The sequence below is a fragment of the Canis lupus genome, chromosome X (genome assembly GCF_003254725.2).
Source record: "Canis lupus dingo isolate Sandy chromosome X, ASM325472v2, whole genome shotgun sequence".
Lineage (NCBI taxonomy): Eukaryota > Metazoa > Chordata > Mammalia > Carnivora > Canidae > Canis > Canis lupus.
Window position 1 is genome coordinate 77,823,163 of NC_064281.1, and position 72,089 is coordinate 77,895,251.

At 38.5% G+C, this 72,089-nt stretch overlaps 1 protein-coding gene across 1 annotated transcript; it reads left to right on the forward strand.

Moving 5' to 3' along the window:
• The first annotated feature begins 9,172 nt into the window (after positions 1–9,172).
• On the forward strand, positions 9,173–39,953 carry FAM199X (family with sequence similarity 199, X-linked). The gene is made up of 6 exons (XM_025431558.3): positions 9,173–9,721; positions 19,523–19,742; positions 28,597–28,746; positions 29,190–29,351; positions 31,991–32,257; positions 33,523–39,953. The coding sequence occupies exons 1-6, from the start codon at positions 9,525–9,527 to the stop codon at positions 33,691–33,693; spliced, it is 1,167 nt and encodes a 388-aa protein (XP_025287343.1). The 5' UTR covers positions 9,173–9,524; the 3' UTR covers positions 33,694–39,953.
• The last annotated feature ends 32,136 nt before the right edge of the window (positions 39,954–72,089 follow it).

Genomic DNA, 72,089 nt, shown 5'->3' on the forward strand with positions numbered 1-72,089 from the left:
TAGAATGCGGTCTGTTCATGTCAGAAAGACAAAAGATATTGGGGGGTGCCTGGGTAGCTCAGTTGGTTAAGCGTCATAATTTCTGCGTCCTTGGATTGAGCCCTGCAAGTGGCACTCTCTGCTCATTGGGGAGTCTGTTTCTTCCTCCCTTTGTCCCTTCTGCCACTCATTCTCTCTCTCTTTCTCTATATCAAATAAATAAAATCTTAAAAAATATTAGAAAAAATATTAGAAATAGGCTGGGCCTCATTTTCATTTGAATTAGGTCATAGGTTCAAGTTTAATTTGAAGGGCCATGTCTAGTTGCATCTTAACTCCCCCACTGGCTCCCCAGAAATGAATGCCAATAATCGGGGAAGGAAGGACTATAGAGAGCCCTCTTAACATAGTCCTTTGATAAACCTAAGAATGAGTTTTAGGGAATGTTGTTGGAAGTACAGCCTGAGGGAAGGTGATTCTTATGCAAGTAATTTATTGAGGAAGTGCTCTCAGGCAAAGGGAAATAAAGGAAGCAGGAAACGGCAAGGGGAAAACAACTAAGCCAACTGGAGACTAGCTTTATCCTGACCCCACAAGGAACACTGGCATAGGATTTTCCCCACAGAATTGACCCACTTTGAGGCAAGGTGGCTGGCATTATGTACCCTCATCATCATTCACTCATTGCAGGTTATAGAGGTATGTAAGGAGAGGAAGTGTTGGCAGAGAACTGAAGCTCTTATTTAGAAAAAGAAGTAATGTGGGATGTTGGGGTACAGATCTCAGACACAGACAAGAGACCCTGCCTTTATAGCCCTTTTTTTAATTGAAGTTCGATTTGCCAACATATAGTGTACACCCAGTGCTCATCCCGTCAAGTGCCCTTTTTTTTTTTTTTTAAAAAAGGATTTATTTATTCATGAGAGACACACAGAGAGAGGCAGAGACCTAGGCAGAGAGAGCAGCAGGCTCCCTGAGGGGAGCCTGATGAAGGGACTCAATCCCAGGACCCCAGGATCACCACCTGAGCCGAAGGCAGACGCTCAACTACTGAGCCACCCAGGTGTCCCTGAAAAATTCTTATACTTATTAGAGCTATGTAACATTTATATAAAAATTTGGTTGGATTGTAATTCTCTTTGATAGATACTCTTGCTATAATAGCATGAATCTTAAATTTATTTATCAGCTCTTGGCTGTTTTATTTAACTGTAAACTGTTACTGAAGATGGCCAAAGAATGAGCCCAAGTTTGGATACCTGATAAAGATGCACTCACTAATCTACAAGTGTTAAAAATACAGACCAGATTACCAGTATGCAAATAACAGAAATATATCCTTTTTTTCAAAAATATATCCTAATTTAATAATTCTGCTACGATTCTGGAGACATATCAGTCTCATCATTATAAATCTCGATATTGTAGAAGTGTACAGATATTAGTTAAGAGTAATGTTCATCTTGAAAAAATGTTCAGATTAAAAACGACCAGATTTTAGGGGCACCTGGGTGGCTCAGTGGTTGAGCATCTGCCTTCGGTTCATGTTGTGATCCCAGGGTCCTGGTACTGAGTCCCACATCAGGCTCCTTGCAGGGAGCCTGCTTTTCCCCCTGCCTATGTCTCTGCCTCTCTCTGTCTCTCATGAATAAATAAATAAAATATTTTTAAATGACCAGATTTTTAAAATTTACATTTGCAGAGATGCAAATTCCATAACATCTGGCATCTTGTTCATTTTATTTCTAATATATATAGATATATCTATAGATAGATATAGATATATCTCCTATTAAGTATCCCTTGTATAGCCACCAATGCCAATCTCAGTTGACTAAATCCACTCTACTGGCTTAAAAAAAAGTGCCAAGACAGTAATTTTCACTGGAATTATCTTTACAATTAACTTCCACCTAAATTAGGCCCCAAATGTGTGTGAAAACCATTATCTGTGTATATTTGAATACATTCCTTTCGGTGTGACTTCTCATAATTAATTCCCTTTTTATTTATTATTTTTATTTATATACATATATCTATATATGATTTATTATTTTAATTATTTTTCATTTGTTATTTAGCGAGATATATTGATCATGTCTTCACTCTAAAAAGTTTAAATTATGGAGGATCTTTTAAATGGTTGCCTTTGATTTGGTAACTGAAATAAACATCCCATTTTGTAAGAAGAAAATCACTAATTAAAATTTTCTACTGATCTGAGAAATGTTTGTTGTTTCTGAAAAGCAATTTCTACATTAGTTTAATAAATCTCAATATTTATAGGTCTTGTATAATATTTTAGTTGTGTGCAAGATTTGCAATATAGCATAGGAAAGAATGCTACACTTAACTTGCTTAACTGACATATATTGAGGAGGAGATGTAACAATTATATAGGAGAAAATTATATCTTGTTTTCTTTTAAAAAATAAGAAGACAATTATATGTGAGCAACTATGTAAATGTTATTATTATAGTACCTTTGTGGGTATTTCTCAAAATATTTCTGACCATTAAATCTTAAGGGTTTCCATGATTGCATATGATTAATATTACATCATCCATTTCTCTTTTTTTAATAAAAATTGAATAAATTTATTTTTATTGGTGTTCAATTTGTCAACATACAGAATAACACCCAGTGCTCATCCCGTCAAGTGCCCACCTCAGTGCCTGCCACCCAGTCACCCCTACCCCCCCACCCACCTCCCCTTCCACCACCCCTAGTTCGTTTCCCAGGGTTAGGAGTCTTTCATGTTCTGTCTCCCTTTTTGATATTTCCCACTTATTTTTTCTCCTTTCCTCTTTATTCCCTTTCATTATTTTTTATATTCCCCAAATGAATGAGACCATTTAGGACCTCGTTGTGCAATGGTAGCGCATCTGACTCCATTTCATTTTTTTTAATATTTATTTATTTGTTTTAGAGAAAGTGAGAATGTGGGGTTGAGGGGAGAAGTAAAGGGAGGGAGAAGGAAAGAATCTCAAGGAGACTCCACACTGAGCACAGAGCCTGATTTGGGGCTCAATCTCACAGCCCTGAGATCATGACCTGAGCCAAAACTAAGAGTTGGTCACTTAACCAACTGAGAGCCACCCAGGTACTCTTCACATCATCCGTCTTTAATCAAAATGTTTTCTAAATCTATGATCTATCTTTCCAAATTCACCAGTTTCACCACAGAAATGATAATGAATTTCATTGTCACACTGTTTTATTTAAAATTCCCACCTTGGGGGGCCTGGATGCACAGCTATTCATATTCTAAAAGCCTAGGCCAAATATTATTACTTCTGCAAAGCCCTTCCTTATCTCCTTTCTCCCAGGTAGAATTCATCCTTTCATTAAATGTGCATTCATAAGTCCTTATAGATTCCTCTTTCAGATCTTATATTCTAAGGTATTACATGTTACATCAGTTAGGAATTATGTTTGGCTGTCATTGAGAAACCCATTATTTTTCTATACCATAAAAGAAATCCAAAGGTAGGCAGTTCAATGTTGTTATGGTGGCTGCTTTCATCTTTCTTCTCTATTTTCCAAGCTCAAGCTGTCCCTTCATAGCTTGAGGTTTCCTCAATGTAACAAAATGGTTGCTCTATCACCAGCCATCAAATCCATGTCCTAGGCAAAGATGAGTAAGAAGGTAATGCAAATTGGCCTCCCACCTCAGCAGCCTCAAGACCACTATCAATCTCCAACCCCAGTGCATGCATATGCACACACACATACACATGGACAAAATTATTAATCTTTATCAAAAGCCCTGAAAAATATCTTCAACCTCCATACCATTGGCCTATATGTAGTTACATTGGGCACCCCTGTCTGAAAGGAAGGCTGAGAAATTATATTTTTTCCCCATTTTGAGTACATCACTACCCCCAACAAATCAAGTTTTGTCACTTAGAATGAGGAGATAGGTTATGTGATAAACAACTAGCAATCTCTGTAACATTTTCCCACTTTTTAAAAACTGTATCTGTTTATTTACCTAGATTATAAAATCTTGAAAGGTTTAGAGTATGTCACATTCATTTTGTATTCCTGGGGCCTAGCACAGTACAAGACACTCAGTGGTTTACTGTTTTTTCCTTCACCTACAATATAAAGGGTTATTCTGTGTAATCTTCCTAGATAGAAAAGATTCCATGTTTTACCAGAATAATTTTTTGTGCTTTATATTGACTTTATTATGTCCTCAATTATTTAAGAAAACAAAGCTTTCTTACTTATGTAAGGGCCAAGATTCTTGATAATCATGTTACATTCTATATTTATCTTTAAATATTTTATTGTTCCCTTCATATGAATAGCCAAATATTCTTTCTTAGCACCAACTATCCTATTTTAAGTGTTCAAATCTCCTGATAACTTTTGGTTTTTTCTTCCTAAAATTGAATCTGAAATAAAATAACTTTCAGGATATCTTTTGCACCTTACAATTATCTTTGACATTTTCCAGAGGGTCCCTGGACAATCAAAAACATGTTCTTTCACCTTATAAAAAGAGAGGTGCTAGAAACTGTTATGTTTATTCAGTGTTACTATTGATGAGTTGCATGGGAAGAGTTGTCCAATCAGAAGAAATGCTCAGAATTCCCCAAGTTAAATTTAAATGGAGAAAATGTTATTAATATAAAAATTTCAGAAATTATATTCTCTATGGGAAGTACCTAGAGATTTCTCAATGTCCCTAGTCTCCATAATGTTTCTATTTATCAGAGTCCTGGTAGTGTTTTGCCTGAGAATATTAGGCAACAGCAATATAGTGTTATGTTATAATTTCAGTTATTATTATAAATGTTTACTTGGCCACATCTTACTTCCCATGAATTTAGCATTTTAAGGCCAGTGGTTTTCTTTAAAGATTTTATTTTGTTGAAAGAGAGAGAGCCGAGACAGAGCATGAGGGGTGGGGGGGGGGAGGTGGTGGTGGTGGTGGTGGTGGTGCAGGCAGCAGGAGAAGGAGAAGCAGGCTCCCAGATGAGCAGGGAGACCAAATACATGGGGCATGATCTCAGAACCCAGGATACTGATGTGAGCTGAAGGCAGAAGCTTAATCGATTGAGCTGCCCTAGGTGCCCTGGAAGGCCAGTGGTTTTTAATTAAAGATTCACATCAGACAATTATGGAGTTCCATTAAAATATAGATTTTTGTACCTACTCCAGACTTACTGAATCTCTTTGATATTTGATATTTTTCATATTCTACCAATATGTATCCTTATGTATGTTTGGTATATTCATAGTATAGAAGGTACATTATATGTCTGTATTATTATATGTTATATCTTGTTTTTTCTTTTTTCAAAGATTCATTTTAATGAGCAAGAGAGCACAAGTGGGAGGAGCAGAGGGAGAGGGAGAGAGAATCTGAAGCAGAGTCCAAGCAAAGTATGAAGCTGGACAAAAGGGCTCTATCCCACAACCCTGAGATTACAACCTCAGAAGAAACCAAGAGTCTGATGCTTAATAACCTGTGCCACCCAGACATCTCAAGTTTTTTCCTTTATAAAAGTTGTTTTCATTAATTTTTTGTAAATCAGAGGTAATATTCACTATCTTTGCTGAAAATAGGCTCAGTAATTAACCTTCTAGATATTTTGTCTAAACTTTGAGAATTGGCTTTATTACTGGGATTGTTTCTGATATCATATATTTGGGCCCACTGATTTTGTCCTCCCGCAAAAAGAATCAGCAAATAATTTGATTCAAGAAAGGAAAAGAAGTTAGGGGTCTCTGATTTGAGAATTGAAACCCTAACTACTTTATTTTTATTTTTATTTTTTTAAATTTTTTAACTTTTATTTATTTATGATAGTCACACACACACACACACACAGAGAGAGAGAGAGAGAGAGAGAGAGAGAGGCAGAGGGAGAAGCAGGCTCCATGCACCAGGAGCCCGACGTGGGATTCGATCCCGGGTCTCCAGGATCACGCCCTGGGCCAAAGGCAGGCGCTAAACCGCTGCGCCACCCAGGGATCCCCCCTAACTACTTTAGAGGAATTCTCGATTTCTTTTTTCTCTCCTCAGCCTTCTTAATTTCATGTTTTATAAGAGGTCCAGAAAGCAGAGCAAATGCTACATGCTGTGGTTCAGAGCATAGCAAGCAGTTCAGACAATGCCACTGTAACAGGCTCAATGGTAGTCCCCTAATGATATTTCCACTTCCTCATCCCTGGAACATGTAACTATTATTTAATATGGCAAAATAGTGAATGTAACTATATACGGCAAAAACAAAAATATGTGAATAAATTAAGGATTCTGAGAGAAGGACCTTATCCTGGATTACCTGAGTGGGCCCTATGTCCAAAGACAAGTGTCCTTATAAATCAGAGCCTGGGTAATTTGGAGAACAACCTCATACCTGGTTACAGGCTCTTTGGATTGGGGCTGAGATCTATTATTCCCTTGGTTTAACATGGGCACATGGCTCCTGGCTGAAACGTGGACCACAAACTGATGAATAATACACTGAGGCATTGTTTTATCAGTAGGTTGTGTTGGTGATCTTTGGGGAGCTAATTTTATATATATAATAAGTATATTATATATAATAGACATAATATATATTTTAACATAACTTATATATAGAATTTTATGTATCTAGATGTAGATATAGCTATATATACACATCAATCACATGAAAAAATTAACAGAGGTTAGATCATTGGGTCAAGTCTAATATATTTCTATCCAATAGTAACCAAAATGACGAAGACTCTTTACCACCTCTTGCAGCCCATCACCATTCTGGGAGGTAAATTATGCATCAGAAGAAGGCAGATCATCCCAATGTTTCTTTCCAGGCCCAGATCCTCAGGGAAGGTAGGGAACTACTATATCCATGTTTTCAGAGAAATAGAAATTAGGAAAGATCTTGGTGGAGAATGGAAGGGAGGGATAAATTGGGGAAATGCATTCAGGATAGGTATTCTCAAGGGACAAACCAAACAAAGTGGGGCAAGGAAGAAGGATGTACAAAAGTCATCAACTCCTAGTGGCAAAGAGCTTGGTAAAAATGTATTAGTACATTATTACCTTATATTTAAGTGAACATAAATACAGTGCACATACCCTGTTTACTGCTCTCAGTATCTAATTAGTGTTTCTCAACTGAGAAATATATTGGAGGGATCTCTCTTAAAGGAAAACAGTCTCTTAGGCTCAAGCATTTATGTAAATTCTTTTAATAATATTTCTTAAACATAAACAAACATGAGACTAAATAGAAACTCTGCTATTCATAAGGCTCTGTACAAACTTAACATCAAAGTAAATTTACAAATTGTGCACAAATATTAATTTAATGTGGTACATGTTTGCTGAGACAAAACTACCCTTAGAAACCTGAACATACTACTGACTGGCCAGCATGTGTTCTTGGTTTTCAACATACTTGCTTGTATGTGAGTCTTGTGAGGATCTTGGTTTCCCATCACTTTCCCTTTCCAAACTATTAGACAATCTTCATCTGTACTAAGCCATGAAATAGGAGGTACACCTAATTTATTTTTTTACCAGCTCATGACAATTAAAGTAGTATTGTTGCCAACTTGATTTTTAAAACAGGTTCAAATACATGTCCTAATTATGTGGCAGCTGTTAGTTACCATTGTCATCCATATACTCCAGGATATGTTTAAAATTAAATGTCAAAGTAAAACATACCTGTAAAAAAGCTTGCAGATGCTGTCATTAGACTCCAGTTTGAACAACACTGTCCTGTTACAGTATGTGTAAATATATATATATATATATATATATATATATATATATATATATTTAAATTAGAATATTTTGTTAGCTTCTTACTCATAGTTTCTGGTGCAATTACCTGAGTACTTACATTATTATGTAGCACTTGACTTTTGTTTTGGGGACTAAGCCATTGCCCATTCAGGCTCACTGGGAATGGTGCATTGGGGATCACAAATCAAACCATCATCAACCTTACATCCATGATTTTTAAGTTAAATGAAAGAAGACAGGCACACTCAACAGTCAGGTCATCGAATAACTAAAGTGAGATAATATATACATTTTAAAGGAGTGGTTGAGTTGTTTTCATTATAAGTTGCATTGGTAGGACATATCACAGAGATTAAGACTGGGGCTTGTGTGTGCCCACTGTCCATTTCTCCCAACCTCCTTTCTCCTTCCCTTCCTCCTAGGTTCTTTCACTTTTCCTTTTTTCTGCACCTACTTTAGTTTTATGTTTATCTCAAAGTTTAATGTAGTGTGTTTTTCCATAAAGCTAAATGTATTTAATTTTTAATTAAGAGATTATTCCCTTATTTTATATGAAAGTGTGCTTCATTTTATAAGTTGTAGCAGTTTAAAAAATTGTCTTCATTTGGCAAAGTAAGAAATTGGAAATCTTGTGTTTTACTCCAAATCTAAAAAAAAAAAAAATGTTTATACGTGCAAGGTCTGCAACCACTGGTCTGTAAAACAGAGAAAAGAGAAAGAGGAGGAAAGAATGGTGGTATTTGACACGTAGCAAGTTGACTTAAGTTGAATAAGTTAAAAGCGCTATAATATACTTTCCACTGGAGCACTGGCAGGAATACATAAGACTCATTTGGGAGTCAGGGAAGGCTTCACAGAGGAGGTAACATTTGAGCTGGGGCTTTAAGAATTAGCAGGGGAAAACCAGCAGGGCATTCTAAGCAGAACGCATAATGCAAGCAAGAGCACAGAGCACAAAAGAGCACTACGTGTCCAGCAGCTCTGAGTAGCCTGGTGGCTGTTGTGTAGAGTTCTCAGGGTTAGAAGATCAAGGGTAAAGCAGGGACTATTTTTTTCCTTGGCCCATTTCCCCTACAGTTCATTGCACAGTGCTGGGCACACACACTGCAGGGCTCATTTAATTGGGACAGGGTGGTCTAGTACGCTGGGAACCAGGGCATCTGGACTCTTTCTCACGCACTCGCAGTGTGACCTTAGCCAAGTCCCTTTTCTCAGGGCTGCCGCTTCCTGCTTATTAATCAGCCCTGGGTGAGAAAACAGAGGTGGTTGGCCTGAAGCGCAGGGCCTTTCCAGCGCCAGAAATCCCACGCTCACGCGTGGAGGGCGGTTGGGCGGAGGTTCAGTTCCTCCTCCGCTCCAGCAGGGGGCATAGGGAGCAGCTTCCCACCGCCTTTTTCCTCCCGGCGGGCGTCGGCGGACTGCAGCAGTCGCAAGTGGCGAGCGCAGTGGGCGGGCCGGGCGCGGCAGCGGCGGTGGCGCTGCGGTCAGCGGCGCTGCGCTGCGCTGACTGGGCTGGGCCGGGCAGCGGCGGCGACGGAGACCGCTGCCGAGGCCACTGAGGCGCTGACTGGGTGGCCAGTGGGCTGCTGTGGCCTCTAGCAGCCTCTTAGCGCGGTCGGCATTCACCGGGCGGCATCTGGCCGTGGAGCTCAGCCTGCTGGTGAGCTGCGGTGGGCACACCCCGGCTCGGCAAAGGCGGACAGGTTAGAGTGGGGGAAGGGGCAGGCACAGAAGCAGCCCGGGCCAGGGAGGGAGCCCAAAGCCAGGCCATCTCCAGCCATGTCCGACGAGACGTCGGCCACCACTTCGTACGAGAAGTTTCTAACCCCCGAGGAGCCCTTCCCGCTCCTGGGACCCCCTCGCGGGGTGGGCACCTGCCCGAGCGAGGAGCCAGGCTGCCTGGACATCAGCGACTTCGGCTGCCAGCTGTCCTCTTGTCATCGCACGGATCCACTCCACCGTTTCCACACCAACAGGTACGAACCGCTGCGGAGGGCAGGGGCTAACTGCCCACACCCCTGACTCAAACTGGAGAACGCTGGCTCACTCCTGAACCTGGTGCTCCTCCTCGGGTCTGCGCTTCCATTCGTCCCCTCCCCCATCTTCTTGCGACCAGCGCTCCTTTCCTGTTCCCTCTCCCTATTTTCACCCTAGTCCTCCCGATTTTCCTTTGGTCCGGCATTTTACTTGCTCTCTTTTCCCCATTCATCATCTGATCATAGCGATTCCTCCCTTTCCCCTCCCACCCCATCTGTGCCCAGAGAATCAATCCCAAATCTCCACCCTCAAATTTTTTTTTTAAGATTTTATTTATTTATTCATGATAGTCACACAGAGAGAGGCAGAGACACAGAGACACAGGCAGAGGGAGAAGCAGGCTCCATGCACCGGGAGCCCGACGTGGGACTCGATCCCGGGTCTCCAGGATCGCGCCCGGGCCAAAGGCAGGCGCCAAACCGCTGCGCCACCCAGGGATCCCTCCACCCTCAATTTTAAGATGCATCCCTACTCCATCCACCCGAAAAAGTTTAACCCCTTCCATCTCCCATACACTCTAGAGTAGACTTTGGATGGCTCAAAACCAATCTATGGATCTTTTGAAAGATGGCACTTTTTTTTTTTTTTTTAAAGATTTTATTTATTTATTCATGATAGTCACAGAGAGAGAGAGAGAGGCAGAGAGACACAGGCAGAGGGAGAAGCAGGCTCCATGCACTGGGAGCCCGACGTGGGATTCGATCCCGGGTCTCCAGGATCGCGCCCTGGGCCAAAGGCAGGCGCCAAACCGCTGCGCCACCCAGGGATCCCAAAGATGGCACTTTTAAAGGTAGAATCTTCCTTTTCCCGATTTTTAATCTGCCTCCCGGCCCAATTTACACTCCCCACCCCATTTTTTTTTTTTTTTTTTGGTGGAGGTATAGGAAACAAGACCTCCTTATGAACTCTTTGCTTTACCATTTTAGGCCCTGCCAAAATGTATAACCTTAAATCTCGAAGATTCCTTCATGTAGCATATCCCTTGGTTTGCTCCCCCAGTGGAAGGACGAAGCTAAGCTTAGAATGGGCTTATACAAATTTACTCAGAGGGCACATCTCCTAACGGATTTTATTGGAAGCTAGAGTGTTCTGGAGAATTCTCTCATGTAAGCATTTAAGTTTAATACCAAATGTGAAGATTGTGAAGATGGTGTACAGGTAGCCCCAACCTGTACACAGAAGCCCCAAGGTGGATATTTGATAGATACATACCAAGGCTTGGGAGGGTGTATGGAGAACAAGGGAGGAGATGGGTTCAGCTGTGGAAAGAAAATATTGGAATTGAATTAAGGAGTCTAGTTCTGATTTCTAGTTCACAATATCAGCATGAACAAATCCTTCCATCTTATAATGTCTTTTGCATGCCCTCCACCACCTCTTAAATCACTCTACAGATTTACTGAGCTTCTACCAGATGCAAAGAATGTATAAAACATGATTCTTACCTGAAAGAAAGAGTCTGGAAATGACATGTTAAACAGTCATGCAGAACATCAGTGTAACACATTGGAAAAGGAAGTGGTAGTAAATTTATTACTTTTCCAATCGTCATTGCAAAAATGAGGAAACTGAGGCCCAGAGAGGAAAGACTGAGTTCAAGGTCATAAAACAGTAGGCAAAGCCAAGATTACTTCATTGGAGCCAGTGATGAAACTTGGAACAGAACTAATGGCACAAATGTTTTAAACGGTTGTTATAGTTTCTTAGACTGACTCAGAGAAGCTTATTTAACCCATGATGTGATTATAACATGAGTGTAATGGATTTATGAGATCAAGTGTGTTTAGGGTTGTTTGCATTGGAAAACAATATAAAAGAATACTTTTGCACATATTTGGTATTTAAGGTTAGCAACATTGGAGCAAGTCCTATACACAGGAAAGTTGAATGATTTCAGAATTAGCCTGCACTGATGATGAGGGCAAGGAAATGAGGAAGGAGGCTGAGGGTAAGTAAGCACTGCCAAAACTGTTGGGTTGATGAGTGAAGCAAGGAGAAGAATACATTTCTTACAGCTCATTTTGTTCTTTTTCTTCCTCTCCATTTTTTTCTTGTGTTTTCCTACTCCTTTTCTTAGAGACAGAGGTAAGGTCAAGGTTGTTTTCCAGAATGGAGCAGTTAATATAGACAGGGAGGGGATCCCTGGGTGGCTCAGCGGTTTAGCGCCTGCCTTTGGCCCAGGGCGCAATCCTGGAGTCCCGGGATCGAGTCCCACGTCGGGCTCCTGGCATGGAGCCTGCATGGAGCCTGCTTCTCTTCTCCTGTGTCTCTGTCCCCCCCCCCCCCGTCTATCATAAATCAATCAATCAATCAATCTTAAAAAAAGTAAAGAAATAATATAGACAGGGAGGTTCCTGTTCATCCCCAGTTTTCCCAAGTCAAACATTTTGCCTGCTTTTTAAAAACCTCTCTCTCCTGCCCTACTTTTCTCAAGGCTTTGGGATGACAGTAGGAGATCTAATGTATTTTGCTTTGTACCCTTTTCAACAGAGATTAGGGTAAGCAGAAGTTGCAGTATTTACATTGGATGATGTTTCTGCCCTAGGCCACCTAGGCTTTTTAAATGTTCTCTCATTCTGGAATGTTCTGCCTTCCTAGCCCTCCTCAAGATGGCATTTGAGAGGACCATATACTCCCCTCTCTCCAATAAATAAAGTCTTTTAAAAAAAACAAAATTTTTTAGAGATTTTTAAATTTATTCATTTGAGAGAAAGAGAGCATGAGTATGAGGGGCAGAGGGAGAGGGAGAAGCAGACTCCCCTCTGAACAGGGAGCCCTGGCATAACCTGAGCCAAAGGCAGACGCTTAACTGACTGAACCACCCAGGTGTCCTGAAAATAAATTTCAATAAACCAAGAAACTTGATTATTTTTTAATGATTTATTTATTTATTAGAGCATGCACATGAGAGGGGGAAGGGGCAGAAGGAGAGGGAGAGAAAGAATCTCAAGCAGGCTCAGTACTGAAACTGATACTGGACTCCATCTTACCACCCTAAGGTCATGACCTGAGGTGAAACCAAGAGTCAGACACGTAACTGACTGAGACACCCCAATTATTTTTTAACTTAAATGTTAATATGGAATATATGTGGTGTTTAAGGCATTTTTCTTTGGTTTTGGGACAGGATATTTATGATATAATTGTGAGTTTTTTCTTAGCATTTGTCCATGGCAACCTCCACCATTATCAAAAAGGGAAGTCATTTACCAAATTGAAAAAAAAATTATAATGATACTGGTAAGTTCTGTAATTAAATTGTTTTTTTTTAAAAGATTTTTTATTTATTTATTCATAGAGACACAGAGAGAGAATGAGAGGCAGAGACACAGGCAGAGGGAGAAGCAGGCTCCATGCAGAGAGCCTGACGTGGGACTTGATCCCGGGTCTCCAGGATCATGCCCTGAGCTGCAAACGGCGCTAAACCGCTGTGCCACCAGGGCTGCCCTGTAATTAAATTGTGAGATGAAGGAGGTTAATATGAACTACTTGATGTGTTATTCTTTTCATCTTTAATAGTAGTACATCAGTACTTTCAACAATTGTGAAAAGCATGTGGGAGGACAGTGCCTCACTTTTGTACACCCTATTGGCAGGATAGGAAATGAACTATTAAAGCAGTTACTCAGTTATTTGATTTTAGAGCCCTGTTTCAATCACCTTAACCAGAAGAGCCTCAAGACTACTGTGTATCTTTTGTACTACCCACAGGCTTCCTATCAATATAGAATTAACAGTTGCAGAAGAGCTGTGATTTGCAGGTGGGGGAACCATGCTCCATGAAGTAACAGATTATAAAGGCAGGAGGAATTTGGTTTAGGGATTTGTTGAGACAAACTGAGAATAGGGATCAGACTTGGGAGAATTATCCAGGCTAGAAATACGGATTTGAGAGCATTTGGAATAGAAAGAACAGTAGAACAGTAATGTGTTAGGAGTAGAACTGTGGCTTAGAAAGGTTGAGAGAAGAAGAAACTTTTCAATAAATTTAGCAGGGAAAGGAAGGAGAGGAGATGTGGTAATCTGAAAAAAAAGTTGAATGTTTCATTGTTGTTTGTTTGCCTTGTTTAGTTTTTCTTTTCTAAGAATAGAGATTTTTAGCTCCTTAGCAGCCCACAGGAAAGGGAGAAACTGAAAGTAAGAGGAGAGTGTGGGATGACAGGAGATGACTGGGATGAACTCAGAACACGAATGGAATAATTAGTCTTAGAAATGACATGGCTAAAAAAAAAAAAAAAAAAAAAAAAAAAAAAAAAAAAAAAAAAAGAAATGACATGGCTTTTTTTTTTTCTTCCAAGACTACAGAAGAGGGTAGGAGGGATGGGTAATGATATGAAGACAATTGAGATCTCTAGGAGAGTTGGGCATTTGAGTAGCGTGGGCGGGGGCGGGGGGGGGGTTGTGTCATCTGCTCTAACTTGGGACCTTGATGGCCTACTGTGCTCCAGAGTTGTAGCAGAGGTTGGGGGTGGCTATATGGGGGTTTTGACAGATAAGCTTTGTAGATAAATTTTCTCAGCTTTAGTTTTTTTTAAACTGAAATTTGGGCAGCAAGCCTAGTTATTGAATTAAACTCCATTTCATTCGGATTCTTTTTTTTTAAGATTTTATTCTTTTGAGGGGGAACACGAGAGAAAGAGCACAAGCAGTGGGAGGAGGGGTAGAGGGAGAAGGGGAGAGAGAAGCAGGCTCCCTACTGAGCAGCGAGCCCAATATGGGGCTCAATCCCAGGACCTTGAGATCATGACTTGAGCCAAAGGCAGACACTTAACCGAGAGAGCCACCCAGGTGCCCTCATTAGGAGTCTTCTCAATATTTTTCTTTTAAGGTAGAAAGTCTACTTTGTGAATAATTTTATGGTTATAACTAGAATCTTAGTGTTAGGTAGCTTTCTCCTACTGGAATAAGATATAAGAAGTTTGCGGATTTGAATAGTTCAGCACTAAGCACATGCACACAGTGGTCATTCATGACATGTTTGAAACCAACAGAATAGTCTAAAAGAATCACACTTAAATTTTTTTTTTTAATTTTTATTATAAAAGCTCACTTTAGAAAATTGGCATATATACAAAACTCTAAAGATCACTCATGATCCCTTTCAGTAAAGATAACAACTGTCAGCATTTTGATGTTGTTACTTGTAATATTCTTTTTTTATTTAAAGATTTTATTTATTTATTCATGAGAGACACAAAAAGAAAGGTAGAGACATAGGCAGAGGGAGAAGCAAGCTCCCTGTGAGGAGCCCAATGAGGAACTCGATCCCAGGACCCTGGGATCAGGACCTGAGTGACAGGCAGATGCTTAATCACTGAGCCACCCAGGTGCCCTTAATATTCTTTTTTTTTTTTAATTTTTATTTATTTATGATAGTCACAGAGAGAGAGAGAGAGGCAGAGACACAGGCAGAGGGAGAAGCAGGCTCCATGCATCGGGAGCCTGATGTGGGATTCGATCCTGGGTCTCCAGGATCGCGCCCTGGGCCAAAGGCAGGCGCCAAACCGCTGCGCCACCCAGGGATCCCAATATTCTTTTTATGTTCATATATAATTCAAAAAATCAGGATCAGGTTATATATGATTTGTGACCAGGTTTTTATACTTATATTGTGAGCGTTTTTGTTTTCAAAAAATAGGCTGAAAATACAATATTTTTTAAAAAGATTTTATTTATTTATTTGGATGAGAGAGTGTGTGAGCAGGGGGAGGGGCAGAGGGAGAGAGAACCACAAGCACACTCTGCAGGGAGTATACAGAGCCCTACATGGGGCTCCATCTCACAATCCTGAGATCATGGCTTGAGCTGAAATCAAGAGTTGAGGGCTCAACTGAGCCGACCAGGTGTTTCCTGAAAATATAATTTTTAATGATTATAAAACACCATTATTTAGATATATTATTTATTCCCCATATTTGGGAAGCATATCTTTTTCCTTTGTTGGTTATTATAAATGAGACTATTTGGACATGTTTGGTCTCAAATCTTTTTCCCAATTTCAATTTGAGGAAGTGATCATTCCTAGAAGGGCAATTACTGAGTCCAAAGGAATGAACTTTTTGAAGCTTTTGATGTATATACAGTACCAAGTACCAGTCTTCCTATTTTCAGAAAGATTATGCCAATTTAACACTAACACTACTAATTGCAGTGGATAAACGTACTACTGCCTACTTTGTTTTTGTTCACATTGCCTTAAGGTAATAATAAAATAATATTTGGAAATTAGAAGATAATAGAATTTAAAAATATATATCTCTTGGAGTGGGGCACCTGCTAATGGTTCAGCACTTGCCTTTTGCTCAGGTCCTGATCCCGGGATCCTGGGATCAAGATCCACATCAGGCTCACCACAGAGGAGCTTCTCCCTCTGCCTATATGTCTGCCTCTCTTTCTGGGTCTCTCATGAATAAATAAATCTTTAAAAAAATGTCTAGTAGTAAAAATGTTTCTATTTTGTAAATGATTGGTTTCGAATATGAACCTTTTTTAAGTCACTGTAAAAAAAAAGAGCAAAAGCTCCTCAGAATAGCCAGAATCCTATTAAATCTCTTATAAAGACATGGACCTGAAAAACTGAGAAAGATACTGATTTTGCCCTACATTAAGAGCACAAAACTGGGGGGGGGGGCTCTTGGGTGGCTCAGTCATTTGAGCATCTGCCTTTGGTTCAGGATGATCCCAGGGTCCTGGGATTGAGCCTCACATCAGGCTCCCTGCAGGGAACCTGCTTTTCCCTCTGTCTCTGCCTGCTGCTTGTGTTTTCTCTCTCTGTCAAATAAATAAATAAAATCTTTAAAACACACACACACACAGAAGCAAGCAAATAACTGTCCTGTCAGTGATTTAAACATTAGATTATCAAATCTAGCATAGTTTTCTGAAAAGGAAAGTCATAATTATAGAAGGAAACACATTTCTACTGAATTTTTGCAAGCTCAAAAAATTTTTTATTGAAAACAATTACCTAACAGCTTTTCCTACCACATAACATGGTACTTGGTACATAGAAGATACTAACTAAATGGTTGTTGAGTGGCTGAATGAATAAAGGTTGAAAAAAGCCATTAGCATTTCTTTTTTGCCACTAGCATTTTGAAGACAAAAAAGAAAAAAATAATTTGCCCAGAATACAGCATAGGTAATGGTTTACTAGATCTAAGAGAGTGTTTGTCATTTTTTAGCTTTTATATTGCCTTATTGTACATCCTGAACAATTTGGTTAGTTCTAAGTTAAAAAATGAGGATACTGCCTGCCTAGGAAGCATATGGTGAAACTAGGTAATATTACAAGGTATTCTAAGATGTTAGATGAATTTGAGATTTTTGCCTATTTATAAAAGCTTGTTGATATCTGTGTTTATAGTTATTGAACCATAATAGTTTAGAGAGTGTCATGTGTGTGTTTTGAACCTTTAAAATATTCTACCTTTAGCTCAAAGGAAAAATGACATAAAATTGTCGGATTGCCCACATTTTGCAAACCAAGAACTTTGAAATTAAGATTAGTAATACAAAATAAGGGAGGGAGAGTTAAAAAATGAAAAACACAGTTCAAGAAAAAAATAGATTTAATGAAAGATGAGAAACAACCTAATAATAGATAAGTAACAGGCTTTTCTTCAGGAAGCCATTATTTCAGTATTTTATTAGTATCCAATGTATTAAATCATTATCTTAAGGATTAATTATGTAGGCTACTGCCTAAGCAATGAAGATTATCTTGTTAATGTATGAAGCTAGTGGAAATTTACAGAAGAAAGATATGTAGATTTAAAGACAAAAGTAACGCTGCAACAGATACCACAGGCAAAATGTTAATATTCTTAATACACTAAGAACTTATAAAATCAGTAAGGAAAACATTAACACATAGAAAAACACTAGAGCAAAATAGCAAATATTTTAAAATTTGATCTTGCTAGTAATTGAAGAAATGAAAATTGACGTAAAAATGGTTTTTCCTACCAGATAGGTGAAACTTTAAAAATGAAAATTCCAGTGCTGGGGCGCCAGGGAGACTCAGCAGCTCAGCGTCAGCCTTCGGCTCAGGCCATGATCCCAAATCCCATATCCTTGGTCCAGGGATTGAGCCCCACATCAGACTCCCTGCAAGGAATCTGCTCCTCCCTCTGCCTTTCTCTCTCTGCGTCTCTCATGAATAAATAAATAAAATCTTTAAAGAAAAGAAAGAAAATTCCAGTGCTGTTAAGGTTGTGGTGAAATGAGCATGCTTTATATACTGTTTCAGGGAGTGTAAATTAATGCAGCCTTTCAGAAAGGCACTTGACTAAGTATGATATGACCTTTAGAAGTGTTGATATTCTTTGACTCAGTACTTTCCTTTCAAGGAATCTATCCTGAGAGATTATATGTTTTTTTTTGTATTTTTTGTATATTTTTTAATTGGAGTTCAACTTGCCAACATACAGTATAATAGTGCTCATCCCGTGAAGTGCCCCCCTCAGTGCCTGTCACCCAGTCACCCCATTCCCCCATCCACCTTCCCTTCCACTACCTCTTGTTCGTTTCCCAGGGTTAGGAGTCTCTCATGTTTTGTCACCCTCTCTGATATTTCCCACTCATTTTCTCTCCTTAACCCTATAATCCCTTTCACTATTTTTTATTATATATGTTGATAAATAATTATAAACAAAACGGTTCATCTCAGTATTATTTGTAATACCAAAAAAATGGAAACAGCCTAAGTATTATTGAAGGAATAAGGTTAAATAAATTATGAGACTTTTTAATCAGTGGAATATTATATAGGCATTAAAATGTTTTCAAGTAATATACATAGGGAAATGCTTAATATATGATAAGTGAAGAATGGATACTAAAAACTATATATATGTGTGTGTGTATATGTGCAGAATGATGATTCTGTAAAAAAAATATATATGTACTAAAATATTGTGGATTAGTTATTATTGAGTAATGGAACTCTTGGTCATTTTAATATTCTTTATTACTCCTTTCTTATTCCAACATCTTTGCAATGATCTTTTATAGCACTGGTAAGTAAAAGTTATTTAAACACTTCTTGAACTTCTGTGTACTTTTTGTGCTTTTCTCTGCCCTGCAATGGCTACCCTCTTCTTTTAATAATAATAATAGCTACCATGCATTGAGCACTTTTTATGTCTGCTAAGAGTTCTGTATGCATTCTTGTATAATCTTCATAATAACTCCTCCTTAAAATGAAAACACAGGCTGAAGAGGGTGTGTTTTGCTTAAGATCAAGCAGCAGTCAAATTACAGAGCGAGAATTTGAACTCAATCTGACTTCAAAATATATTTATAACCACTATCCTATGTTTTATTTATAGATGAAGGTTTTACTTTATTCTTAATTTAGATACAATTTTCTTTTAAAATATTTTATTATAAAAATTTTCAGACAAATATAAAAGGAAAGGGAATAGTGTAATGAACTTCATATATCCATCATCCAGCTTCAACAATTATTCACATATGGCAATATGCTTTATATCACTACTCATTACTCAAACCCTTATTATTTTCAGAAAAATCCCAGATATATATCATTCATAAATGTTTTAGTATACATCTTTAAAAGGTAAGGGCTCTTTTGAAAATAATCACAGTATCATTGTCATATCTAAAACTATACTTCTATTCTTCATAAATATCTTGAATGTATCTCCTATTAATATCTTAAGATTGTGGGGATTCTGGAGTTCCTGTTATGATTTCTTTTGTGTTGTGTTTTTAAGGTGGAACTTAACTTCTTGTGGAACAAGTGTTGCCAGCTCAGAATGCAGTGAGGAGCTATTTTCTTCAGTTTCTGTTGGAGATCAAGATGATTGCTATTCCCTGTTAGATGATCAAGACTTCACTTCTTTTGATTTATTCCCTGAGGGGAGTGTCTGCAGTGATGTCTCTTCTTCTATTAGCACATACTGGGATTGGTCAGATAGTGAGTTTGAATGGCAGGTAGGTTTTTTTTTCTTGTATTACCATCATTACTCCATAAATAGAAGAAATTTTGATATTTTCATCTCTGACAATATAAAGAATTAGATGGAACATGTATCCTTTATTTTTACTAATGTACCATTTAGGTCTCTGATGTTATAGATATCCTTCTGTGGATTTTCATATAATTTACTACTTGTATAATGTTCTCATTATTATATATCATCAGTATTTTTCTATGCATGAATCCAAGCAAGTATATTCTTCCTAATTATAGGAAATAGCCTTTGTGTCTTTATAGGCACAATATCCTTGCATCCGGGTCATGTTCTATATATTTAATATCACAAACCACTATTATAAAAACATACTTTTTGGTTCTCATCAGAAATATAATTTCCCATTTTGAATTCTCTTCATATGTAGGGATGTTTTTTGCCCTATAGTGGTTTTTTTGTGGCATATATAGCATGTAAAATGGCTTTTTGGAAAATTTTTTGGAAATTCTGCCTTATAATGATTGCAGTCTATCAGAAAATGTAAATCATGTTATCGCAAGATCCATTTTCTGATTGTAAAAGACAGTAACATTTGAAGAAGCTTTCCTTGCATATAGGAGATGTTATATTCAGATACTTGAATGCCTGCTATCTTTGAAAGCCATCCAAATTTTTGAAGTTGTATTCCAAGAGAGGAATCAAATATTATTTTATTTGAAACATTTTCTTATTGAAGTGTGAAAACAGACTGGCATGAAATTAAAAGTAATTCTCCAGGTCCCACTCTGCTGTGGTTACCACTGTTGAGAGCTTGTGCAGATACAAGTATGTTTACAGAATGTGAAAAACACAAATGGGATCATACTTGAGCCACTGTTTGGCCCTTTGCTTTTTTTCAACTAACATCTCATTCTTTTTGAAGGCTGAATCATAATTTATTTAATCTGTTCTCTAATAATGGATATTTAGATTGGTTTAAGTTTCTTGTTATAAAAATGCTACACTGAAAATTAAGAGTTTTTAAAGAGAAAAAGTAATCTAAAACTCTATTTTTATATTTTATATTTCAGATGTTTCTGTTTTATATACAGTTGTAAATATGATTTAGATAAAAATCATAAAAATTTTTTAGCCTTTAAAATATTGAGATAAAATTCACCATTTTAATAATTTTAAGTATATAATTCAGTGATTTTTAATATATTCACAGTGGTGTGCAGCCATCACCACTATCTAATTCAGGGACATTTCTCTAAAAAGTATTCCATACCTGTTAGCAGATACTCCCAATTTCCCCCCTGCCCCCATCACCTGGCATCCACTAATCTACTTTCTCTATGGATGTGCCTTCCTGGATGGACATTTCATATAATATGTGGCCTTTGTGTCTGGCTTCTTTCACTTGGCATGTTTTCAGGGTTCATCCATGTTATAGTGTGTCACAGTACTTCATTTCTGTCTTAGCTCAGACTGCTATAACAAATACCATAAACTGGATGGCTTAAACAACAGGCATTTCTTTCACACAGTTCTAGAGGCTGAAAAGTCCAAGGTCAGAATGCCATAATGGTTGGGTTCTGGTGTGGGTCCTGTTTCTGACTTGTATATGGCTGCCTTTTGCTTTATCTTCACATGTAGAGGGGAGAGAGGGCTGTGATCTCCTCATCCTCTTGTAATTATAGTCACATCCCATCATGTATCCTCTATCCTCATGTAAACATAATTATCACCCAAAGCCCTACCTCCACATATTGAATTGGGGATTAGGGCTTCAAGATAGGGACTTGGTGGTGGTGGTGAAAGAAGGGGGCACACATTCAGTCCATACCAATTCCTTTTCATTGCTGAATAGATAGGGCCAAATCACATTTTGTTTGTTTATTCATCTGCTGATGAGTGTTTTCCCCTTTGGGGCTATTAGGAATAATACTGCTGTTAACATTCAGATATAAGTTTTTATATGGATGTATCTTTTTTATTACTGAGTATAGTTGACATAATATGTATATTTGTAATTCTCTTGGATATACACTTCGGAGTGGAATTGCTGGGTCATATGATAACTTTATGTTTAACTTTTTGAAGAACTGCCAAAATGTTTTCCAAAATAGTTGCACCACTTTATATTTCCACCAGCAATATATGAAACTTCCAATTTCTCCATATCCTTGCCAAAACTTGCTATTGTCTTTTTGATTATAACCATCCTACTGTGTGTACAACAATACTTCATTTTGGTTTTGATTTGCATTTCCCTAATGACAAATGATGTCAAGCATCTTTTCATGTGCTTATTGGCCATTGGTATTCTTTTTTTTGGAAAAATGTCTATTCAAATCCTTTGTCCATTTTTAAATTGTTTTGTCTTTTATTGTTGAATTGTAAGAGTTCTTTATATGTTATGGCTACTAGACCCTTATACATGATTTGCAAAAGATCTTTCCCTTCCTGTGGGTTGTGTTTTTACTTGATACTCCTTTGACACACAAAAGGTTTTAATTTTAATAAAGTTCAATTTATTTTTTCTTTGAATTCTGTGCTTATGATGTCATATTTTAAAAAACATTGCTTAATCCAAGGTCATGCAGATTTTCACCTGTTTCTTAGAGTTTTAGTTTTTATATTTAGATCTTTGATCCATTTTGAGTTACTTTTTTGTATGTGGTGTAAGATAGGGGTCCAAATTCATTCTTTTGCATGTAGACATTCAGTTGTCCCAACACTATTTGGTGATAAGGCTATATTCTTTGCTTATTGAATGGTCTTGGTACCCTTGTGGAAATGAATTGGTCATAGATGTATAGGTTTAGTTCTGGGCTGTTGATTCTATTCCATTAATATGTATGTCTATCCTTATGCTGGTACCACGCTGTTTTAATTGCTCTAGCTTTGTGGTAAAGTTTGAAATCAGGAAGTGTTAGGTCTCCCAGTTTGTTTTTCTTTATTAAGATTGTTTTGGCTGTTGGGGATCCCTTCTGCAATTCCACATAAATTTTAGGATAGAGTTGTCCATTTCTGCAAAAGGGGCAATTGGCATTTTGATGGGGATAGCATTGAATCTGTTGTGTTTTTAGTGTCCAAGCCTTGTACTTCCTTGGTTCAATTTATTCCTACATATTCTATTCCTTTGATGCTGTTGTAAGTGGAATGGTTTTCTTAATTTCATTTTTGCATTGTTCATTGCTAGTGTATAGAAATAAAACTGATTTTTGTATATTGATTTTATATCCTACCACTTTGCTGAACTCATTTGTTAACTTAAATGATTATTTTTCTCTGTGTAGATTTTATAGAGTTCCTTTGTATAAGATCTTGTCATTTGTGAATAGAGATAAGTTTTCTTCTTCCTTTCTAGTCTGGGTAGCTCTTTTTTCCTTGCTTAATTGCCCTGGCTAGATCGCCAGGGCAGTGTTGAATAGAAGTTGCAAAAACAGGCATCCTTGTCTTTTCTGATCTTAAGAGAGAAGCATTCGATCTTTCACTATTGAGCATAGTGGTAGCTGTAGGTTTTTCATAAATGCCTTTATCATATTGAGGAATTTCCCTTCTATTCTAGTTTGTTTGGTGTTTTTATCTAAAAAACTATTTAGGTTTTGCAAAATGCTTTTTCTGAACTTACTGAGTTGATCATAGTTTCTTTCCTTCATTCTATTAGTATGATGTATTCCATTGATTTTTGTATGTTGACTCACCCTTGCATCCCTGAATAAATCCTAATTGGTCATGGTATATATGCCTTTTAATATGCTGCTGGATTTCATTTGTTAGTATTTTTTTGAGGATTTTTGCATCTGCCTTCATAAGGGATATCAGTCTGTAGTTTTCTTGTGGTATCTTGTATTGCTTTAGCCTCATAGAATGGGTTAGGAAGTACTCCCTTTTCTTCTGGATAACGAACTGTAATACACTTTTCTCATTTAACATATAAACTTTTTCATGGTATTCATAATGACTCTTAATGACTATATAATATTCCTGGTACTAGATGTGCCAGAACTTGTGAGACCATTCCCTTTTTACATCTGTTCAAAATTTTTTTTCTATTATTGGTAACATGGCAGTGAAAATCTTTGTGTGGGTACCTTTTTATTCTGTGCCTCATTTTTTTTTAAATTTTTATTTATTTATGATAGTCACAGAGATTGAGAGAGAGAGAGAGAGAGGCAGAGACACAGGCAGAGGGAGAAGCAGGCTCCATGCACCGGGAGCCCGATGTGGGATTCGATCCCGGGTCTCCAGGATTGCGCCCTAGGCCAAAGGCAGGCGCCAAACCGCTGCGCCACCTAGGGATCCCTGTGCCTCATTTTTAAAGTGCATACTTTGTATTTAAAATCAGACTCCTGTAAGGATACTTAATAAAGTATAATTGGATGGAGTTCTGATAATTCTGAGAATTATTTTTTCTGATTATTTAACTTAGAGTTCATAGCCATAATGTTGCAAAGTGGCAGGCGTTTTTTAAATTTTAGTTTCTGAATTCTTCACTCATTTCATAAGAAGTTAGAGTGGAAAACTATTCCCAACTACTCACTATTAATGTATAGGACTGACTATAACATTTGAACAAAAATAAGGCCTGCCTTAGTAATGTGTTTCCCAACTTCTGAAATTGGAGTGTAGTAACTCTGTCACCATGTATATTTAAATATTATTTAAATAATGTTATTATTTATTATTTGATCTATTATTTAAATATTCTGAAAGATTTAACATGCTCTCTTGTCTCTATGGGGCCTTGTGTAATGATGAGCAGTAAATTATCCAAGAAGATAATTACAAATTAGCTGTTAGGATTAATATATAGATTAAAATTGTTAACTAAAAAATTCTGATTACCTCTGTTGTGATTAAAAACTACATCCATTTAAATCTTTTAACATGTTTCAGTTACTACTAAAGTAAATATAAAGGATTTATAGATTCTCTGGGAAGAGAAATACTAACTACTTGATAATGCAGGGTTTTAACCTTATAGTGAAGTAGCACCAAAGCATTTTGCTTTTCTGATAGTTTTCTTTGCTTGCAGTCCTTTTATTATTAAAGATATATTTGACTAGTCTTAGAGCTTGAGAAATTACTGTTAAGCAGGGAACCATAGAAAATTTAAAGAGTTAATTCAGCTGTCACACTTGAAACCTAAAGGTGCAATTTGAAATTACACATCAGCTGTTCCAGAAATGAGCTTAAAAAATTTTGCTGCATACTGCAGAAAATATGGCAGAGATTTGATTTAATTGTCCCTACTTGTCACAATAACTGATTATAATATATACTAAATATTATTGTCCATGAAAAATATGGGATAAGAATTATAAAGCATTTTCAGTTTGAGATATAAAATGGAAAATTGCTGATCTAATAAAATATACAGGAGCCCATACAGTTGATTCTAATGTATATCTGCAATTATAATCCCGTATCTCCAATTGACTACTTGACATTTCCACTTTGATGACCTTATTATTTAATGTACCTATTATCTGATGCTGAATCCTTGATCAGTAATGTAACTTCCAATTACAGTGTTTCCATGGGAAAAAAAATAGACTCCATTTTGTGACATGTCTTACAGTGTAGTGAAAAATGACTATTGTTATTTTGAAGGACATTTGCATTTCTTTCATTATCACTACAAACTCTTCATATGCCAATTGCATTCTTCTCTCATTCCAAACTACCTGCAAGGCAAGACAGCCCAGCATAATTGAGAACACTGGACTTGTATCCTGCTTTGGATACTGACACTAGCTGTATGACATCAGGATGTCTCCTTAGACATGATTTTTCCTTATTTATAAAATGAATGTGTTGGACTAGAAGATCTGTAACATTGCCTTAGGTCTCTTGCTATTTTTTAAAAAAAATCGAGCTCTTTAAGTGCACTAACCTTGGAGGGTTGTAAGACTGTAAAATGTGGCCAGTTTTCTTCTGGTTTCAATGGAGTCACCTGACTACTATCCATTCAGTTATCAAATAGCCTTGTTAGGGACACCTGGCTGGCTCAGTCAGAAGAGCATGTGACTCTTGATCTGAGGGTTTTGAGTTTGGGCACCATGTTGGGTGTAGAGATAACTTAAAAATAAAATCTTAAAAAACCAGCCTTGTACATTGTTTTTCATTTGAAATTTTCCCTATTTATTCCCGTTTTTCTTTGCATTGTTGTTTATCATAGTCCAAGTCTAGATCAAATAAGAACTTCCTGTCTGATTCCAGTCTTTCTTCACTCTGTTTTGTCCCCATACTGCTTTTTAACTCATCTTCCCTCAAGACTAGTTCCATCAAGTTACTTCTACTTAGAAAATGTTACTGGCCTATATCTGCATATCATATAACAGCTTGTTCATCCATTGAGCTTTCAAATCCCTAGCATTGACTTTTGTTTTAATTATATTGGTCTCCTTATCTTCATCCTATTTTCTTTAAATCTGTGGTTTTACCAAGTTATTCTCCTTACTTGAATGCTTTCTCTTTTTCCCCATTCTGTAATTCTGAGACTACCTTTTGAAACTTCACCCACTTTAGCAGCATGTGGCATTCTCTGATGGCTTTTGCTACCATTTAAAGGATACAAAATTATGGAAAAAGATGGAAAACACATGTTTATTGAGTGTTGCCTTGTGCCAGGCCTATCACTTCATTTAAATTTCTCAACAATCCTTTGAGATAGGTGGCATTAACCATAACACTGGGGCTCAAAGAAGAAAACTAACTTCCATAAGATCACCTGGCTAGTGAGCAGTAGAACTGGGATTTAACTCTGGCATCTTTTTACTTCTCCCTGAAGAAAATGGCCAAAGAACCATTGTTGCTTTATTTGCCATCCCCCAACCCCAGCAAACACATAAACAGAACCAAAGGCACAAATTAAATGCTTAACATATAGTCTGTCACCTAGCAGATGTTCACTAAAGATTTAGATAAACATTTTTCTTAAATTTTGAGAGTCTACATATTTTGATAGTTCCTTTACCTAATACATCAAAGGAGCTTGAAGTAGAGGAGGGCTTTCATCTGATACAGACTGTTTCATTTTGTTTTAGGAACCCCAGGGAGATCTTTAATGTAAATAGTGTTGTGATTTGAAATCTTTCAAAGGGAAAGTAGCAAAACATTTTCATTTTTGACATTAAAGGCTGAAAGATGACCTTCATCTATTCAGCAATCATTCTCTCATGACACTGACTAGATAACATCAGGGCTAAGGGTGAATGAACAATTCCAGCAGTGTTAATGAGATTTTAATGGAAGTCATACAAATTGTTGGTAGTCATTTATGTACTTGGACTTATCAGTGACTATTAAAATGAAAATGTGGTTTTTAACATTAGTAGCTAACTTAAGAGAATTTCATTCTAAGCATCATGGTCACCTTGCATAGTGATCAACCCTATTTCTGTCTTCGTTAGTCTCTTCTATGCAGTTGACTCCCCATTGCCTGTCACCTTATAGCTCTTCTAAGTTTTAATCCTGCAGATTTAACTCACTGCTAGATATTTCTGTTGATGATCTGTCATTTCAAATCTAGCATTTGTCATTTGCTATTTTGTATAATTGAATGTTTGTGTTATAATATTATCTTCCCCAGTAGGAGTTTTTGTATAAGGACCATGACTTAAAATCCTTTGAATCCCCTGTACCTATTAGAGTGATACAGGTATGGTAGGAGGCCAGGTGTGTGAGTGTAATAATCTTCATGGCTAAAGTAGCTTTTATCTTTTGGTAACTTCAAAAGCCTAGTAATCATCCAGAGTTGAGATGCAATTGCAAAGGACAACAACAAAAAGGTGGTATTTTGTACCTTGTAAAAATGAAAGCATTTATCTTTTAAAATTATGTACTACTTGTAGAAGAAATTATTTTTTGGATGAATGACTTAAATTTACTTGTTTATTTTAAAAAGTTTATTTATTTAAGTATATCTCTACACGCAACATGGGGCTCAAACTTATGACCCTGAGATCAAGTGTTGCATGCTCCTCCAGCTGAGCCAGCCAGGTGTCTCTAAACACATTTATTTAAAATTAAATCTATTCTGGCTTGTGGAGGTTATAAATATGTTTATTACCCTGATTGTGGTGATAGTTTCATGGTCATATGCATATGTCCAAAGTTCTCAAATTATATATATTAGATATGTACTATTCTTTGTATCCCTTTGGACTCAAGATAATTGTTAAAAAATTAAATCTGTTCTAACTGGCTTATAATAGACAATATAAAAATTATAGCACTTATTTTTGGTGTTCATCTCACTTTAAACTGATTTTCTGTGTATTAGTCTTGCTCACTTTTCTCCTTTGTCCATTGTCTCAGTATTTTTTCTAATTTTTCTGTCATAAAACTCTGATCTTTAAAGTGTTTTTGCTCTATATTAACAGCATATTTTAAATTATTTTAATTGCCTTGAGGTTGTTAATACTGACTTGAGCACAAGGACCATGCCTTATTTGTCTTTATATTGGCAGTATTTCCAGCATAGTGTTGAGCAAAATGCCAAGTCATGGCAGATCCTTCCCATCTCCTGAGATGGAGTCCAATGTTCCTTATTCATCATGCTGTATAACCCCTAGCCTACATTCACATTGTGAATTAAAAACCCTAATGATGATTGACTCTTAAGTTAGCATTTTATTAACAAGTCTTGATTATGAGTTTAAGCTTTTGGGAAATATCTCACTCAACAAGTGACTGTATAGAAAGAATATGTTGATGTTGCTGCTTTGTCTAAAATAGGAGTGAATCAGAACTAATGTCTCGTCATTCTGTATTTGTCATTAAAACGTAATTTTTAATCAATATGTAATATGTTGTGCTATTTAAAGTGTATTTTTGAAAAATTTTGCTTTTCCTACCCCCTTCTTATTTTTATAAAGTTACCAGGCAGTGACATTGCTAGTGGGAGTGATGTACTTTCTGATGTCATACCCAGTATTCCGAGTTCACCTTGCCTGCTTCCTAAAAAGAAAAATAAGCACCGGAATTTAGATGAACTTCCTTGGAGTGCAATGACAAATGATGAGCAGGTAGGGATCTTGACTTTTTTTTAAAGATTTTATTTTTTTATTCATGAGACACACACACACACACACACACAGAGGCAGAGACACAGGCAGAGGGAGAAGCAGGCTCCATGCAGGGAGCCCGACGTGGAACTTGATCCCAGGTCCTCAGGATCACGCCCTGGGCTGAAGGCGGCACTAATCCGCTGAGCCACCTGAGCTGCCTGGATCTTGACATTCTTAATTGAAAGCATATATGTAGAGATTACATGAAGCTCAGTGTATTACCTATTTAAAGCTACTAGGTAAATGTGGATTGCCTAATAAAATCTGAGTGAGGGCTTTAACTGTTTTTGCAGGGAACAAATATCATAAGTGCTTTTGATGTTTGAAACACATTATAAATGACATTAAAATATCAGAAGTTTTGGCATTGATCTTGTTTATTATAATTTTTCATCACATAGGTGGAATATATTGAGTATCTGAGTCGTAAAGTCAGTACGGAGATGGGTCTTCGGGAGCAACTTGATATTATAAAAATAATTGATCCTTCGGCTCAAATTTCCCCTACGGACAGTGAGTTTATTATTGAACTTAACTGTCTCACAGATGAAAAACTGAAGCAGGTATGTAAATACAATACAGATTGTACAGCTATTAACAAAACCATTATTTTATAAAATGTAGAGTTGGATAATCGTATGTTAAAATACACAAATAATTAAGGTCTAAATCACTGCTGTGAGATGTAATATTAGAAAAAATGATGGCAATATTTGAGAGCACATGGTTGTAAGGTTTTAGGTACATCTCACCTGGCAATACCTTTCTGGGATCATGTGGATCTAGGACCTGCTGTTTAGTTGTGTAGGCTTTGAAACTTAATTTTACCACTTAAGGGATGGTTATGCTATTTATTTATTTTAACTCACCTTTAAAAAAAGTGATTGACAGAATCAAAACACTGATTATTGAGAGCTATCTATACTTGAGTGAACATCTGAATTGGGAGATTTGAGTAATCTTATGGAGTAATTGAGCCTGTGTAGGGTAAAATGTTATTTTCATTCAGCTATTTTGAAATACACATTTCTTTATCTCCATTTTTCTTTGGTACATAGGTGAATGAATACTTATGTTCTATTTTCGTTTTTTAAAAGCTTTTTTTTTGCATTTATCATCGCTTGTAAAAATGTTTTTATTCAGTATTTCTCTCAACAGACATACTATAATTTTTACATTCCAGCTCATTTTCTATTAGTATTGAAATTGATGCCCTGCATTTGAAGACAGGTACCATGGGCCCCTAGCTAAGATTTAGGAAACACCCTAATCTTAGATATAATCAGGAGCTTACTTAAATCATATTGAGACCTTTAAAAAATGCCTAAACTGATTTGTTCTATTGTTAATTTCTCTGAGTGTTATTTTCTTTTTTTTAAAAGATTTAGTTTTTAGAGCAAGTGAGCAGTGGGAGGGGCAGAGGAAAAGAGAGAAACTTCAGCAAATTCCATGCTCAGTGCAGAGCCCAGCGCGGGGCTTGATTTCATGACCCTGAGATCAGGACCTGAGCTGAAATCAAGAGCTGAACACCTAACCGACTATGCCACCCAGCACCCTGAGTGTTATTTTCTTATAGCTCCATAATATATATCCTAGAATTTTGAACAATGTCAATTTTTCTAGTACTTGTTTGTACATTTAGAGATTTCTTTCATCCTTATAGTCTACTTATGTACATCTGTAGCACTTTTTTATTTGATTTATTTAACAATGTTAAGTGTCTGTTATGTATTAAATATTAGGATACAAAAGAGTTTAAAAAATGATCCTTGTCTTCACAGCGTCTACAACTCAAGAAAGAGCCAAAGAAATCAATGTAGGTTATAATCCAAGATTATAAATCTGTATTATAATACAGATACAATCATATTATAATACAATAAATGTTATTTTTATTTCTTTATAATTACTGTCTTTTACTCGATTTGTTAAACATCTGTTACAATCCAAGTTCTTTTTTGGGGGGTACACTTATCAAAAGCAAGAACATAGATACAGTACTATTAAATAATCTATAGGCTGTATTCAGGTTACACTCGATTTTCAACCAATGTCTTGTTTTATCTCAAGATCCAATCCAATCTTTTTTTAAAAGTTCTTATTTAAATTCCAGTTAGTTAACATACAGTGTAATATTAGTTTCAGATGTACACTTTAGTGATTCAGCACTTAGATTTAATAGCCAGTACTCATCACAAGTGCACTGTTTAATCCCCATCACCTATTCAACTCATCCCCTCACCCTCCTTCCCTCTGGTAACCATCAGTGTGTTCTCCGTATTTAAGAGTCTGTTTCTTGGTTTCTCTTCACTCTTTTCCCCCTATGCTCATTTGTTTGGCTTTTTAAATTCCACATATGAGTGAAATCATATGATATTTGTCATTCTCTGACTAACTTATTTCACCCAGGATTAATACTGTCTAGCTGCATCCACATTGCTGCAGATGGCAAGATTTCATTCTTTTTTATGGCTGAGTAATATTCCACTATGTGTGTATATACACACACACACACCATCTTCTTTTTTTTTTAAGATTTTATTTATTTATTCATGATAGTCACACAGAGAGAGACAGAGAGGCAGAGACACAGGCAGAGGGAGAAGCAGGCTCCATGCAGGGAGCCCGACGTGGGATTCGATCCCGGGTCTCCAGGATCGCGCCCTGGGCCAAAGGCAGGCGCCAAACTGCTGCGCCACCCAGGGATCCCCACACCATCTTCTTTATGCATTCATAAGTTGATTGACATTTGGGCTCTTCCCATAATTTCCTGTTGTTGATAATGCTGGTACAAACCTAGGGGAAGCGTGTGTCCCTTTGAATTAGTTTTGTATTCTTCAGGTAAATACCTAGTAGTGCAATTTCTGGATCGTGGGATAGTACTATTTTTCACTTTTTGAGAAGCCTTCTTACTGTTATCTGGAGTGGCTGCACCAGTTTCCATTCCCACCAACAGTGCAGGAGGGTTCCTCTTCCTCCCCATCCTTGTCAATACTTGGTGTTTCTTGTGTTGTTGATTTTAGCTGTTCTGATGGGTGTGAGGGGTATCTCATTATAGTTTTGATTTGTATTTCCCTGCTGATGAGCACATCTGTAGCACTTTTGATAATGTTTTACATTATGTACAATATTCTTTTCTCCAGTATTTTCAGGTAGAATGTCAAGGAACAACACTAACCAGTGTTTGTCTGTGTGTTCCAAGGTCAGAAACTATATCAAGGAGCATAGCCCTCGCCAAAGGCCTGCAAGAGAGGCCTGGAAGAGAAGCAACTTTAGTTGTGCAAGCACCAGTGGAGTGAGCGGTGCCAGTGCCAGCGCCAGCAGCAGCAGTGCCAGCATGGTCAGTTCTGCAAGCAGCAGTGGGTCCAGTGTTGGAAACTCTGCTTCAAACTCCAGTGCCAACATGAGTCGAGCACACAGTGACAGCAACTTGTCTGCAAGTGCAGCAGAACGGATTCGGGATTCAAAAGTAAAATGTCTAATCAATACAAAACTTTACCTTTCAATATTAACATTAGTACTTCTTCATATAAATTTCTTGAAGAGTTAAAATTATCTTGCTTTCTAGATGCCTGTGGGTTTTGGCTTTAATTGAACAAGCAGGATACTCTGCTTGAGTAAAGCCCTTCAGGCTGAGTGCTTTGAAATACTGTTTTGACCCACACCCATATCACATTCAATTTTATCTGATTTTTGTGTCTGTTTTAAGTAAGATAAATTGATGGAAATAGTGAGTCTCAAGATTGCAATATTGACTGTAACTCACTACTGAGCAGGTCTCACTATGTTGCTGATGTTGCTGTCTATTAGCTCCTAACAATGTTCTGCATGTCGTGTGTGTGTGTTAAATGTTTTCTTAATGTTTTAATCTTGAATGTTTATTAGATCTTTTAAAAATATAATAACACCTTCTCTAATTTCTATTTACAGTTGAAGAATTTTTTGTGATAATATTGAGCACATAAAAAATAGGGAGGTGTAGTGTATTTAGAATGTTTTTGTGATGCTTTAGGTAAGTTCAGTTCCTTGCAGTGGTGACAGTTTGGAGCCAACTTAAAGATAAGAAGGGTATCTCATAACTCTTTGGGAACCCAGTGGTGACTAGAAGATAAACAGTGATTCCTTCCCTGGCTTGTACCAAAGTAGAAACATAGCCATCTTTGTTGGTTGCCAGGGTATTCCTCTAGATATTCTTCATTCTTTTTTTCTTGCATCAGTTCACCAGTGACAAGGAAGAGCACCCACTGGGTTTCTAATGGGCTTTTAAGATGGTATTTGCCTAATATGGAGAAGACGTGATTCTTTCCCGCCATTGTAAAATTGCTAGAGCTTTTGAATGAAAGATACCTTAAAAGCGTAAGCATTAGAGATTTTGGCAATGTTCTCTATGTTGGCATTCAGTATTGTTCATTATGTGTTCACTCTGCAGTGACACCCATGTACCTTAATTTGGTTAAAAAAGGCTTTGGAATGATTGATTATATATAACTAATCAAAATGATCAAATTTCAGTCCTTCCTAAGATTCACTGGTCAAATACCATACAAATAGAATCTTGAGGTATCATTTCCCTCAGTTCATTCCAGTGGCTCACTTACTGGAACCAGGATCATACTGCAAAGGAATTTGAACATCTCCAAATATTCTGAAAATACAGAATTTGATCCCTAAAAAATTCTGAGATGGGTATGTCAGAACTGAACCTTACTGATTTAGAAATTTTTATTTTGACAGAAGCGATCCAAGCAGCGGAAGTTACAGCAGAAGGCTTTGCGCAAGAGGCAGCTGAAAGAGCAGAGGCAGGCTCGAAAGGAGAGGCTCAGTGGGCTCTTCCTTAATGAAGAAGTGCTGTCCTTGAAAGTGACTGAGGAAGACCATGAAGCAGATGTAGATGTTTTGATGTAATAAGGATGAATTTATTGGCATTCTTTTTAGGTGTTAAAGTGTTCTATCCTTTTATTTGTTTACATGCATTTTGACCAAACTTTTGGTTAGGGCTGTGCTGATGTACCATTAGTATTTAAGTCCAGTGGTTCTCAGCAGGTGGTCCCCAGACCAGCAGCTTCAGCATCACCTGAGAAGTTGTTAGAAATGCATACTACCAGGCCCCATTCCAGATGCAGTGAATCAGAAACCCTGGGGGAGGGACCAGCATTGTGTTTTAACAACCACCAGATTGTTTTGCTGCACGCAGCTCTAGTTTTAAGAACCACTAATTTAGTAAATGTTTTGACTGTTTAGACTTTAGGGTGGTTAAGTGGGCTTTTTCAAGAGCTAGTACGTTTACAGTTCGGAAGATTTCAAGCTACTGCTGACAAGTAGTTTATTATGTCAGTATAGGTATATCTGTAGTGATCATAATTCAGCTTCCTTCTTAATGTTACAGTTCCTCAGTTTGCTTTTTCTAAAGGCCATAGCATAATTCTTAATTCTTAGTGGACATCTTTTTTTGAGGTTGTGGGGGGTGGGGTGTGGATTGCTGTTTACAATAGTGCCTTCATTAGCTTTAGTTCTGTTTTCATTTGTTAACTCAAATGTGTAAAAATAGGCACTAATGTCTTTCCTGTTAGATTTGTTTTTTACTTTCTGTAAATTCAGAATCCTTTTGTAAGTGATTACTACTGAGGAAATAATGTTACTAGTAGCTGAACTTTAGACTTGATGCTATATTGATTAATACTCAAATGGAGGAAGCAATTAAGCAAAACATCCAATTCTGCTTTTCCGCTGCTTCCTGAAATTTTAGGGTGTGAATCTGTCTCAAAGGCAGGAACTGTATCTTAAGTTCTTTTGTAGGTCATTTTTTCCAGCACAGCTCTGATTTTTAAATATTTGGTATAACAGCTTCTGGCATGTAAACTGGTAAATGTTCAAAGTTAACTAAAGAAAACCCTTACAGTTCTCCGAAACGTCTCTATAAAGCACTAGAAATACACAGAACGTGAGATAATAGGAAAAAAAAATCCTGAGCTTGTTGGCTCTTAATAGAAGTCTTATTGTAGATGTGAAATCATGGAGTTTCTTTAAATGTTTTCATAGAGTTATGAACACTAGAAGTAGTGTGATTCCTTTTCTTCTACCACGTCTTTAAACACTCATATGGGTTAAAGAAGATGGAAACTGGTACTACTGACAATCAAGCTGCTTTCTGATTTTCATGATTTTCTTTTTATTGTGGATAACTTTTGGGAGGTAATCATAATTCTGTAGGAGGAGTTGTGATCAATATTTTTTTAAACTCTAGAGTCGAGGATGATAGGATTTTTACTTTTTTAAACATTCATATCAAATAACTCATTAAGAAAGAGATTGACTTAAATCATTAATTCTCAGTTGATAAAAACCTTTGCTTGCAATCATGTTTTGAAAACCTGATTTTACTTTACTTCCTTGAAGGTTAAAGAATTGAAACTGAGGATGAAAAGTGATGTATTTTGCAGCTTTGCTGAGGTCTGTGATATGGTTATGAGATTTTGAAGACTACTAAATTTATACTTTAAAATTTTACTAAGATGAAAGTATGCATATATGGTTATCAGTTGGAGTACTCCCTCTGACTTTCCTTTTACCCTTTCTTAGATGCTCCTAACCAGCTTAGAGGGCCCAAAGAAAGCTTGGGGTAGGACCCCAAAATACTTTGAGGAAAGTGGAAAGGGTCAACCTCATTGTGTTTTCCCTTCCAAATATAGGATGAGTAAAAGGAGAGAAGAGCAAATACAGCTGAATTTTCTGCCTGCTCTTAGCAAAAGCAAAATCTAGAGAATGATTTATCTGTTCTCTTTACCTACTCTTCCAGGAAAACAGGCCACTTTTGGAGACCATAGAGCAGCATTTATCTGTTAAATACTTGGAAACAATTGACCAGTAAAAGAAAATAACATGGTCATGATATAATAAGATCAATTTTTCTACTCTCCCAACAGTCACATAGTCTTATTACCTTAGATTTAACTTAAGTCGCTATGAAACAAGTTTACCAAAGCACCACAAAGCCAATTTTAAAAGTTTATAAGGATTTGAGTTTTTATAGTAAAGTATGCCATGAAATTTTATGTAAATCTGGATGCACTGTCTTTACTATAAATTAGAGATTGCCCATAAAGTTGGTTTAGAGGAGATTGAAAATAATTCTTTTTTTTTAATTCTTTTTTTTAAAAATTCTTTTAATTAAAAGAAAAAATTAAAACAACTTGGGTTTGCTTATGATGTGGGAGAGGGATATTATCAAGTCTTTCTCCATCTCTCCTGACATTAGAAAAAAAACCCAGCAGTAAAAGACAAAAAGTTTTGTTTTTGTTAATGGGCTATACTGTGTTTTTTTCTTTTTTAATATCTCATGTAGATAATTCAAGTTTGAATTCTTTCTTGGAATAAGTAATAATTTATTTAGTCTGGTATATCTGAGTTTAAGACCAATCCAACTCACTACTTTTTCTTTTTAAACATAAATCTAACCTATTAATAAAAATGTGAGACTCATTTGCTCCAGTGTAGAGCTTCTGTAGAGAACTGACACTGGAGCAAATAAGTTTCTTCCCCTTTAAACACAACCCTTGTTAACTTAGGGCATGATAAATTTCCCTCAGATTCTTTGTAAAACATTTTATTAGAGATCTTGTATGTATGTTTAATTATATACCAATAAAACTGGAAAAAAGAGCTCTTGTAGAAGTCTGTCAGTCCCTACCATAGGTATGAACCTTGAATTAAATAAGATGGCATGTCTTTTTCTACAGTTTTACAACTGAATTAAAGTAATTCAGTTTTACAACTGAATTAAAGTAGTATACTGTTAGGTGGTATATAAAGGGTAGTTCATTCTGCCCGAGCAAGAACTTAGAATAAAATGACACTTTTTCTCATGAGACTTGTCTTTTTTGTTTTTAAAGATTTTATTTATTCATGAGAGACACAGAGAGAGAAAGGCAGAGACACAGGCAGAGGGAGAATCAGGCTCCATGCAGGGAGCCTGATGTGAAACTTGATCCCAGGACTCCTGGATAACACCCTGAGCTGAAGGCAGATGCTTAACCAGTGAGCGACCCAGGCGTCCCTCATGAGACTTGTATCTTTTGTTAGGCTGGGGCAGTTTTGTCCATTTCCTTAGCCCTCTGGATTAACTAGATAGATATTGCTGAATTAATCCCAGAAACTGACTTGTAATTTAATGACTCTATGGATTGGGTGGACATCTCATTTTATTTAACTCTTATAAGTGTTAATTCCCTCTTAAAGGAAAAATTCCTAGAAACTACTGTATAAAGGTATCCAGATTCTGATGAGCTTTAAAATTAGTGAAGTTTTCAAATATCTTCATATTTAAAGCCAAAAATGTTATTAGGACATGAAAAATAGAGAAGTCCTGTTTCCAGATTCTCTAGCAGAGATTTTCATTCATGGCTTACTTTTTAATAGCCTCATGTGCCTTAAAGGTGAATTCTATACTTTTTCTCAATATCAGGCTTTTTCAAACTCAAAAAAAATCTGAACATTGTAATTTGTTTTCTAAAATGTCCTTGCTGTTGGATATCAGTAAGCAAAATCATTAAATTGAACCAGTCAGTGACAATAGAGCGTATTAACAAAACACTAATCTTTTCAGATATTAAATTTCATTAACATGACTTTATTTGTGGCCCACCTTGGTCACTGAAGAACACTGAAAGTTATCTAAAGTATAGCTTAATGTACTCTCTCATTTTTTTTCCCCTGAAAAAGGTCATAAGCCAGAATGCTTTTTTTAAAACCAGATAATTCTTAGTGTCTGGAGAGATAATATTCAAGACAAAAGCACTTCAAGAACAGAGATAATATAGCAGCTTGATTCCCTTGTTATAACTTTAGGGATTCTTTGCATTCATTTGTGTAATAGCTGGAATGCTCCCCTCCCCTTTAACAAATTACCTATTAGCTCTTCTGTCTTCAAGAAATGTTTGCTTAGAATCGGGAGGGGCTTACTGAAAGTCAGTTTATAGTTTGAGACAGTTGATAGGAGAATTCCCAGTCCTATTCAAATATGGTATTGATGGTGAGCACACTGCCATTCAACATTTCTAAACTTAGAGGTAAATCTAATCCTTAAAAGGACTATTAGTTAGAAAATAAGTATTTGTATACACATGTATCGTGGTAACTTTAGATTCATTTTAAGTCTGACAAAGTAAGATAAATTCTATCTTTACAATGGAATTATGCTAAGTGGGTGAGAAACTTCTGAAAGATATTTAGACCTAGGCATCTCTGTCAGTATAGTATCTGGAACATAGCTCCTTCAAATTCTAGCTTAAATCTCATTTCTGTGGAAAATAATTGACTTATTCCTAAGGCTCAGAAGGAACTCCAAAGAGTCTTCTAATTAACCGGCTATTAATAGAGTACAGAAGTTGCATGCTATTGCTGCATATCAGAGTTGACTCACTAAAATTTTATTTTCATATTTTTTCTAATATTAAAATTATTTCTTTTCAGCCCCCCTCACAATTTTATTTTAAATTAAGGTTATTAATGTTTTAACCTAGATCACATGGTGGTAAGTTAATTTTTAATTTGGCATTCATACTGAACTCTGAAAACCTGGTTTAGTCTTCTCTGATTTTAATATATAGTAGTTTTTTTCTTTATTGTCAAGTTTGTTACATCTTTGTGGTCAGTGGAATCTGTGGAAATCTGTGGGTTTTTTTTTTTTTTTGTGGTGAGGGGTAGGGGTAGAAAAGAGAATTGCTCCAATTATACATATGCATTTTGACTATATAAAGGTAGTTGTAGAATTAATATGTATAAATGACAAGTTAACACTTACCTATTCTGACTTGTTCTAAGGAACAGTAGCCTGAAGCCATGGCTTGTTTTCTGGAGCTGCTTGCTCTTCAATAGTAGCTGACCAATTAGATTTAAGTTTGGACTTTGGGGTTAGGTTATCTAGCTGAGGCTTTTAGGAATGGAGCAGACTATTTCTGTTCGTATAGTGGATCAATTTAATTTCCTCTTTGAGAACTCTAATTTAGGTATAGGTATTATCCATTCTGAATCTTTGTGTTGGGAGTTTAATAAGACTGTTGTCAAAAGCTATTAAAGATAATTACAAGTATATGTAAAACATTTGACAGATGGTTAAAAATTTCATTTTTTTTAGTTTCAAAGGTTAGTTATGTAGCATCAATATCATAACCAAAGCAAGTAGGAAGTTGGCTGGTTTGGAGAATCTTCAAGTAGTCTTAAATACTGTAATGTATCAGATTGTTAACCAGGATTTTTTTCCTGTATTTCTGCTAAATGTATTACTATATTAATGCACTTTTGTATATATAACTGTCTTCTGTACATTCTGTACTTACTACAGTGTATATAAAAGCTGTTTTTCCTGAAAAGTGTAAGGAAATACAATAGCTGTAACACAAGTCGTTTCTATTTTGAGTTCCTTCTTGTACTTGAAAGTAGTAGTTCAGTAGTTAAATCTAAATGTGTATGTATGGTTGTAATTAAAATGGGAAATGTGGCAGAATTGTCTTTTGAAGCTGAATATCAGACTGAACAGTGTTGTTTTGGGTATTAAAAACTCTTGTAATATTTTAATTGTTTCTTTTGATGTACCATGGGCTTTTTCAAACCCCACTGCTGCTTACCACTTTATACTTCAGAATCCACTCCTCTACATGTTCCATCCCAGAACATTTATCAACAGAAAAGAATTAGGTCTCCTCTCTTTTGCTCACAGTTTGGTTAAGGATCCATAAACTTTTGTTTTGTGAAAGCCAGAATTTCCCAAATGTCCTTGGCAAATCATTTTTCTGGAGAGATCAGATTTCTAGGGAGAGTAGCATTCATTGTATGTGAAAATTAGGTCTGTCTTGTGTTTACAAAAATGAGATCTATTTTCCTTATATATTACTCTAGAGTCTTTTTAGATTGTAATTCTAGAAAAATGTGAGCAGTTTTCTGTAGTTTCAGAAGCAATTCAACTTTCAGCAGCAACTCTATCTCTTGCCACTAGAGGGAGGTCTGTGGTTGCTCTCCTGAAAACGTCTTAGCTGCTTTTCTTTTAATTTCAGAGGTTGAAATCAACCTTATTTCAAAATTCCTTTTGTGATATTAAATACTTTCATTTATTAGTGGAAGGTAAATTAATTGAGCTTGTTTAATAAAGCAAATCTTATGCTTTTCTGTAATCTTCAATTTTTAATAAATGTGAGTTAGCTATTAAGTGAAGTGTGTGTGTGTGTGTGTGTGTGTGTGTGTGTGTGTGTGTGTGTGTATGGTTCTTCTCTTAGGTACTTTAAAACTTCACTGTCCACTGTGGTAGCCACTAGCCACATGTGGCTATTTAAATGAATTAAATAAAATTTGAAATTTAGTTCCTTGGTCCCATTAGCAATACTTCGAGTGCCCAGTAGCCACATATAACAAGAGGAACACCACCATCACAGGAAATTCCACTGAACAATCTAGAGATTTGATGTTTTATGTAGTGGCCACTATCCTCATCTTACCAGTGAACAGTAACCAGTGATTCCAAATTGCTGCCCACAGTTAACTATTGTAGGTGATTGGTGTGAGAGGGAGAACAAGCTGTGTTTCACTTTTCTACTTTAATAAAGCCACTACCAAAGTTGGGACTTTGGTGGTTTAATGGAGAAACTTCTCAAATATTGAGTATTTCATTGAACTATGAATAAGATTTCTTAAAGACTCCATTTTTCAAAACTGCTTAGTGTGTTTCTTTACTCATGTGATGTGGGAGACTTAATAGAGTCACTGTTACTTGAGACTGACAATCCTCTGCCCTTTCCCAATTAGTTTGAATCTCCTGGTTAAGTGGTGTTTTTATATTACATTATCTGTGTTTCTTAGTAATAGGTTGATAGATACTAGATTTAGGTACAATGTTATTTCCCTTTGTAATGGTTAAATAACATTTTTAACACTTCAGTTTGTTCATCTGGTTGCCAGGATCTCATATGCTTGTTTTTCTTTTAAAAACAGCAGATAACTGAATTTATGTATTTTCATGTTTGTCTTATAAAAATCATCAAGTAAGACCGTAAAATGAATCCCCACATCTACTTCCGCTCTTCCCTCATGGCCATTCTTGTTTCTTTTAGCCTCCACCTCCAGACACCTTAGCTGAACTCCTAATGATACCCTGGATGGTAATTTCATTTTTAATTGTTTCAGTGTCAGATTTTTAAAAGGACACTCTTCTTTTATATATAAATATGAGCATATACCTCCACAAATAAAAAAAATTCCTTAATATCAAATAACTGGTTTACTTGCTTGAAATCAAAACCATAACCATTAGTCTTTTTTCTTTCTTTCTTTCTTTTTAAAAAGATTTTATTTATTTATTCATAGAGACACAGAGAGAGAATGAGAGGCAGAGACACTGGCAGAGGGAGAAGCAGGCTCCATGCAGAGAGCCCGACGCAGGACTCCATCCAGGGTCTCCCGGATCATGCCCTGGGCTGCAGGTGGTGCTAAACCGCTGTGCCACCAGGGCTGCCCAGTCTTTTTTCTTTCAAAATCATTCTGCATTTTGTTAGCACTGAGGTAGAAGAATTATTTTTATTATTGTTTGGGTAAGTCCTGATAGTATGTCTTGAGCACATTTTTATTAAAAGTGAGATATCTATTGCTTTTAGATAAAAACAAAACCCAGCTGTTTTCCTTACTGTTTTGTTTCTTAATGAAGCCATGAAATAATTTGGGTAGCAGGAAGGAAGGAGGGAAATAACTGTGAAAGATGAATTGAACAGGGGCATCTAGGTGGGTCAGTGGTTGAGCACCTGCCTTTGGCTCAGGTCATGACCCTAGCATCCTAGGATCGAGTTCCACGTACCTCTCCCCACAAGGAGCCTGCTTCTCCCTCTGCCTGTGTCTCTGCCTCTCTCTGTGTCTCTCATTAAATAAATAAAATCTTAATAAAAAAGATGAACAGTTATTTTTCTGTCTCACCTACCTATGAGTTCAAGAATGCTCTTTGTTCGCCAAAATTGTCACACATGGTAAAAATCTGAATACCCACTATTTATAAAGAGTTTTGCAAGGATGCTCTGGGGGACATAAGGAAAAATAGAGATTCTTATAGTCCTTAGAAATTTTTTCAGGAACTCTTTATAAAGCTGTGACAGGCTATTGGTTTTGGTTTTGCATTTTAACTTACTGTAGTTTAGATTTTACGAATTGTAGAATATCAGAGCTTGAAGGGATTTGGGGGATTATTTAGCTTGGTGATTCTTAAACTTGAGTGTGCATCAGAATCCCCTGGAGGACTTGTTGAAACACAGACGGCCAGACGCCACTCCCAGAGTTTCTGACTCAGTAGGTCTTGACTGGGCCCTGAGAATTTTTATGATTTCCTTGGTGATGCTGCTGGTCCAGTGAACACAGAGAAGCTTTGATGTAGGGATCCCCGGGTGGCGCAGCGGTTTGGCGCCTGCCTTTGGCCCGGGGCGTGATCCTGGAGACCCAGGATCGACTCCCACGTCGGGCTCCCGGTGCATGGAGCCTGCTTCTCCCTCTGCCTGTGTCTCTGCCTCTCTCTCTCTCTCTCTCTCTGTGTGACTATCATAAATAAATAAAAATTAAAAAAAAAAAAAAAAAAAAAGAAGCTTTGATGTAGCTCAGTCCCTTTTTCTCTTGCCTCTATTTTTGCAAATGAGGAAATATACACTAAATGGAAAGTGACTTCTTAACCCCAAACTGGTTTGTGACATGGCCAAATCAGAATCCAAATCTTGAGGTGCCTTATTTACACTGGGAAAGTCCAGTGCTTTTCCTGTTGTGCAATTGTTTCCTTCGTAGTAGTTGCCTCCAAATGCTTCCTTCCAAGTCTTTTTTTTTTCTTCCAAATCTTTTCTGAACATTGGGGTTTTCTGATAAAGATTTATATCTTTACCCAGATCAGGAGTTTCTTTTCTTTTTTCGTTTTTAAAGATTTTATTTATTTATTTGAGAGAGAGAGAGAGAGACCGAGCGCACAAGCAGGGGGAGCAAGAGGGAGAAGCGACCCCTCACTGAGCAGGGAGTCCAATGCGGAGCTTGATTCCAGGACCCTGTGATCATGACCCAAGCTGAAGGCAGATGCTTAACTGACTGAGTCACCCAGGCGCCCCTTAAGAGTTTATAAATTGATGTCATGATTAAAATTGTTGGCAATTTCTTTTTATATGCCAATGTATTTTTCTGAGGAGGGCTCCATATCTTTTATCAAGTTCTCAAATGAATTTTCTTCCCCTTAATGGCTAAGATTCTGTCCTTTGAAGGCAATTTTAGTTTTTGGAAATAATCAAGGGTCATTTGGGAGGCTATCTGGTGGTTTATGTGTGTGAGAATCCTGAAAATTGCTACACTTGGTCAATGAGGTATGATTTTAAAAGTAATAAGACTTTTTTTCTCATGGCCTAAAAACTAGGGCTTTGATGTATATTAAAGAGTTCTAGAAATATTTTGGGCAATGACAGCATCATTGGTTTAGGTGTATGGCGATGACATGGAATGGAGATATTAGCTTGGATGTATTAGCTCTGGTTTGTTGATTAAAATAGTCATCTCTTCATAATCATAACTTGTATTCTAGAGAAAAATCTTCCACTAATGTTTTAGAAAGACCGTGTTAATTTCACAGACTTGTTCACAGACAGACTTGTTCATCAAATAACAGAATGAGATGGTAATCTAAAAACTTGAAAGACATATAGCCTTTTGGACATATAGACTTTTGGTCCTATAGCTGAATGATAACAAATTAAGGACTAGAATTCAAGTCTCTTGAGCTGTAGACTAGTGCTCTTTCCACTGTATCACACTGCTTTGTATCATGCTACTACTTTTCACAGTGTTTCAGGAAAAACATCTTAAGATTTTAGTATAGAACAGTGAGTTAAAGTGTGGATCACACACCAGCAAAATCAGCATCACCTGAGAACTAAGAGGTGCAAATTCTCAGGTCCCACCCCAGACCTATGGGATCAGAAACTCTGGCAGTCTGTTTTAACAAGCTCTCTCAGGATTCTGATGCACACTCAAGTTTGAGAACCATTAGTTTGGAGTAATGATTCTCTGGCCGAACATCAGAATTATCTGGGGGAACTTTTAGACAGTGCTGGGACGCCTGGGTAGCTCAGTGATTGAGCGTCTGCCTTAGGCTCAGGGCATGATCCTGGGTGGGGGTATCGAGTCCCACATCAGGCTCCCTGTGAGTAGTCTGCTTCTCCATCTTTCTATGTCTCTGCCTCTCTCTCTGTGTCTCTCATGAATAAATAAATAAGTAAATCTTAAAAAGAAAATAATGGTGCTTAATCATTACTACCTTCTTTACCCAGACAAATCAATCTCAAAGGTGAGGCCTGGGCATCTATAGTTTTATAATAAACATTGTATTTTGGAATAATTTTAGGTTTAAAGAAAAATTGTAAAGACAGTGTAGAGATTTCCTCTGTATCTGTTACTTAGTCCTCTAATATTAACATCTTACATAACTATGGTACATTTGTCAAAACTAAGAAATTGATATCGATACATTACTGTTAACTACAGATTTATTCACATTTCCTTATTCTTTATTCAGATTTCACTAATTTTACCACTAATACCATTTTTCTTTTTTTTTAAGATTTTATTCATTCATGAGAGACAGAGAGAGAGAGAGAGAGAGAGAGAGAGGCAGAGACATAGGCAGAGGGAGAAGCAGGCTCCCGGCGGGAAGCCTGATGTGGGACTCGATCCCAGGACCCCAAGATCACGACCCGAGCCAAAGGCAGATGCTCAACCACTGAGCCACCCAGGTGCCCCACTAATGTCCTTTCCCTATGCCAGAATCCAGGCCAAGATTCCTCATTGTATTTAATCATCATGTCTCCTTAGCCTCCTCTAGTCTGTGATATTGTCTCAGTCTCTCCTTGGTTTTCATGATCTTGACAAATAAAAGAATTGGTCAGTTATTTTGTGGAATGTCATCCTCAATCTGGGTTTGCCTGATGTTTTTTCTCACAATTAGATTGCAGTTTTGAGATTTAGGGAGGGTTACCAGAAAGGTGTGGTGCCATTCTTATCACATCATCTTAAAGGTATATACTATCAACATGACTTAACCCTAGTTAAGCTACCATTTTTCCCTTTCCAAACTCTGCTCTTTAGGAGCAAGTGGTGCAGGCCAGCTCACGCTCAAGGAGGAGAGAGAAGTATCTACATATGTTATTGGGATTTCTGTATGGAAGATTTGTATCTTCTCCATGTATTTATCTACCTGGTCATTGATATCAGTATGTATTCATGGACATTTATTTTATACTTTGGCCTATAACCGTATACTAAGCTATTTTATTGCTCAAAATTTTCCAGATTTGGACATTGGGAACTCTTTTTTTAAAACATTTTATTAATTTATTCATGAGAGACACACACAGAGAGAGGCAGAGACACAGGCAGAGGGAGAAGCAGGCTCCATGCAGGGAGCCCCATCTGGGACTCAATCCCCGGTCTCCAGGATCACACCCTGGGCTGAAGGTGGCACTAAACCTCTGAGCCACCTGGGCTACCCTCATTGGGAACTCTTGAAGGACACTCTAGTGTCCCTTTGACCTACCCATTTCCATTTGTATTTTGAACGCTTTATTTTCTGGCACTTCACAATGCTTCAGCCCTAGAATCAGCATTTCTTCAAGGAGCTGGACATTTCTTTTTAAAAGCTCCTCAGGTGATTCTAATGCAGAATAAGTGTGGGAACCACTGATGTTGAGGCTGAACCATATTCTTCTGTAAATCTCCTGATGCTTTGATCAGGCCAGATCCTATCTTGTATCCTCATAAAATGTAGTCCTTTTTGATTCATTTCTCCTTTTCTTTTCATGTTCAGTCTTTTCACCAAAGCTGTTTTCTTTTCTTTTCTTTTCTTTTCTTTTTTTTTTTTTTACCAAAGCTGTTTTTGTCTCAGCAACCAGAGCAGCACTTTTTAAACTTTAATGTACATAGGATCTTGTTAAAATGCAGATTCTGATGCAACAGGTCTAGGGTAGAGGCTTGAGTTTTTGTATTTCTAGCAGGTATCTAGTTGATTTGAGTGCTCCTGATCCATGAACTACATTTTGAGTAGCGACTGTCAGAACAAAATGCAGACAACTTAGGACATTTCAAGAACCTCCACGGTCTGCCTGACCCCAGTCTGCTTTTCAGCTTAATCTTCTGTACATTTCTCCATTTACCTTATATTCAAACCAACCAGTCTACTCAGCATTTGTAGTAGTCACCTTCTGATGTGGCCCCCAGAAATTGTGGTGATTCACTTCTTTAATTCCTTTCCCCTGGATGTGGGATGGACCTAGAGACTTGTTTCTGATAGGATACAGCAAAAGTGATGGGATGTCACTTCTGTGATTACATTACAGAAGACTGTGACTTCTGACTCACTTGTCCTCTTGTCCTCTCGGGTGCTCACTCTGATGAAGCAAGCTGCCAGGTTGTGAAATGCTCTGTGACAGGCCCACATGGCAAAGAACAGAGGGACTGAGGCCTTTGTATAACAGCCCATGAGGAACTGAATTCTGCCAACAATCATGAGTGAGCTGGGAAGGAGCCTGCTTCTCCGTCTGCCTATGTCTCTTCCTCTCTCTGTGTCTCTCATGAATAAATAAATAAAATCTTTTAAAAAATCTACCAAAATAATTCAGATTGAGTAAATACAGTATTATAAAATTTAAAAAATCATTATAGATCTTGGAAACTAGCCCTTTATCTGATATGTCATTTGCAAATATCTTCTCCCATTCTGTAGGTTGTCTTTGAGTTTTGTTGACTGTATCCTTTGCTGTGCAAAAGCTTCTTATCTTGATGAAGTCCCAATAATTCATTTTTGCTTTTGTTTCTTTTGCCTTCGTGGATGTATCTTGCAAGAAGTTACTATGGCCGAGTTCAAAAAGGGTGTTGCCTGTGTTCTTCTCTAGGATTTTGATGGAATCTTGTCTCACATTTAGATCTTTCATCCATTTTGAGTTTATCTTTGTGTATGGTGAAAGAGAGTGGTCTAGTTTCATTCTTCTGCATGTGGATGTCCAATTTTCCCAGCACCATTTATTGAAGAGACTGTCTTTCTTCCAATGGATAGTCTTTCCTCCTTTATCGAATATTAGTTGCCCATAAAGTTCAGGGTCCACTTCTGGATTCTCTATTCTGTTCCACTGATCTATGTGTCTGTTTTTGTGCCAGTACCACACTGTCTTGATGACCACAGCTTTGTAGTACAACCTGAAATCTGGCATTGTGATGCCCCCAGATATGGTTTTCTGCACATAAGAAAATGCTCTGCATCACTTGCCATCAGGGAAATACAAATCAAAACCACAATGAGATACCACCTCACACCAGTGAGAATGGGGAAAATTAACAAGGCAGGAAACAACAAATGTTGGAGAGGATGTGGAGAAAAGGGAACCCTCATACACTGTTGGTGGGAATGTGAACTGGTGCAGCCACTCTGGAAAACTGTGTGGAGGTTCCTCAAACAGTTAAAAATAGACCTGCCCAACGACCCAGCAATTGCACTGCTGGGGATTTACCCCAAAGATACAGATGCAGTGAAACGCCGGGACACCTGCACCCCGATGTTTATAGCAGCAATGGCCACGATAGCCAAACTGTGGAAGGAACCTCGGTGTCCAACGAAAGATGAATGGATAAAGAAGATGTGGTTTATGTATACAATGGAATATTACTCAGCTATTAGAAATGACAAATACCCACCATTTGCTTCAACGTGGATGGAACTGGAGGGTATTATGCTGAGTGAAGTAAGCCAGTCGGAGAAGGACAAACATTATATGTTCTCATTCATTTGGGGAATATAAATAATAGTGAAAGGGAATATAAGGGAAGGGGGAAGAAATGTGTGGGAAATATCAGAAAGGGAGACAGAACGTAAAGACTGCTAACTCTGGGAAACGAACTAGGGGTGTTGGAAGGGGAGGAGGGCGGGGGGTGGGAGTGAATGGGTGATGGGCACTGGGGGTTATTCTGTATGTTAGTAAATTGAACACCAATAAAAAAAAATAAAATTTAAAAAATCATTTTGTAGCAAAGGAGTTTGACACCTAACTTTTCCTAAATTTTTGAAAGAAATATGTTTTTCAGCTAAAAATTTCAAATTCTCCATCTACCTTTCCCCATGTTAATGCATATGTTTCTTTAAAAAATTGATGTTATGGGGCACCTGAGTGGCTCAGTGGTTGAGTGTTTGCCTTTGGCTCAGGTCGTGATCCCAGGATCCTGGGATCAAGTCCCACTTTGGGCTCCCCACAGGGAGCCTGCTTCTCCCTCTGCCTATGTCTCTGCCTCTGTGTGTCTCTCATGAATAAATAAATAAAATCTTTACCAAAAAATAAATAAAAAATTGATGTTATCCTCACTTTTAAAATTATATACCAGTTTTATCTATACCTGATCTTTTGTTTAAATTTTGTTGGCTATTTCCAAAAGCAAAACATATGAGTAAGTCTAAAATACTATAAAGTATAAAATTAGAATCATATCTACTTTGTAGTATTAAAAATATAAAAAACTCAAACAGATTAAAAATAGCATATATCCAACTGTGGGCAAGGCAGTGGAGGGACCAGAACTCTATAAAACTGTTTGGCAGTATCTACTACAGAGAACATATACATACCTAAGTCTCAGCAATTCCAGTCTTAGATATATAGTCTATGGAAGGTGTATGTTTACCAAAAGATATACTGGAATATTTACAGGAATATTATAATATCCCCGAAACTGGAAATTACCCAAATGACCAACAGGTGAATGGATAAACAAATTGGGGCATATTCGGGGAGGGAGGGGCAAGATGGCGGAAGAGTAGGGTCTCCAAATCACCTGTCTCCACCAAAATACCTAGAAAACCTTCAAATTATCCTGAAAATCTATGAATTCGGCCTGAGAATTAAAGAGAGAACACCTGGAATACTACAGTGAGAAGAGTTCGCACTTCTATCAAGGTAGGAAGACGGGAAAAAAGAAATAAAGAAACAAAGGGGGATCCCTGGGTGGCGCAGCGGTTTAGCGCCTGCCTTTGGCCCAGGGCGCGATCCTGGAGACCCGGGATCGAATCCCACGTCAGGCTCCCGGTGCATGGAGCCTGCTTCTCCCTCTGCCTGTGTCTCTGCCTCTCTCTCTCTGTCTTTGTAACTATCATAAATAATAAAAAAAAAAAAAAATTAAAAAAAAAAAAAAGAAACAAAGGCCTCCAAGGGGGAGGGGCCCCGCGAGGAGCCGGGCTGAGGCCGGGGCGAGTGTCCCCAGGACAGGAGAGCCCCGTCCCGGAGACGTAGGAGCTGCACCGACCTTCCCGGGCGGAAAGGGGCTCGCAGGGAGTTGGAGCAGGACCCAGAAGGGCGAGGATGCCCTCGGGCTCCCCGGGACAGTAACAGAGCAACTGCGCGCCCAGGAGAGTGCGCCGAGCTCCCTAAGGGCTGCAGCGTGCACTGCGGGACCCGGAGCAGCTCGGAGGGGCTCGGGCGGCGGCTCTGCAGAAGGGGCTGCGCGGCCCCGGGAGCAGCTCGGAGGGGCTCGGGCAGAGGAAGAGGCTCCGTGCGGAGGGGGCGGCGCGGTTCCAGGAGCAGCTCGGAGGGGCTGGGCAGAGGAAGAGGCTCCGTGCGGAGGGGGCTGCGTGGTTCCAGGAGCAGCTCGGAGGGGCTCGGGCGGCGGCTCCGCGGGGCTCGGGCGGCGGCTCCGCGGAGGGGGCTGCGCGGCGGCCCGGGAACGCGAATCCAACAGCGCAGGCTCCGGAGCACAGGGCGCCGGGACACAGCCCAGGATCCGGCCTCCCCCCGGGACAGGCAGAGGCCTGGAGGGCCCAGGACAGCAAGGACGTTCCTGCCCCAGCTGAGCAGATCAGCCGCCCACCCCGGAGCCTCCAGGCCCTGCAGACGGAGAGCTCCGGAGTTTCTGCGGGGGCTGAATCCAGGTTTCCAGAGCTGGCCCCGCCACTGGGGCTGTTGCTCCTGGGGACTCACGGGGTAAACAACCCTCACTGAGCCCTGCACCAGGCAGGGGCAGAGCAGCTCCCCCAACTGCTAACACCTGAAAATCAGCACAGCAGGCCCCTCCCCCAGAAGACCAGCTAGACTGACTGACAACTTCCAGGGGAAGCCAAGGGACTTAAAGTACACAGAATCAGAAGATACTCCCCCGTGGTTCTTTTTTTTTTTCTTTTTTTTTTGTTTTGCTTTTTGATTTGTTTCCTTCCCCCACCCCCCTTTTTTTTCTCCTTTCTTTCTTTTTCTTTCTCTTTTTCTTTTTTTTTTCATTTTTTTTCTTCCTTTTTTTTCTCTCTTTTCTTTCCTTCTTTCTCTCCTCTCTTTTTCTCCTTTTCCCAATACAACTTGCTTTTGGCCACTCCGCACTGAGCAAAATGACTAGAAGGAAAACCTCACCTCAAAAGAAAGAATCAGAAACAGTCCTCTCTCCCACAGAGTTACAAAATCTGGATTACAATTCAGTGTCAGAAAGCCAATTCAGAAGCACTATTATACAGCTACTGGTGGCTCTAGAAAAAAGCATAAAGGACTCAAGAGACTTCATGACTGCAGAATTTAGAGCTAATCAGGCAGAAATTAAAAATCAATTGAATGAGATGCAATCCAAACTAGAAGTCCTAATGACGAGGGTTAACGAGGTGGAAGAACGAGTGAGTGACATAGAAGACAAGTTGATAGCAAAGAGGAAACTGAGGAAAAAAGAGACAATTAAAAGACCATGAAGATAGAATAAGGGAAATAAACGACAGCCTGAGGAAGAAAAACCTACGTTTAATTGGGGTTCCCGAGGGCGCCGAAAGGGACAGAGGGCCAGAATATGTATTTGAACAAATTCTAGCTGAAAACTTTCCTAATCTGGGAAGGGAAACAGGCATTCAGATCCAGGAAATAGAGAGATCCCCCCCCCCCCAAAATCAATAAAAACCGTTCAACACCTCGACATTTAATAGTGAAGCTTGCAAATTCCAAAGATAAAGAGAAGATCCTTAAAGCAGCAAGAGACAAGAAATCCCTGACTTTTATGGGGAGGAGTATTAGGGTAACAGCAGACCTCTCCACAGAGACCTGGCAGGCCAGAAAGGGCTGGCAGGATATATTCAGGGTCCTAAATGAGAAGAACATGCAACCAAGAATACTTTATCCAGCAAGGCTCTCATTCAAAATGGAAGGAGAGATAAAGATCTTCCAAGACAGGCAGCAACTAAAAGAATATGTGACCTCCAAACCAGCTCTGCAAGAAATTTTAAGGGGGAATCTTAAAATTCCCCTTTAAGAAGAAGTTCAGTGGAACAGTCCACAAAAACAAGGACTGAATAGATATCATGATGACACTAAACTCATATCTCTCAATAGTAACTCTGAATGTGAACGGGCTTAATGACCCCATCAAAAGGCGCAGGGTTTCAGACTGGATAAAAAAGCAGGACCCATCTATTTGCTGTCTACAAGAGACTCATTTTAGACAGAAGGACACCTACAGCCTGAAAATAAAAGGTTGGAGAACCATTTACCATTCAAATGGTCCTCAAAAGAAAGCAGGAGTAGCCATCTTTATATCAGATAAACTAAAATTTACCCCGAAGACTGTAGTGAGAGATGAAGAGGGACACTATATCATACTTAAAGGATCTATTCAACAAGAGGACTTAACAATCCTCAATATATATGCCCCGAATGTGGGAGCTGCCAAATATATAAATCAATTATTAACCAAAGTGAAGAAATACTTAGATAATAATACACTTATACTTGGTGACTTCAATCTAGCTCTTTCTATACTCGATAGGTCTTCTAAGCACAACATCTCCAAAGAAACGAGAGCTTTAAATGATACACTGGACCAGATGGATTTCACAGATATCTACAGAACTTTACATCCAAACTCAACGGAATACACATTCTTCTCAAGTGCACATGGAACTTTCTCCAGAATAGACCACATATTGGGTCACAAATCGGGTCTGAACCGATACCAAATGATTGGGATCGTCCTCTGCATATTCTCAGACCTTGAAAGCCTTGAAATTAGAACTAAATCACAACAAGAAGTTTGGAAGGACCTCAAACACGTGGAGGTTAAGGACCATCCTGCTAAAAGATGAAAGAAAGGGTCAACCAGAAAATTAAGGAAGAATTAAAAACATTCATGGAAACTAATGAGAATGAAGATACAGCCATCCAAAATCTTTGGGATGCAGCAAAAGCAGTCCTAAGGGGGAAATACATTGCAATACAAGCATCCATTCAAAAACTGGAAAGAACTCAAATACAAAAGCTAACCTTACACATAAAGGAGCTAGAGAAAAAACAGCAAATAGATCCTACACCCAAGAGAAGAAGGGAGTTAATAAAGATTCGAGCAGAACTCAACGAAATCGAGACCAGAAGAACTGTGGAACAGATCAACAGAACCAGGAGTTGGTTCTTTGAAAGAATTAATAAGATAGATAAACCATTAGCCATCCTTATTAAAAAGAAGAGAGAGAAGACTCAAATTAATAAAATCATGAATGAGAAAGGAGAGATCACTACCAACACCAAGGAAATACAAACGATTTTAAAAACATATTATGAACAGCTATACGCCAATAAATTAGGCAATCTAGGAGAAATGGACGCATTCCTGGAAAGCCACAAACTACCAAAACTGGAACAGGAAGAAATAGAAAACCTGAACAGGCCAATAACCAGGGAGGAAATTGAAGCAGTCATCAAAAACCTCCCAAGACACAAGAGTCCAGGGCCAGATGGCTTCCCAGGGGAATTTTATCAAACGTTTAAAGAAGAAACCATACCTATTCTCCTAAAGCTGTTTGGAAAGATAGAAAGAGATGGAGTACTTCCAAATTCGTTCTATGAGGCCAGCATCACCTTAATTCCAAAACCAGACAAAGACCCCACCAAAAAGGAGAATTACAGACCAATATCCCTGATGAACATGGATGCAAAAATTCTCAACAAGATACTGGCCAATAGGATCCAACAGTACATTAAGAAAATTATTCACCATGACCAAGTAGGATTTATCCCTGGGACACAAGGCTGGTTCAACACCCGTAAAACAATCAATGTGATTCATCATATCAGCAAGAGAAAAACCAAGAACCATATGATCCTCTCATTGGATGCAGAGAAAGCATTTGACAAAATACAGCATCCATTTCTGATCAAAACTCTTCAGAGTGTAGGAATAGAGGGAACATTCCTCGACATCTTAAAAGCCATCTATGAAAAGCCCACAGCAAATATCATTCTCAATTGGGAAGCACTGGGAGCCTTTCCCCTAAGATCAGGAACAAGACAGGGATGTCCACTCTCACCACTGCTGTTCAACATAGTACTGGAAGTCCTAGCCTCAGCAATCAGACAACAAAAAGACATTAAAGGCATTCAAATTGGCAAAGAAGAAGTCAAACTCTCCCTCTTGGCCGATGACATGATACTCTACATAGAAAACCCAAAAGTCTCCACCCCAAGATTGCTAGAACTCATAAAGCAATTCGGTAGCGTGGCAGGATACAAAATCAATGCCCAGAATTCAATGGCATTTCTATACACTAACAATGAGACTGAAGAAAGAGAAATTAAGTAGTCAATCCCATTTACAATTGCACCCAAAAGCATAAGATACCTAGGAATAAACCAAACCAAAGATGTAAAGGATCTATACCCTCAAAACTATAGAACACTTCTGAAAGAAATTGAGGAAGACACAAAGAGATGGAAAAATATTCCATGCTCATGGATTGTCAGAATTAATATTGTGAAAATGTCAATGTTACCCAGAGCAATGTACACGTTTAATGCAATCCCTATCAAAATACCATGGACTTTCTTCAGAGAGTTAGAACAAATTATTTTAAGATTTGTGTGGAATCAGAAAAGACCCCGAATAGCCAGGGGAATTTTAAAAAAGAAAACCATATCTGGGGGCATCACAATGCCAGATTTCAGGTTGTACTACAAAGCTGTGGTCATCAAGACAGTGTGGTACTGGCACAAAAACAGACGCATAGATCAGTGGAACAGAATAGAGAATCCAGAAGTGGACCCTGAACTTTATGGTCAACTAATATTCGATAAAGGAGGAAAGACTATCCATTGGAAGAAAGACAGTCTCTTCAATAGATGGTGCTGGGAAAATTGGACATCCACATGCAGAAGAATGAAACTAGACCACTCTCTTTCACCATACACAGAGATAAACTCAAAATGGATGAAAGATCTAAATGTGAGACAAGATTCCATCAAAATCCTAGAGAAGAACACAGGCAACACCCTTTTTGAACTCAGCCATAGTAACTTCTTGCAAGATACATCCACGAAGGCAAAAGAAACAAAAGCAAAAATGAACTATTGGGACTTCATCAAGATAAGAAGCTTTTGCACAGCAAAGGATACAGTCAACAAAACTAAAAGACAACCTACAGAATGAGAGAAGATATTTGCAAATGACATATCAGATAAAGGGCTAGTTTCTAAGATCTATAAAGAACTTATTAAACTCAACAGCAAAGAAACTAACAATCCAATCATGAAATGGGCAAAAGATATGAACAGAAATCTCACAGAGGAAGCCATAGACATGGCCAACATGCATATGAGAAAATGCTCTGCATCACTTGCCATCAGGGAAATACAAATCAAAACCACAATGAGATACCACCTCACACCAGTGAAGATGGGGAAAATTAACAAGGCAGGAAACAACAAATGTTGGAGAGGATGCGGAGAAAAGGGAACCCTCTTACACTGTTGGTGGGAATGTGAACTGGTGCAGCCACTCTGGAAAACTGTGTGGAGGTTCCTCAAAGAGTTAAAAATAGACCTGCCCTATGACCCAGCAATTGCACTGTTGGGGATTTACCCCAAAGATACAAATGCAATGAAACGCCGGGACACCTGCACCCCGATGTTTATAGCAGCAATGGCCACGATAGCCAAACTGTGGAAGGAGCCTCGGTGTCCAACGAAAGATGAATGGATAAAGAAGATGTGGTTTATGTATACAATGGAATATTACTCAGCTATTAGAAATGACAAATACCCACCATTTGCTTCAACGTGGATGGAACTGGAGGGTATTATGCTGAGTGAAGTAAGTCAGTTGGTAAAGGACAAACATTATATGTTCTCATTCATTTGGGGAATATAAATAATAGTGAAAGGGAATATAAGGGAAGGGAGAAGAAATGTGTGGGAAATATCAGAAAGGGAGACAGAACGTAAAGACTGCTAACTCTGGGAAACGAACTAGGGGTGGTGGAAGGGGAGAAGGGCGGGGGGTGTGAGTGAATTGGTGATGGGCACTGGGGGTTATTCTGTATGTTAGTAAATTGAACACCAATAAAAAATAAATTAAAACAACAACAACAACAAAAAACAAATTGGGGCATATTCACCTAATGAAATACCATGCAATTTAATCATAAATGATCCGGAAGTACACCCAATGGTATGGATGGATTTCACAAACATGATGTCAAGCAAAATAAACCAAATACAAAAAAGTATATTCTATATGTTGTAAAAAAATACACGTGAAACTAATGTATGTTGCTAGGACTAGGATAGCGCTTACTCTTATGGGTCTGGAGTGTCTATAATGACTAGAAGGGTATTTGAAGGGGCCTTCTGGGGCACTGGTAATATTCTGTTTCTTGTTAGGGTTGCGGGTTGGTTAAGTAATGTATTAAATTTGTAGAAATCCAGTGAGCCATTCACCAACGTGCCATGTTTTGAGGTATGTTATATCTCAACAAAATGCTTTAAAATTAGCATTTAGGTTATCAGGAGATGACTGTAGTCAAATAGTCTATGGAGGTTGTATAGAATTTAAGTTTGAACTTCAATTTTAAAAACAAACTTAGAGGCCATAACTTACAAATCTGTAAAGGGAAAAATGGTGTCAGAAAAAAGAATCTAATTCAAAAGAAGGCAAGAAAGAAGACAGAAAGTAGGAGAAATGGAAGGCACAATATGGCTGAAAAAAACTCAAATATATTTTTTAAAAGTACAACAAATGTAAAACAACTACTGTTAAAAGATGAACAAATGTATGACTAGGTTTCTTTTTTTATCAAGTGTTCTGTGTAAGAAACACCTCTATGATATGAAAACCCATAAAAGTTGAAAGTCAAACAGTGGAGATAGATCAGGCAAACACTAACCAAAAGAAAGGTGGCATAATCATCTTAATATCAAACAAAATACACTGGAGGGCAAATATCATTATTACAAATAAAGAAGATTATAACTATATAATCATAAAAATTCCAAGCCATCAGAAGAATAATGCAATTCTTTTTTAAAAAAAAATATTTATTTATTCATGAGAGACACAGAGAGAGAGGCAGAGACACAGGCAGAGAGAGAAGCAGGCTCCATGCAGGGAGCCCGATGTGGGGACTCCATCCAGGGACGCCAGGATCATGCCCCGAGCTGAAGGCAGGGGCTCAACGGCTGAGCCACCCAGGTGTCCCAAATAATGCAATTCTAAACTTGAATATGCCCTAACAACAGCTTCAAAATACGTAAGGCAAAATTTACAGTACTACAGGGAGAAATTGACAAATCCACATCATGTGGGAATTTTAAACAATTTTCGCTGTATTTTTGAGATCAGGCAGATAAAAATTCAATAAGAATATAGATTTTAAAAACATAATTAACCTAATTGAATATATAGAACACTAGGTACAATTATCACAGAATTCTCAGTAAGTCAACACAATATTTATATGAAATTTGACCAAAAAAAAAAAAAAAAAAGAAAAGAAATTTGACCACATGCCAGGCCTAAAAACCTATCTGAACACATTTAAAAAAATATCTTACAGGCCATTTTTTCCGACCACAATGCAGAGAAATTAGAAGTCTATTTAAAAAGTAATTACAAAATAAAATAAAATAAAAAGTAATTACAAAAAAACCCATGTCTTTGGAAGACTGAAATGCACTTCAAAGCAACTCACAGGTAAATGAAGAAAAACTGAAATTAAAAAATACTTACACACTGAATAATGAAAATACTATGTAACAAAACTTATGGTATGCAGGTAATTATTACTAATGGAAATTTATAGCTTCAAATGCTTATATTACAAAAGAAGGATAGCTTAAAAATCAATTCAAGTGTATAAGTTAAGAATTCAGAGAGAATCTTTTTGTCTTTTTTTCATTGTTTTGTTTCTGAAATTCCACATATGAGTAAAATCATGGTATTTGTCTTTCTCAGACTTATTTTTTATTTTTAAAGATTTTATTTATTTATTTATTTATTTACTCATGAGAGAGAGAGAGAGACAGAGAGAGAGGCAGAGGGAGAAGCAGGCTCCACGCAGGGAGCCCGATGTGGGACTCAATCCCGGGACCCCGGGATCACGCCCTGGGCCGAAGGCAGGCGCTAAACCGCTGAGCCACCCAGGGATCCCCAGACTTACTTTACTTAGCATTATATCCTCTAGGTCCATCAATGTTGTTGCAAATGGCTGGATCCCATTCTTTTTTTATGGTAGAGTAATACCAATTTTTCTTTATCCATTCATCTATCAATGGACACTTGGGTTGCTTCAATATCTTGGTTATTGTAAATAATGCTGCAATAAACATAAGGGTGCATATATCTTTTTGGATTCATTTATTTGTTTCCTTTGGGCAAATATACAGTAGTGGAATTACTGGGTCATATGGTAATTCTATTTTTAATTTTTTGAGGAATTATCATACTGTTTTCCATAGTGACTACATCATTTGCATTCCTACTAACAGTGCATGAGAGTTCCTTTTTCTCAACATCCTTGCCAACACTTATTTCTCGTTTTTGATTTTACCCATTCTGACAGATATTAATGTGATTATCTCGTTGTGGTTTTGGTTTGCATTTCCCTGATGGCTAGTGATGTTGAGCATCTTTCATGTGCATTTAGGTCATCTGTTATGTCTTCTTTGGAAAAACATCTATTCAGGTTCTCTGCCCATTTTTTATTAGAATTTTTTTTGTTGTACAATTTCTTTATATATTTTGGGTTTTAACCCCTTATTGGAGATATCATTTGCAAATATCTTCTCCCATTCAGTAATTGCCTTTTTGTTTTGTTGATGGTTTTGTGCAAAAGTTTTCAGGGAGGTGGGCAGGGGGATGGGTGAAATATATAAAGGCTATCAAGAGAACCCCCTATCTTGATGAGCACTGAGTAATGTAAAGAATTGCTGAATCGTTATATTGTATACCTGAAACTAATGTATGTCAACTTCAATAAAATAAGAGAAAAAGACAAAAAAAGAATTCAGAGCTAGAACAACAAAATAAAACTAAAGAGAATAGAAGGCAAGTAATAATAAAAATAGCAGAAATGAATGAACTAGAAAACAAAGATATACTAGATAGAATCATCTATGACATCGTCCCTGAAATCTTTCTTTAGCTTACAACTTATACTCAATTTATCTGAGAACTCTGATGGCTCTACCTGCAGAATTTGACCACTTTGCACCACCACCATTGCTACTACTGGTGCCATTACATCACTTGTTTAAACTATGATGCAGATCTGACACCTGTGAAAGCAAAAAGGGAAGGAAGGAGGATTGGGGAGGAAGTCTCAGATCACAGTGCAGCTTTGAAAAAATCTTGGCCAGCTGAATGGAGAACTCTGCAAAGATGATTTTAGGCTGGCCATAACATGCTCAGTCATAGGCTGAAAACTGCCTGGGAACACATGGCTTCAATTCAAAAACAGCAGGTTGTAAAGGAACCTGTGCCTGGAACCTGTCAGATAATTGCACTCCTTGAGGCAGATTCTCTCTAGAAGGGAGATCTGAGGGGTGTGCTTTCATGTCTACCACAATATGCATTTCTGTTTGATGTTGTTAGGATGAAACTTAGGACAAGGCTCAGCAAAGTTTGGCCCATTGGTCAAGCTGAACCTGCCACCTGCTTTTGTAAATAAGGTTTTATTGGAACTTAACCACATGTATTTATTTCTCGTTCATGGCTGCTTTTACACTGCAATGGCAGAGATGAGTATTTATGATAAGACTACACTGCCTATAAAGTCTAAAAAACAGCCCTTTACAGAAAATGTTTGCAGATCCATGACTTAGTATATATTTAGTAATATGCAAGGCACAATGGAGTCTTTCAAGTTTTATAAGTTAGCCATCTTTCAGGAAGAGTAAGACAGATATGCACAAATACTTGTGATGCTAGGGATGTCTTACAATTTCTATTCTTCATACTACATGTAAACAGTTTGGGTGTGTAGAAAGATTTATTCTGGCTGCTCTGTGGAAACTTTATTATAGAAATGCAAAGATAAAAGCAGGAATACCTGTCAGGAAGCAGGTGGTATAGTCTAGGCAAGAAATGATGGTAGTTTGCATAGGATGATAGTGGTAGAAAGGCAAAGGTGCATTTCCTGAGATGAAAACTGGAGAGGGATTGAGTAGTGTGACAATCAACGTTTTGCTTTTGATGTTGAACTTGAGGTATCTAACTGGAAATATCAAATAAAATTTTAGCTAGATGAAGCTAAAGTTCAGAAATGGTCTGGTTGATGTGAATTTGGAAAATAGTATTTAGGTAATATTTCAAGCTAGGACTAGATGAAATCATATAGGGAGAGAATATAGATAGCTATTTCTTACAACCAAGACTTGAGACACCAACATTTAGATGTTGAGGAGAGGAAGAGAAGCCAGAAGAGGAGTCTAGTATAGTGTTTCTACAAACAGGCAGTGGATGACCATGTGGAATGCTGCTGCAACTAAGATGAGGGAGGAAGATAGTACATTAAATTTGGCAACATGGAGATCACTGGTGACCTAAAAATAAGCAGAATTTTTTTTAATATTCAGGAGCAGAAGCTAGGATGGAATAGGTATAAGAGAATGGGAAGTAAGGAAATGAAGGTAGCTAGTATAGAGACAACTGTTTTGAGGCACATTACTGTGAAGAGGAGCAGAGAAATGGGCGTTAGTTGGAGGAGATGTGGGGTCAAGGGAAATAGTAGAGCCTGTCTGAAGGTTTTAAAGCAGAGTGGTGATGTCATTAGTGCTTTAGGAAGGCTGGTCATCCTTATCTTCTGTTGCAGAATAAAACTTACAGGGAGAGATACAAATAAGTGACAATTATAGTCTCAACTAAGGTAATGGTAATGAGAATGGAAAGGTGGGACAAATGCATTCTCCACTGTGTAGAATTGCTACCTGGACTTATTTCTTCCGAGATTTATAGATATTAGCACCCTTATCTTGATGCATTTTTCTCAAATATGTAACTCACTTAAAGAGATTTTTGTCTTTTCTCCTGTGATACTTGAATTAACAATAAATGTTTAGAGATGGAATGAAACTAATAAAACTAGTCAGTTCTAATCACATACCACACAGGCCACTACATTGCCATTTGCTTTGTTATTTATACTCTGGAATCAGAGAGACCAGGTTACTCTTGTCTCTCCTACTTTTTTTTTTTTTTTTAGCTGTGTGATGATGAGAAAATCATTACTATGAGGACTATTTGAGGTAATTTTTTTAAAAAAAGTTTTAAGCAGGATTTCTATTCTGGGAATGATGAAAACTAGAACATTCCTCCTGTTGAGGAAAATTATGAAGTGTGTGTGTAAAATATTCTTGCTTCAAAGCAATGAAGAATTTCGGAAGTCAAGATCTAAAGGGTCAAGAAAAATTAGAAACTCAGAGAGGTGAGTCTGGCATTTGGGGTCAGTTTTTCCTATAAGGCTTTTGTTGATTCCAGAAGAAGATACTGCTGAATGTCGGAGAAGCCAAGCAGTGCTTTAATAGCTTCAAGGGACAAGGGAATTAAAAACTGCCGTCCAGGGCCTGGCAACTCCACCCAAAACTCTTAGTTGGCAATCCAAAAGGCTACATCCAGAATAACAGAAAACTAGAAATAGACTGACCTATGCAAGATTTGAAGCCCAGCTTCCAATAATCTCAGTCCCTGAAATTGGATTAAGATAATACAAGAAGGATCTCTTGTCAGGGAAACTTCATGCTAGGTCTCAAATTATCTTTTGTAATTGTTTACCACTCATTCAAAACCACATATAAAAGAAAACAAAATATTGTGAACAAAAACCAAGAAAAGCAACAGACAATAGAAACAGGCCCACAAGTACTTTATATAATGGAATTATATGAAGGCTTTATTTATTTTTTTAAAATATTTTATTTATTAATGAGAGACATACAGAGAGAGAGGCAGAGACACAGGCAGAGGGAGAAGCAGGCTCCATGCAGGGAGCCCGATGTGGGACTCGATCCTGGGACCCAGGGGTCACACCCTGGGCCAAAGGCAGGTGCTAAACCACTGAGCCACCCAGGGATCCCTATATGAAGGCTTTAAATAACTATCCTTGGGGCACCTGGCTGGCTCAGTTGGTGGAGCATGCAATTCTTGATCTAGGAGTTGTAAGTTCAAGCCCCATGCTGGGTGTAGAGATTACTTAAAAATAAAATCTTTGAAAAAAAAAAACATCCTTGGGACATCTGGGTGGCTCAGCAGTTGAGCGTTTGCCTTTGGCTCAGGGCATGATTCTGGGGATCAAGTTCCACATTGGGCTCCCTGCAGGGAGCCTGCTTCTGTCTCTGCCTGTGTCTCTGCCTCTGTCATGAATAAATAAATAAAAATATTTAATAAAAAAACTATCCTTAATATGTGGAAATAGATAAATGGCAAAATCCAGAATTTAGGATAAAGATGAGAAATTGAGCAAGAGACTTGAACAGGTACTTCACTGGATCTCCACATGGTCAATGAGCATATTAAAAGGTACTCTACTTCATTTGTAATTAGAAAAATGTAAATTAAAACGATAAGTTACTACTGCATACTCTTCCAAAGAGGTAAAATTAAGAAGCTGGCAAAACCAAGTGTTTGAGAAGAATGTGGAGCAATAGGAACTCCCGCATACTGCTTGTGAAAGGATATTTTCATGTGAACACTTTGAAGAAGAGCTTGGCATTATCTACTACAGGTGAACATATACCTGCCCTGTGACACAGAAACCTTACCTGTAGGTTTATATCAACAGATTTGTTTGCATATGTGTAGCAAGAATATTCAGAGCCACATTATTTGCAACAACCCCAACTGAACACAGTCTAAATCTCCATTAACAACAGAATGGAAAAATGACAAAATAATAGTATATACTATACCATGTAGTATGCAGTGAACTACATGGATCAATCACACATTTACAATGTGGAACCAAAGAATCGGACACAAAAAGAGCACCCATTTGTTGAAGAGACTGTCCTCTTTCCAGTGGATAGTCTTTCCGCTTTGTCGAATATTAGTTGACCATAGAGTTGAAGGCCCATTTCTGGGTTCTCTATTCTGTTCCATTGATCTATGTGTCTGTTTTTGTGCCAGTGCCACACTGTCTTGGTGATCACAGCTTTGTAGTACGACTTGAAATCCGGCATTGTGATGCCCCTGACTCTGGTTTTCTTTTTCAATGTTCCCCTAGCTTTTCGGGGTCTTTTCTGATTACACACAAATCTTAAGATGATTTGTTCCAGCTCTGTGAAGAAAGTCCATGGTATTTTGATAGAGATTGCATTTAATGTGTAAATTGCCCTGGGTAGCATTAACATTTTCACAATATTACTTCTTCCAAGCCATGAGCATGGAATATTTTTCCATTTCTTTGTGTCTTCCTCATTTTCTTTCACAGTCTGATATAAAAAATGAGTTGTACTGAAAAAAGGAAGAAAAAATAGGAGGGGTACCCTCTGGTTCTATATACAGTAAATCCCTCGGCTTCCCCTGGAGCTTTCCAGCGCTGCTTGGTCAAGAACTTGCTCTTCTCCCGTTTTATTTATTTATTTATTTATTTATTTATTTATTTATTTATTTATATTTTTTAAAAAGATTTTGTTTATTCATGAGAGACACAGAGAGAGAAAGAGAGAGAGAGAGAGAGAGAGAGAGAGGCAGAGACACAGGCAGAGGGAGAAGCAGGCTCCATGCAGGGAGGATGATGTGGGACTCGATCCCGGTGCTCCATGATCATGCCCTGGGCTGAAGGCAGGCACTAAACCGCTGAGCCACTCACAGATCCCCTTCCCCTGTTCTTCCAGCTGGTCTTCCGGGGGCGGGGCCTGCTGTGCTGATTCTCAGGTGTGTGCACCTGGGGGAGCACCCCCCCCCCCGCCCCCCCTGCAGAGTGCCGGGCTCCGTGGGAGCTGTTTACCAGGTGAGGCCTCTGTTCCCTGGTGGCCCCGCCCCTCCCAGGCACACAGTGAGACCAGGAAGGAACAACACTGGTGGCGGCCAGGTCTCCAGCCTTGGAGTCAGCTCCCCGCAGTAACTAACGCAAGCTCCCAGTCCGCACTGGCCTAGATGCTCCAGGGGCGGCGTGGGTGTGCTGATCTGCACAGCTTGGGGGCGCCCAGTGGTAGGAGAGTCCTCGCTGTCCTGTGCCCTCCTCGCCTCCACCTGTCCCAGGGGGAGCGCAGGATCCCCAGCTGTGTCCGCCCAGCGCCCTGGGATCCGGGGCCTGTGCTGCTGGAATCACGCTCCCGGGCCGTGGCTCCCAAAGGCAGCGGGGCACAGCCCCCTCCGCCCGGAGCCCCCACCTGAGGGACTGGCTTCTCCCGGATGACCCGCCGGTGAGCGCTCCAGCCCTTTACCGAGATCAGCCCACAGTCTGTGGTGCGCTTTATCCCTGGGGCGCACTTCCTGTTAGTGACCCAGGAAACTGGAGGCTCCACTGCCCCTCCTGCGATTTCGCCCGGTTTCTCTGCTAAGCGCTTTTCCGTCCGGGAAGAATCCGGTGAGGATTAGAAATGTGTGGGAAATATCAGAAAGGGAGACAGAACATAGAGATTCCTAACTCTGGGAAACGAACTAGGGGTGGTGGAAGGGGAGGAGGGCGGGGGGTGGGGGTGAATGGCTACGGGCACTGAAGGGGGCACTTGACGGGATGAGCACTGGGTGTTATTCTGTATGTTGGCAAAGTGAACACCAATAAAAAATACATTTATTATAAAAAAATAAAGTTCCCGCTTCTCCGGGCCTGAGCTTCCCTGTCCCAGAGGCTTTCGCCGGGCTCCTCGCAGGGCTCCTCCCCCACTGGATTCTTTTTTATCCGCCCCCCCCCCGCCCGCCTTCCTACCTTGTTAGAACCGAAACCCTCCTCTTTGTAGCGTTCCAGCTGTTCTCTATTTTATTTTATTTTATATTTTATTTTATTTTATTTTATTTATTTTATTTATTTTTTTCAGCTGTTCTCTCTTTAAATCCCAAGTCGAATTCGTAGGTTTTCAGGATGGTTTGAAAGTAATCTAGGTAAGTTGGTGGGGCCAGGTGACTTGAGGACCCCTTCTCCTCCACCATCTTCTCAGCTCCTATATCCCTCAATTTCTTTCAGAAGTGTTCTGTAGTTGAACAGAATAGAGAAACCAGAAACGAACAAGAAGTAGTGGAAGGGGAGGTGAGGGGGTATGGGATGACTGGGTGACGGGCACTGAGGGGGCACTTGATGGGATGAGCACTGGGTGTTATACTGTACGTTGGCAAATTGAACTCCAATAAAAAATATACAAAAAAAGTTACCCATTGTATGGTTCTGTTTACGTGAAGTTTGAAACCAGGCAAAGGTAATCTCTGCTGTTAAAAGTGAAGGTGATGGTAGCCTTTGGAGAAGGAGGAAGTGGTAATAGGGAGAGGGCATGGAGGAGCACCTGGGTGCTGGTGATGTGATATTTTCTTGACCTGTGTTGTGTGGTAGTTATACATTTATAGTGACTTTGTGAAAATACATTGAGCTATACATTTACTTCCTGTGCACTTTTCTGTATGTGTTATACTTTATAATAAAAATTAAATCTCTATGCATCATTTTCCATTTCTAACCTTTTACTCATTGTTCACTTTGACTAGAATCTAGAATACATCCGATTCAGCTCTCACAACTTGCTCATCTTCTCTATGAAGCCTTTCCTAACTCCACATAGAGTTGTAGACTCCTTTCTTTGGGTCCTTACTGTAACATAATACTTCTTTTTTATTTTATTTTTTAAATTAATTAATTGATTTATTTATTTATGATAGTCACAGAGAGAGAGAGAGAGAGAGAAAGAGAGAGAGAGGCAGAGACACAGGCAGAGGAAGAAGCAGGCTCCTCGCCTAGAGCCTGATGCAGGACTCAATCCCAGGATCATGACCTGAGCCAAAGGCAGACGCTCAACCACTGATCCACCCAGGGGACCCTATCGTAATCCTAATAATATATTATTCTTATGTTTGTTGTCTCCTATTACAAAGTTGTAAACCCCTTAAGGGCAAAGATTATTCATTTTTTAAATGACAAACTGAATGGAGCACCTAATATCACAGGCATTTAATACATATTTGTTGAGGGGTGTCTGGATGGTACAATCTGTTAAGCACCTGACTCATGGTTTCAGGTCGTGATCTCATGCGTCATGAGATCAAGCCCTGCATGGGGCTCTATGCTTAGCACAGTCTTCTTGAGTTTCTCTCTCCCTCTCTGTCTGCTTCTCACACCCTCAGCAAGCTGTCACCCCCGCCCTCCACCCGCCACTGCTCGCATGCTTGCACTCCTTCTCTCTGAAATAAATAAATAAATAACTTAAAAATACATATTTGTTACAAGTGTGAGTTGTAAATACTATCTTTCCCATTTTACACATATGGAAACCAGTACACAGAAAGGTAAAGTAATCTGCCCAAGGTCACACAGCTACTAGATTGATGGGCTAGCTGTGCACCCAGGTCTATCTTATGCTAAAGCTGGTGCTTCTGTTCTTTGCAGTGGAAGGTTTCCACTGCACTTAATTCACTTACTTAATCTTTACTATATCTTCATGACCTCAGTACTCATATTATCCTCTTTTTATAGATGAAGTAACTGAAGCTCAGAGGGGCACAGTAACCTGTTCAAGATCATACCCCTGGGAAATAGTCAAGCTGTGATTCAAGTTGAGGTGTCCCCAATTCTTAAAGTACTTGCTCCTAACACTACATCATAATACATTTAGAGTACACAGTATTTCATAATCATTTAGATTGCTTCCTGTCAGAGAAGAGTACAAATATTTGCATTTCAGGGTTTGGTGTCCACAAAACTCCTATTCTAATATTATTTTTGCCTTTTTAAGGTGGTATCTTTTCCCAATAAGTATACAAATGGATTTTTTTTTGTCTTCAAAATCTCCATGTTACAGATGGTGGTTAATAGAACTCTGGATCAGATCTGGGTTTCAATTTGGTTTCTAATTATTTCATCTCCCCTCCAAAACTCTATTTCTTCATCTTAAAATGGGGCTAATGTTAGTACTTACCTCCTAAGGCTGTTGTATGGATTAATGCCTGACAATAGAATTGTTATTGTATCATTATTACTGATAATGTTGCTCAAGTTCCTGTTTTACAAAAAGGAAAAGAGAAGCATAAGAGGGGTAAGGCATTTATCTGTTCCAGGTTGTATTCTCCAACAGGGTTTTACTTCAAGATAAAGTTCGCTTGTGGAACATGACTGGATTTTGCTCTAGTTTGTCCTTTTAGGATAAAGTGTTGAGCACTGTTTTCATCATTTCTTCCTACTCAGTAGCCAGTTTTTTTTCTCACTGCTTTTTGGATCATGTACATTCTCATCCTGGCAACTGTGGCTTTGCAGCCTATCTGCTATTTCATATTCCCTCCAAAGCTTCCCATTCCTCCAATGACAGCACTCATTGCTCCCTTACCTGGTCCCTTGGCTATGAGCTGGCTGCTCCCTTCCGACCATCAGTTAACTCAGGCACTGATCCTTCTGCTCTAGTTTCCTTACCTGGAAAGCTGATTTCCTTTCTTATCCATGGCCAAGTCCTTTAAGACCTTGGCCAAAGATTTCTATTTTCCAACTATCTCACTCATTTATTCAACAAGTATGATTTAAATGGCTACTCACTGGAGATACTGAAATGAGAGAGACAGCCAAGACCTGCTTTCTTTCCTGGAGCTTACATTCTAGGGAGTGAAGGAGAAAGGGAGTTGGGGGGGGGGTGGCAGGAAGGAGGCAGAGAAGCAGAGAAACACAGGGAGAAAGGAAACAGGACCATTTCAGGTACTCAAGAGCACTCTGAAGAAGATAAAATCAGGCAATGTGATGCAGAGTGACTGGTGAATGGGTCATTTAGGACTGGGGAAGCCTAAGGAGGAAAAATGTAAGTTTTGTGTTAAAAGTCAAGATTAGGAGGCTGCCATGCATTCCTGGCAAAGGGACATGCTCGGGGAAAGAGACAGCACTGCACAATACTACCTACAAAATAGGTGCTTTGCAGATTCCTGTTGAACAAATAAGGACAGATGCCTTTTACCATTGCCTTTTAAGTTAAAATGTGATGACTCTTTCTTTAGGCAAAGCAGTTCATGGTTTGGTCAAGGTCTAAAAAAATCCTTTCCATACAAACACCATAACTTTTCACAGATTTAATACTCACCTAGACAAGAAAAGGGAACACTACTGCTAAGGCCCCCTAATAGATCTGGCCAGCCACCAGCTACTTTTGCTACTGAGCCTTGTGGCTCTGCCAAAATCCAGCTGGATTCCTGGAGGCACAATCATATGCACAATGCATTTTACAGGGGCACTCACTACCTAGGGCTGACATACTCTTTAGGACAGGGGTTTCAGGCTAAACAAGAATGCTACCCAGTGGCACCCAGTGATTCCCTAAAAGCATTGTTTCCAGGGAGCTACATAGAAAATGAGTTCCTTTTTTGAGTTAGTTGCCAACAGGACATGGCAGCAGAATGGCTCCAATTCTCTTTATCTTCTCTGCCTTTATCTCCACCTTTCAGTAGCTCCCTCTCTTTCTAACAGTCTGTGGCAGGGTTGAAATCCAATCATAGGGCCATTCCTGCATTTAGGATTTATTTCTTAGAATCAGGGCACCTGGGTGGCTCAGTGGTTGAGTGTCTGCTTTTGGCTCAGCTCATGATCCCGGAGTTCTGGGATTGAGTCCTCCATTGGGTTCCCCTCGGGGCGCTTGCTTCTCCCTTTGCCTATGTCTCTGACTCTTTCTCTGTGTCTCTCATAAATAAATAAAATCTTTAAAAAATGTTATTTCCTAGAATCCCTGTTAATAAAGCATATAGTCCTATGAAAGGAAACATACCATCCCATTACTTTCTCTTAAGAGTACTATAACTCGATTAGCCCAATTATCCTAAGATTATACAACCTGGGCACGGGACCAGGCTTCCCATGCCCAGGTTGGTAAGCTCTGGAGTGCAGAGCCAGAACAACCAGCAACACTTCTGCCACTACCTAAGCTCTGCCCTTCATGGCTGAGGGGGAAAAGAAGAATAATAAGTAAAAAAGAGTGAGATAAGCAACTGTTTTCTTTGACATTACTGCCTTCTTATTCTATAGACTCCTTCATGTTCTCATTACCTTTCCTTCCATTCCCAAGCAAACGAGCAATGGAGAGAAGAAAAAGGAAAAAAAAGTCAGAATCCCCAGGCTCCTTGCCTGAAGATTATGATCCAGCAGGTCTAGGTAGGAGCTAGGAATCTATATTTTAACACTCCAAGTGACTCTGATTCTTGTCTTCCTCAGATCACACCGAGAACTCCTGATTTAAGGTCAGACGAATAACTGGGGGGCAATTAGGCCTGGGATCTGGATACATCATCTGTAACAAAATACACCAAACTGGACACTCACTGGTCAGAGCAATGATTTCAACAACTTGGCAACCATATTTGAGAAAGAGCACTGAAAGTCCTGCCCTGACAGGGAGGAAAGTAAGACAAAATGGCTGTCACTAGACAATGGCACATATGTAGAACGGGGAGATATGTATGCAGGGATGGTTGTCAGTCTTACAGGGGCTTTTCCTGCTTGGGGATAAAGGAGCATAGGTATGTACCTGAGTAGCTGTAGCAACTAAAGTAGTGTTATAGAGCAGAAAAGACTAGAAGCGTGCTGGGGTCAGGTCTAAAAAGGGCAGGACTAGAGTGTGAACCTATGACCCTCTCATCCTCAAATTCTATGCTTTGAATCTCTCACAGGAAGTCACATCTTTGCTGAAACTCTTGTCTCTTTCTGTCGTCTCTGACTGAGGAAATCCTGTCCATTTCAAATGCAGCCATCTCTGTGAAGCCTTCCCTGATTTCATGTCCCCCATCTCTAACAGATGTCAGCCCTCCTGTTGCTATGAGATGGGGAATATGGGAGAACCAGGCCTCAGACGGGTCAGAGCAGTGAATTTAGAATTCCATCGTGTTTGGAAGGAAGGGGGTTGAGTGCAGGCAAGAATACCCCACTGAACAGAAAAGAGGTCTTTTGTGTCTAGAGACCAAGGACAATAGGCCACTCTCTGAGCATATGTAGTTGGAAGACTATTGTTATATGACACAGTAGCTGGAGAGCTGTGTGTCTGGGGACAGGTGGCAAGAATACCAGAAAGGCAAAATCATGGGAGAAACTTGTTATAAAGGTAGTCTGATGGCTCGTACTCCCAGATATCGTTGATTGATGCTTGCAATAGAGCCTCAGAATCTGCCTTTTAAACAAGTGCCTCCAATATTTCTGATACAAGTGGTCTGGGGAACACTCTGAGAAAAGGGTTCAAAGTAAGGTAATCTGAGTTATCATGGCTGCACATCACCTGGAAGTTTCAAAATTAACAATGGCCCAGCCCAACCCAAGAGCAATGAAATCAGAATCACTGGGGAGTGGACCCAGGTAACAGATTTTAATACTCCTCAGGTGATTCTAATATGCAGCCAAGGTTGATAAGCAGTAATCTGAGTGATAGCAGGTTCTTTTCCCTGGGGCCAGAGAGACATGTAGAGCATTTGAGAGGCCGAAAATAAATACATTAAAATGACAAATATATTTCATTGTGATTTTGTACTTTAATACACCTCATATATTCAGGCTAATTTTTTTAAGCATTACTTCTTTTTTATTTTTTAAAATTTATTCATAAGACACACACACACACACAGACGGAAAGGCAGAGGCACAGGCAGAGGGAGAAGCAGGCTCCATGCAGGGAACCTGACCTGGGACTTGATTCCGGGTCTCCAGGATCAGGCCCTGGGCTAAAGGCGGCGCTAAACCGCTGAGCCACCAGGGCTGCCCTAAGCATTACTCTTTAATCCCCTTTCTATTTGAGGAACTCTGAGCAGAATTCAGTTAAATTCAAGAAATACATATTAGTTGGCAACCACTGATGCTCTCTGGACCCTGCAGTACTACAAAAATGACGATAGTAATAATGACACTTGTGTGCTAAGCTCTCTACTTACATTTTCTCATTTAATCTTCATTTCAATCCTATGAGGTAGGTAATTTTATTGTTTCCATTTTACAGATACTGACACTGAGGCACAGAGGGGTTAAGCATTTAGCCCAGATCACACGGTTATAAGCCAAAGAGCTGGAATTTGAACCCTGGAAACAAGACATCAGAATTTCACGGTTCAATGTAATAGCTACTAGCCATATGGGGCTATTGAGCACTGGAAATGAAATGTACCTAGTCCAAATTGAGAGGTGCTGTAAATTTAAAATACATACCTGGTTTCAAAGACGTAGTATGAAAGAAGAATATAAAATATCTCAATAATATGTCTATATTGCTACATGTTGAAATGCTAATATTTTATATGAATTAAAATATATGATTATAATTAATTTTACCTGTGTTTTTAATTTTTAAAATATGGCTCCTAGAGAATTAAAGATCACATATGTGGTTCACATATTTTCATTGCATGGATCTGCTCCAGTGGCTGCATGCTAAACCATGACTTTTCTTGAACCAGAGATTAAGCAGAAGTTTCACACTGTCAGGAAGCATGTAGTTTGAGTAGGAAGGATATAAGAATCAAATATTTCGGGATCCCTGGGTGGCGCAGTGGTTTAGCACCTGCCTTTGGCCCAGGGCGCGATCCTGGAGACCCGGGATCGAATCCCACGTCAGGCTCCCGGTGCATGGAGCCTGCTTCTCCCTCTGCCTATGTCTCTGCCTCTCTCTCTCTCTGTGACTATCATAAAAAAAAGAATCAAATATTTCTTTCTAAAAACATATTGTAATCAAATGCTTTGAAAGAGAATGAAGACTTTCTAGTGTGCTCTATGTCAGGGGGAACATTTAACCTGGTCCTTTGGAAGATTAGTAGTGAAGGTGAGAAAAGAGAAAACATGGGCACATTTGGAAACAGGCTAGTAGTTTAGTTTGGAGAATATAACAGCAAGGAGAGTAAAAGAGGCTGGATAATTAAGTGAAGACCAATTTTGACAGGCCTTGAATACCAAGCCAAGGAGTTGGGATTTCTTGTTGTTCATTCTAGGGAGACAGTAACAGGTTTCAAGGAAAGATGTCATAAAATGTTTGCCTTCCAGCTATATGAAGTGGAGCTGGGGTTGGAGTGGAGATGAGATCGGAGCCAGAGAAACTGTAGTTTCTGAGTTAGGCAGTTTGTGGCAATAATTCAGGGGAGAGGCAATGATCACCTGAACTTGATTGCTGGCAGTAGGAATTAGGAAGGAATGGGTTTAATTTGGATACTACTACTGAAGTAGAATTACTAGATTAGGCAATAGGTTTGTGCAAGTCCTAGAGAATGAGCCAAGTATGATTCAGTAAATGCAAACAAGTGGGGTTCCCCAGTTTTATGGACTGATAAAGCTGGTCAAATAGGTTGGGGCTCCTGGGTTCTAGACATAACATCACTTAAATGACTAACCTTAGAGTCCAGGCTGGTCCAGAGACAAGTGAAGGCCAGTGGTAAAGAAGAAGAGAGGGAAGAAGAAAGGTAATGCTTGAATCTTTGGGACCTGGGGAAGTCACTTCCCTCTTTGGTTTTAATTTTCCTATCTGAAAAGGGGCTATTGAACCAGATGGTCCTTAAGTGTCCTTCCAAGACAAATATTCATTCTAAGATATATGTTGATAGTAAAGGATGTCAATAGGGCATAATAAAATTACCTTAGGTACCAGCCCTGTTTTGTTCTTGAGATCTGTTTCTGTTAGCTGTGTTTCCCTCCTTGAGTTTGTAATCAGCTCTCTCCAAAGTTTCCTATCATGACAAATGTATGGAAGCTAAATTTGATGAAAGAGATGGGAAAGAACAGAGAAATTGTGAAAGATTTAAAGATCATTTAAATATTTTGTTACCCAAAAAGGTGCAATGACTGATACAAAGGGAAAAATATATAACTTAACTACAAGGAATTACCAAACCAAAGGTGATTAGCATCAGCTTAAAGCTTTCAGGCC

Excerpts from the sequence above, each read along its gene's own strand:
- FAM199X (XM_025431558.3), top strand. The coding sequence starts at position 9,525 with ATGTCCGACGAGACGTCGGCCACCACTTCGTACGAGAAGTTTCTAACC. Across the intron at positions 9,722-19,522 it reads CACCGTTTCCACACCAACAG|GTGGAACTTAACTTCTTGTG; the intron begins GTACGAACCGCT and ends TGTGTTTTTAAG. Across the intron at positions 19,743-28,596 it reads ATAGTGAGTTTGAATGGCAG|TTACCAGGCAGTGACATTGC; the intron begins GTAGGTTTTTTT and ends ATTTTTATAAAG.